General features: G+C 30.5%; 8 protein-coding genes, 1 long non-coding RNA gene and 2 pseudogenes across 17 annotated transcripts; 2 read left to right on the top strand and 9 right to left on the bottom strand.

The window, feature by feature from the left end:
• Window positions 1-8,994: 8,994 nt before the first annotated feature.
• On the top strand, window positions 8,995-10,491 carry LOC114184289 (transcription factor WER-like). Its single transcript, XM_028071580.2, has 3 exons — window positions 8,995-9,259; window positions 9,466-9,595; window positions 9,865-10,491. The coding sequence occupies exons 1-3, from the start codon at window positions 9,160-9,162 to the stop codon at window positions 10,304-10,306; spliced, it is 672 nt and encodes a 223-aa protein (XP_027927381.1). The 5' UTR covers window positions 8,995-9,159; the 3' UTR covers window positions 10,307-10,491.
• Window positions 10,492-14,175: 3,684 nt separating this feature from the next.
• LOC114186142 (copper transporter 6-like) lies at window positions 14,176-14,833 on the bottom strand. 2 transcript variants are annotated; one of them, XM_028074172.2, is made up of 2 exons: window positions 14,664-14,833; window positions 14,176-14,567 (listed from the first exon to the last, which is right to left on the bottom strand). In XM_028074172.2, exons 1-2 carry the CDS (start codon window positions 14,806-14,808, stop codon window positions 14,344-14,346), a joined length of 369 nt encoding a protein of 122 aa, XP_027929973.1. In that variant the 5' UTR covers window positions 14,809-14,833; the 3' UTR covers window positions 14,176-14,343. The 2 variants fall into 2 exon arrangements, with proteins under 2 accessions (XP_027929973.1, XP_027929972.1); XM_028074171.2 differs by having other exon boundaries at window positions 14,176-14,833.
• An 8,368-nt stretch (window positions 14,834-23,201) lies between these two features.
• Window positions 23,202-24,035, top strand: LOC114183890 (trypsin inhibitor B-like). The gene has a single exon (XM_028071060.2). It carries the CDS (start codon window positions 23,260-23,262, stop codon window positions 23,887-23,889), a length of 630 nt encoding a protein of 209 aa, XP_027926861.1. The 5' UTR covers window positions 23,202-23,259; the 3' UTR covers window positions 23,890-24,035.
• Window positions 24,036-33,380: 9,345 nt separating this feature from the next.
• Window positions 33,381-36,012, bottom strand: LOC114185893 (uncharacterized). Of its 7 annotated transcripts, XM_028073837.2 has the most exons (5): window positions 34,751-36,012; window positions 34,590-34,640; window positions 34,343-34,494; window positions 34,078-34,207; window positions 33,381-33,874 (listed from the first exon to the last, which is right to left on the bottom strand). In XM_028073837.2, exon 1 carries the CDS (start codon window positions 35,905-35,907, stop codon window positions 34,780-34,782), a length of 1,128 nt encoding a protein of 375 aa, XP_027929638.1. In that variant the 5' UTR covers window positions 35,908-36,012; the 3' UTR covers window positions 33,381-33,874; window positions 34,078-34,207; window positions 34,343-34,494; window positions 34,590-34,640; window positions 34,751-34,779. The 7 variants fall into 7 exon arrangements, with proteins under 7 accessions (XP_027929638.1, XP_027929637.1, XP_085529143.1 ...); XM_028073836.2 differs by having other exon boundaries at window positions 34,078-34,494; XM_085673017.1 differs by having other exon boundaries at window positions 33,381-34,207.
• A 3,642-nt stretch (window positions 36,013-39,654) lies between these two features.
• On the bottom strand, window positions 39,655-40,405 carry LOC114183634 (putative lipid-transfer protein DIR1 pseudogene; annotated as a pseudogene). Its single transcript, XR_003604401.2, has 2 exons — window positions 40,036-40,405; window positions 39,655-39,935 (listed from the first exon to the last, which is right to left on the bottom strand). The product of XR_003604401.2 is annotated as a putative lipid-transfer protein DIR1 pseudogene (transcript).
• A 2,150-nt stretch (window positions 40,406-42,555) lies between these two features.
• On the bottom strand, window positions 42,556-43,359 carry LOC114186055 (copper transporter 6-like). Its single transcript, XM_028074056.2, has one exon. The coding sequence runs from the start codon at window positions 43,248-43,250 to the stop codon at window positions 42,798-42,800; it is 453 nt and encodes a 150-aa protein (XP_027929857.1). The 5' UTR covers window positions 43,251-43,359; the 3' UTR covers window positions 42,556-42,797.
• Window positions 43,360-47,273: 3,914 nt separating this feature from the next.
• LOC114183560 (18.1 kDa class I heat shock protein pseudogene) lies at window positions 47,274-48,132 on the bottom strand (annotated as a pseudogene).
• A 4,740-nt stretch (window positions 48,133-52,872) lies between these two features.
• Window positions 52,873-54,588, bottom strand: LOC114183801 (uncharacterized). Its single transcript, XR_003604519.2, has 2 exons — window positions 54,309-54,588; window positions 52,873-54,012 (listed from the first exon to the last, which is right to left on the bottom strand). It is a non-coding gene; the product is annotated as an uncharacterized LOC114183801 (long non-coding RNA).
• Window positions 54,589-57,863: 3,275 nt separating this feature from the next.
• On the bottom strand, window positions 57,864-58,628 carry LOC146886076 (uncharacterized). Its single transcript, XM_085673118.1, has one exon. The coding sequence runs from the start codon at window positions 58,620-58,622 to the stop codon at window positions 57,876-57,878; it is 747 nt and encodes a 248-aa protein (XP_085529244.1). The 5' UTR covers window positions 58,623-58,628; the 3' UTR covers window positions 57,864-57,875.
• Window position 58,629: 1 nt separating this feature from the next.
• LOC114180850 (uncharacterized) lies at window positions 58,630-60,016 on the bottom strand. Its single transcript, XM_085673292.1, has 3 exons — window positions 58,958-60,016; window positions 58,706-58,873; window positions 58,630-58,650 (listed from the first exon to the last, which is right to left on the bottom strand). The coding sequence occupies exons 1-3, from the start codon at window positions 60,014-60,016 to the stop codon at window positions 58,630-58,632; spliced, it is 1,248 nt and encodes a 415-aa protein (XP_085529418.1).
• On the bottom strand, window positions 60,001-61,039 carry LOC146886075 (uncharacterized). The gene is made up of 2 exons (XM_085672999.1): window positions 60,815-61,039; window positions 60,001-60,720 (listed from the first exon to the last, which is right to left on the bottom strand). The coding sequence occupies exon 2, from the start codon at window positions 60,710-60,712 to the stop codon at window positions 60,074-60,076; it is 639 nt and encodes a 212-aa protein (XP_085529125.1). The 5' UTR covers window positions 60,713-60,720; window positions 60,815-61,039; the 3' UTR covers window positions 60,001-60,073.
• Window positions 61,040-72,089: the final 11,050 nt, after the last annotated feature.

Raw genomic sequence — 72,089 nt, 5'->3', positions numbered from 1 at the left:
TCCCAAAGTGGCCTTCCTTGCCACAGTTGTTGCACCGACAGTAACCCTCCCTACGTGGACACACATACCACGGGTGGGGCCCTCCACATGAGTAACACCGAACTTAACCCTGCTGCGGAGGAAAGCTCCTAGACTCCTGAGGCTGATGGTGTGGTCTATCATACGGTCTCCTCCTCTCCTCATGTCTGGGCCTGGACCCAGATGGTCCACCGATCCTCTGTGGCGACTGTGACTGCGGTGGGCGCTGGCCTTCCACCTCACGCTTCATCTTCTCCATCACTCTGGCCTTCTCTACCAGAGCGGCAAAATCCTTGATGGACAAGGGTGCCACCATCAAGCGAATGTCTCCCCTCAGGCCGTTCTCAAACTTACGGCATCTCCACTCCTCGTCAAGCGGCAGTGTGTAGAAACGGCTGAGGTGTTTGAACCTCTCAGCGTACTCTGTAACAGTCTTCCCTCCCTGGGTCAACTGGAGGAACTCCACCTCCTTGGCGTATCTGATGCTGTCAGGAAAGTACTCGGAGAGGAATTTCTCCCTGAAAGTCTCCCACGTCACTGGCTCATCCCTCTCCTCCAGGATGGATCTGGTACTGCTCCACCAATGCTCTGCCTCTCCAGTGAGCATATAGACCGAGAACGCCAACCTGTCCTCCGCAGGACACATCTTGGCGTCGTAGATGCGCTCCAAGTCCTTCAGCCATTGGTCTGCGGCGTCAGGACTAGTCTTCCCATCAAACTTTGCTGGGTGGTGCTTCAAAAAGTCCTCCAAGCTCCACTCCCTGACCGCAGGTCGTGGCTTAGGACCAAACACAGGTGTCGTCGTCCTGCTCTCCTCCATCTGGCGGAGGGCCTCCATATGCTGCCGATGAGCATCCTCAGCAGCTATCCTCGCAGCCTCCATCTGCTGCATCACTGCCTGCTGCTGCTCAAGCGACGCTGCCTGTCGCTGCATAGATGCCTCGTGCTGCTGCATCATCGCAGCGCTTTGCTGTGTCATGGCTGCTACCATCGCCTCTATAGCTCTGGCGATATCTGATGTGTCTCCCTGGGATGACTGAGGAGTCCGGCGAGGAGGTGCCATAATCCTCTAGCACACAGAAAATCACTCGGTTAGACTCGATAAAGGCAAGAATTTAACTAAGAATACTTAGAAGACACAGAGAAAGCTAAGCGGACATCCAAGTCCACAGACCTAAGGAATGACCGCTCTGATACCATAAATATAACGTCCCATTTAATTTAACACGTAAAATTAAAGGAAACGTCACGTGATAAAAGCATAACAACGCAGTCCTGGGGTCCTTAACATTACCCCTACGAAACTAGGCACACCACGATGCCGATAAAGGAAAGCTGAATACGAACACAACGTAGAATGTAGCGTAGAAATACAGAAATAAATACATGGGCCACGACCCTAAATAAAACACGAGGAAAACTCCAGCCCAGATGGCTAAGCAGCGTAATCACCATTCGCTTGTTGACCTTGAGAACCTCGTCCGACTGCTCCCATCAACCAAGTTGATGATCATCGCAAGGAAAACAGCCACATACAACACAACCATGCAACGAAACGAGTAAGCTAGAGCCAACAACATAAATCATGCAATCAAGCATATTTCCATCATCTCATATCCACATAGCAACCAAACATGTTATGACTCTTCATTCATTACACTACGACTCGACTCGACTCATCCGGATACGTATAACTTGGTCGGATTCAGCGGATGCTTGCACTTGTGTGGGTACCTCTGCTCGAACCTGAGCTGCTCGATCCTGAGCCATGTATTACCAGTGTTACAATGAAACAAATCTCTCCCACCACAAGGTTAGCCCTTAGTGAGTTTCAGGCCTCCTGCTACTCCCACCACAAGAGTCAGTCCGCTCTAAGTGAGACTAACTGACTCCTCGGAGCGTCAGGATGCAACCTTACCTTGAATCCTTACCTAGTTATACAGATGGGGCACCACCATGAACACCCACTAACAGGGGCCATGGAATTACGTCCCGACCACTGAAGCGCAACCCCGGAGGTCTCACCTAGAGACCCCAAGGAATTATACGCTGACACGGACCAACATTCATAATTCAACAATAAGCGAATATTAAATTATATTTTCCAATTTCATCCCAACCCTCGAAGTTCAATTCTCATATCAATCCTCTCACAATCCCTACCTCTGATCACCACCACCCCGATGAGTCTGGGGCCTGGTTTCATATCAATATCATGTTCCTTTAATTTCAAATCACACATTCATTTCTCATGATAAGCCTCATACCAACCCGTTCGTCCACAATTCATGAATCATGCCAAAAATATATTTTGTATTCCATTATATACGTGTCCATCATCACACAATCATACCCAATCAAAACAGATCCCTCGGGAATCATTAAACGTCTAAATCATAGCACAACCTCGCCCAGCATCTCGCTCAGGCTGAGGGGTCTCGCTCAGGCGAGCCTCCCCCTCGCCTAGGCGAGAGTACAAAGAAAACAAGGGCATGGCAACACGGGATCTCGCTTAAGCGAGATCCCTCTCGCTTGGGCGAGTTGCCTGCTCGCTCAAAAATTGAGCGAGCCGCCCGGGCGACGTTTCGCGCAAAAAACTTAGGCGAGCTCCCTGTTTCATCTCGCCTAGGCGAGATTGACTCGCTTGGGCGAGATTTACAGGTCTCGTCAGTGTTCTTCACTGTAACAGCCATGTTTTCTGATCAAACAACACATGCAAAGCATTCTTATACATCCAAACGACAGATCCCACCATACATTCAACACATAACGCACAAACCATTCAAAAAGAGACTCAAAACCATAACCCTAACTTCCCGTACCTGGGATTCAAGCTAGTAAAACGCTCCGACAAGCCCTCGCTACCGAACGTACGAGCACCATAGCTTCAAGGAACGAATGTAAAACTGAAAGGATAGGGGAAACAGGAGCACAATATGGGTTATTTGGAAGCCCTAACGGAAAGAAACGAGAAAGAACCATGGGGACGAGAATGGCTAGCATAGTACTTACATGGAGTAGAGAAAGCTTCGAACTGGCTCGACGACAGTGGGGGCGGAACCCTAGCAGAAGGTGTGGCGGCTGCAGCTCCAAGCAAGGACAAGGTGTCTCTGAAATGTAGGGTACCCTAGGGTTTTAGGGCAGACTTAAGGCTTATATAAGTTGGGCCAACCATCAGGCCCACTTAGGGGCAGCCCACTAAACCTTAGGGCTGGGAAAAGAAAATGGGGCCTTACACTATGCAAGTCCAATATTAGTAGAGTTAGGATCATCTCCTTTAGAATTCCAAATTTAATACACAACTTAAACATCTCAACATAATGTTCCCTCCCTACAAATAATTATGTTCTCAACACACCATATGTCATATAACAATCATAATATCATACACTATCATTCATATATAGTTCATCTATTCATCACTTATTTATTACACTACTAAAAAAACACATATTACCTCCCAATTTTCTTTTGAAATTTTTTTCTTAGGAAATAATTGTAAATTTTGTTATGAATAATAATTTGTAAGAAATTGCTACCAATTTTTTGCCAAATACTTTGCATAACATTTTTTGCAGGAAATAATTACAAATTTTATAATTTTATAGGAAATAATTATCTACAAAAAGTATTGTCTTCCACTTAAAAATCTTAAAAAAAAGAGCAAAAAAAAGTATTTTTCTTGCAAAATTTGATAACAAATTTGCAAGAAAAATCACATAAATATAAAAAATTCTAGTAGTTTGAATAACATTCACATTTAAATTAATTAAAATAAAAACAAACAAATAAACAAAACAAAAGAAGATTTTTTTTTTTAATTTTTAACCTTGAGCAAGAATATAACTAAGACAAGGTTCAATTGCAAGACTATTTTCGCTTGGGAAAAAATAGGACAAAGACAAAGATCAATTGCAGTATTACTTTTTCTTGAGAAAAAATAGGATGAAGATTAAGCTTGAATTTGTGTTATCTTTTTGCTTGAGAAAAAATATCATAAATCAATCCTAACAAGTTCAAAACAACTTTCAAAGTCTTTATCCGACATCAATATAAAAATTTGTAACTTTTAGACAACTCAAAAATTACTATAGTTTTCAATTGATCAAATACATCCTACATTCTCTTTAAACTCATAAATCAACATATATCACCTGTGTATTTCACCTCAAATTCAAACTCAAACAACCAACTTAATCAACAATTTTCACAACTATTTATACTTCAAATAATTTATGACACATCTAAACATCTTTCAACAACCTTTACGACATAAAAAAATAATATTGAAATATCAAACTATCACAATGTCATATCTTTACACATCCAAAAGATATATAACTTCAATAATTATCATCTATGCATAAAATATATACTATTTGACTAAGTCACGTCTAAGCATTTTAGATTTTCTACGTGCAATATAAAAAACATAAGAGCTAATGTAAAAACTAATTTAGACTCTAATTCACAAACTAATTATAATTTCTTATTCATAATAGAGACTATTTTGGATATCAATAATTTTTAGTTTATAAAATTATATCTAACTTAATCAATATAATGGCTAATTATTTTTTATTACAAAAATTGATTAAAATGTGATGATTTTCTTGTAGTGTTTATTGTACTTGTATAATAATCATTATACAAATTTAATCTATAAATAACTATATATTGTTTTCTATTTCTCTACAGGTAAAATGGATCTTTAAATCAAATTCTTTTATAAACTTACATATTTTTTATTTGATATATTATAATCCACTTTTATGGTTGACATTTTTATATCAATCTTGGTTTTTCTTATGAAATATTATATGCTCCAGTGTAACACAATATCATCAAAGTTTAAAAAAAAAATCACACAAATACACAAAAAAAGGATATACCATTGGTTTAAAATTTCACATACATGCATAATACAAATCCACATACACATATTTTCACAATTTATACAATGCATTCATATCTTTTCCATATATTTTCTTGGATACACATTCAATATACAAATTCTTTGGGAGTAACGAATTTATCACATGCATTTTATAACCTTCTTTTAAATAATGATTTAGAATATATATATATATATATATATATATATATATATATATATATATATATATATATATATATATCATTATAAGAAAAATGGTTATTATTCATGTCAATATTTCGTAGGTAATGAACATTTTTTGTAGGTAATTTGAATTTATCTACAAATTATCTACGAAGTAAATTTCGTAGATATTACGCTAGTAGGTAATTTTATCTACGAAAATGTGTTTCGTAAGTAATTTACCTACGACCATTATTTACGAAATTAAAATGTCTATAACTTATCTACGAAAATATTCGTCAAAAATTTCATCATCCAATATTTGAGTTATCTACGAAATATTTCGTAGGTAAATTATCTATGAAACATTTCGTAGGTAATTACCTATGATATATTTCATAGATAACTTACCTATGAAATATTTCGTAGATAATTTACCTAATTTTTCTTTTTTGTAATTTTGAATTTTAAATTATTTAATTATTAAAAATATTGTAACATATTTAATATATATATATATATATATATATATATATATATATATATATATATATATATATATATATATATATATATATATATATATATATATATATAACAATCACTTATCCAAACATAATTGAACTGGTACAACATTTTAAATGACAAGTCTAATTTTTAAAAATCAATAAAAATAATACTGTAAGCTTTTGGATAAAAAGAACTTTTATAATTTGAAAGACAAATTGTATCCCAACAACTTAATATAATAAAAGCGTAAATATATTTTTGCTTTTAAATAGTATTCACAAAATATATATATATATATATATATATATATATATATATATATATATATATATTTATTTATTTGGTGCAGAATGTCCTTTTGATAGCTCCCCTGGTTCGTGCATCTGATTTGTTAAAACTCCAGGTTTGATCCAGTTACATTTAGAGATATAAAATCTGCATAAATAAATTGTATTCAATCATATATTGAAAAATGTGATCATATACCATGCATAAAAGTGATTGTAACTAATACATCAAAAATTAAATTTAGAATACGCCAAATCATACCGTCAAGAACACTTGCCAAATTTTACATTTGTAACTACTATACATACAATATATCACTTAGAAATCCATCCACAAAACTATGCCATTTATCAAGTCCATTTTAATAATGCAACATCTCATTCATATAATACATTACTAACTAATAATGTCCATAAGGAAAATTAACTATAATACAAACATAAAAGTATTATTACCTTTATCTCAAAATTCATTATTACATGTACTATCCATATCAAAATTAGAAAAGCTTTGAATATTTTCAAACATAAAATAATCCCTACACAAAACTCAATATTGTAACCTGGCCATATCCACAATCCAAATAATCTACCCTAGGTTGCTATAAAAAATATAACTTCCCTTACCTTCACTTAACCAAGTGTAAGCTCCCAAATTCATTACTCCCACAAAAAGATTAAATTTGCATATAAAGTACTTTGATCACCATCATGCTCATGGATTGATAGACATTAATCTTTGTTCGAAAAATATCACATGGAAGGACTTATCCCTTTCCACGCATCTCTCTCCATAACACCAACTCAAGAAAAGAAAAAAGAAAAAGGTGAAGATAAGCTTACTCAAAGAACTTTTGATCTGATCGAAGTATTCCACTCTAAATGACTTTTAGATGAGTTCGAATTTATAAAAAAAAAAAAATCAACTATTTAAAGATTTAGAAAGAAAATAGAAAAAAATATTTTAAAGAGATAGTAACTCTTGTGAAATTAAGTTTAAATAGTTAACTTTATTATTTATAAACTTTTAAATTAAATAATAAAGTATTCTTATTTCATGTCATTTAAATTTTCTCTGCTCTCAAACAAGTCAACTAGTTCTCACTCGTGGTTTCTTTTCTTGATTAGGTCATCTTACTTGCTTTGAAGACAAGCTTTCCCACTTAAAATGTTTGTTTTAAACAGAATTACAAGTAATTGATCAATTTGGAAACACTCACTACTAGAAATTTTCATATTACAAGAAACTTTTCTTGTAAATTTATTAAAAAAATTTGTAGGAAAATTTTGTTCTATCATTTTTACTAAAAATCTTCATTGGTAGATAATTTTTTCGTGAGTAATTATTTCCTACAAAATTATAAAATTTGTAAATATTTCCTACAAAATTTATTGCGAAAAGTGTTTTATATAAAATATTTTGCAAAAAAATTGGTAATAATTTCTTGTAAATTCTTTTTCACAACAAAATTAACAAATATTTTCTACGATAAAATTTTCAAAACAAAATTAATAAAAAATATGAATTTTTTTGATAATTACTTATTCATCCAGAAAATTATATATGTGAAAAATATATCAACTCAGTTCATTTGTCATTCACAAGCCACTCCTGTTAATGGTCATTGTCAATTATTTTGCTGTTTCCTGAGAGGGCCAATGCAAAACAATAAATTTGCTTAATTCATATGGGATTCTACTCTCTAAATTAATGCATATTAGTTGCATAAGATCTGATATGTTTCTTGGGTTATCGTCGTAAAGTAATTGGACGGCACATATAAGATGTGACGTTTGACACATTTGAATGGTTTTAAAATTATACTTTAAGAAAGTAAATATACTGTTCTTTTACCTATCCTCCATGCACTGTACACTTGTACTTGCGTTGCTTTCTATCTTATTTCCTAAATTGACTTTAAACTTTTGTTAGTTGGCTAACGTAAGACTGTAGAAGTACGACTAGTCGTGTATTGTTATTTTTTGTTTCATGCAGTCACTTTCACACACCTTTTGGAAAATCTACTTAAATATTGGAAATGAACGTACAAAACTAAAATGATGTGATGAAGTTCATTATGTTCTAAGAAAACAAGTTTGGAAATCATAAAATTGTTCCTTCCTCATAAACCCCATTTTTATCTTTCACTTTCTAAGTATAGATAGTAATTTCCTGAGGGAAGAAAGAAGAGTACATGGCAGTAAACTAACGAAAATAGACTACACAGTACATTTTGATTCAATCACAAACTGCTATATATTTATCAGTTGTTTCTGATCAGTTGACAGTATAAAACTAATTATGAGATTACTGGTGAATAATGCTTCTGCATGTTGATGAGACTGAACAAAATATCTGGTCTTAGGGATTTGTATCACAATTTAAGCATGGGATCTTGAATTTTAGTGGAAGTGTATAATCTGCAAGAATCAGGACAACCATGTGCATTATCAGAAGGGAAAGGAAGATAGGTCCCAATAATAAAAGCCATATCAGCGTCAAGATCACCAAACAACAAAAACCAAGATTCAAGGACCAGTTTGATTTGAACTAGTCCTTTCTCTAATAAGCCTTTGTCTTTATCTAGGAATCTATGCATCCATGGACCGCAAGCATAGATATGCCCAAGCAACCTACTAGAGGTTGCCAAGCCATTAATAAAGGCTATCCAAAACTTGTTGATGGATAGTTAGTTCACTCTTGTCTGGTGCAATGCTATGTGGTACAACGTTACGGGCCTGGTCTTCAATCATAGTTTTCAACTTAAGTTCTCTTCCTAAAAGGTAGATGGAATCAGAAGGAAAAAACTTTTAGTAGAAACCATTAAGATGGAGCTTCCCCTATTAATTTAAAATTTGGTTTATTATAGAACCTAATTATCCATGTCGTTAATTATAAGAGTGTCCTAATCCAAATGAGATGACAAATGAACTAGGCACACATATGGGGTGGTTTGGCTTTTAATAGGAATTAGACAAGCTTCTGGTATGAGGAAAGGTCTTGATTTTTTAAATTTCAGGACCACCATCATATACTTATGATGTTTATTTAAAAACATAGAGCATAGCCTCAGAGTTTCAGAAAGAGCACTGGACCATTTACTATGATTTTGAGGCACGAAATGGCATATTGCTACTGCCTTGCTGGCTGTTTGGTACATCGTACAATAAGTAACAAAAGGTGCATATATGCCATACATATATATGTATATATAAAAGCAGTACTAGTGGCTTTAAGAAAGTGAGAGAAGTAAAAGGTCCCAGAGTGTGGAGCTGAGAAGAGATATGGGTGGTGTTGCGTGGACAGAAGAAGAAGATCACTTGCTCAAGAAATGCATACAACAATATGGAGAAGGAAAGTGGCATCGTGTTCCTTTGCTTGCCGGTAAACTCAATTCAATTCCAATAATTTGTTAACAGTGAAATGGTTTGGTCAATTTTAGCAATTCGTTATCATTTATGAAATTTATGTATCAAACCAATGCAGAAATTAAAGACTCGGTGATTATGGTTACTTCCTTTTCACATAGAAACATGTTTACTCCTATTTACAATTCTTTTTCATCTCCCAAAATCTGTTACTTGTTGAAGGTTTAAACCGGTGTCGAAAGAGTTGCAGGCTAAGATGGCTGAACTATCTCCGTCCGAACATCAAGAGGGGAAATTTTGCGGAGGAAGAAGTGGAGATGATAATCAAACTCCACAAATTATTAGGCAACAGGTTACCTTAGAAGTTGTGCTCTTTCTTTCAGTATTTTTCATCATGTAATAGATGCACTAATGCTTTTGCAAAGATACCTTAATATATGCTGGTGTTTCTGTTTTGTAAGCAAGCATAGAGGTATAACATGTACCATTTACAATAAAAAGAGATCAACATCTTCATATCTTTGAGCCCTTTTGAATCACTTTGAAAACATGGGAAAGGACAAAGAAAAGACAACCTTTGAATACATACAGTAAACAAATTGCATATATCCATTGTTTCAGGTGGTCACTGATTGCAGGAAGGCTACCAGGAAGAACTGCTAATGATGTGAAAAACTATTGGAACTGTCATCTGAGCAAAAGACTAAATGCTCAAGAAGCAGAAGAAAAAGGTGGAAGCAGAGATGTTGAAGTGATTAGGCCTCAGGCTAGGAATATTGGTTCAAGCTCAGTGAAAAGAAGGGGTGAGGGAGAATCTGAAAGAGAGAAAGTGGTTGAGCAAGAGAGCAGCATGTCCTCACTGACATATGATGCTGATGGACAGAACCAAGTGGTTGAATCACAGGAAGACAACATATATGCATGTTTGGACCAACAAGGAATTGTTAATGAATATTCAATGGATTTTCAATTAGAAGGGTTTGAAGATGTGATGAAAGGGGAGGGGAGTGGAAACCAATGGGATTGGGGTGATTTACTCCTTGACATGGATTTGTATAAGTGAGTTTTGTTCTTTCATCTTTTGACCTCTGTAGATGGTCCATCTCACTACTATCAACCATTCATATAATCATATTCACCCTAACAAGGTTGTGCCACTGTTAGCCATCCCAACTATGCATATGGCTTTAGACAAGCCATAACTATCAAACACCACTATTTATTTAATGGGCCTATGCCCTTTTTTCACACTTTTACCCTTCTATTTTTTTCACTCTATTTCTCTTGCAAACACCTTCTCTCAAATATCAACTAATGCAATAATTAATTTTTATTGAAAATTATTATTTTAGTTTGATGGAAACATTTTGGTTACGTAGAAGCTTTGTGAACTACAAAAGCCGCTACGTCTTTAACAAGACAAAACATTAATTGTGTACATATACTAATTTGTTTATAGGGACAGCAATTTTATAGTCAACCAAATGAAGATAGAGAATACCCTATTACAAATATCCACGTATAAAAGTAAAACAATACCATTATATTTAATAATTAGCATATTTGATTATATTAAAATATTCTAATAAATAAAAAATGCTAAATCAATATAATTAAAAAAATTCAACCATCGTATTTATATTTTTTTTTGTAACTGTTAAATAAATGTCTTTATAACTAGATAAAAAGTGTTTCTTGTCAAATTGGTATATGATTATTAATTGGCAACAAAAAAGGTCGGGCTAGATGGAACTCTATAACTAGTAGGTATGATTACCCATTGCATTGATTCATGCCCATAAAATCAAATCTAAACCAATTCTTTTTAATGGGATTAATTTGATTCTTAATTTTTTCAATTTTGTAGACAGAGAGAATTTGAAAATTTTCAGTTGATTTATAATTTATTGAGTACGAATAAATTTAAATTATTCAATTGAGCTTTTGCTATTAACTTCATCCATTAACTTAATGATGTGTCTGTGAAATTATTATTATTGTTTTATATCACCTGCATGTCATCTATCTTATTTTATTATTTTATTATTTTAAATTTAATACATTATAATTTTATAATTTAACTTTTTTTCGACCTATTTCTACCATGTTTTCTTGTCATTTGAACTAATTTATTATTTTTTCGATATTACAATTTTCTTTTTTAACAAGTAAATTAGCCTGTTTAAAAACTATTTCCAACTCCTCTAGTAGATGAGTCTCTTTGGATGTCCAAAGAAATCAATTTGTAATAATTAGTTTGTTAAAAATAAGTGGTATGAGTTTATACAATTAGGCGTGGCAAAATGCGCTAGCATGTGGCGTTTTGATTCGTCAAAATCAGGTCAGGTTGGACTGATCCATCAAACGGAAACGAGCTGGACCAGGCTGGACTGTTACTTTTTATTTAATTTTTTAACTTAATTTTTTTTTATGTATACACATAAATGAATATTAAAAGCATATTTCGTTATATAAAATATTTTATAAACTTTGAATTGATTAGTTCATGTGTTTACTTATATAAATTAAAATAATTATTATATTTACATGTTAAATTACTTTATTATAACTAATAATTATAACTTAAAGTGTTAATGATTTAAATTAAAATACTATTATGTAGTTACACCTTTTAAAATATAATACAAAAAAATTAATCTTTTCATTTATTTTTTATTTTTATTTTTTATTTAAAAAAATGGGCCAACGAATACGTTATCCCATATTTTTGTCTGTCAAATTGACGAACCGGACGATCAACCTGACCCGTCCCTTTTATCACGAGTTAATCAGCTGCCAACCTGTTTTATCACCCCTAGACATGATTAGGCAGACTAAAAGTTTTGGTCTTCAAAAAAGAGTCAATCTACTAGTTATTTTTTTAATTTTTAATTTTTAATTTTATTTGAATATATATAATATAAATATTTTTTAGGTTTTTAATTAATTAATTAATGTCTATAATTAATTAAAAGCATATTTCATCATATAAAATATTTTATAAACTTTAATCCTTATATTCGTTATTTCTATTCAATTTTGTTTAAAATTCAACAATTTTGTCTATCTTGAAATTGACACTAAATTTATTTTCTATATGAAAGTTACAATGATATTTTTATTAAAATTGACATTTTTATTAAATATTTTTTGTTTAAGGTTACAATTAGTTTAGAATTAGAACGGAAATTTTAAAGATAAGAACTAGAACCAATAATATAAAATTTTAAAATTGGACATCATTTGTCAAACTTTCGTTCTAATTTTAAACTAATTCTAACCCTAAACCAAAATATTTAATAAAATTGTGAATTTTAATAAAAAGATCATTATAACATTTATATAGAAATTGAATTTGATCTCACTTTGGAGAGTAACAAAATTGCTCAATTTTAAAAAAGATAAGACTAATTTGAATAGAAATAATGAATATAAGAACCAAATTAAATATAAATTATTGACTCTGACATGTGATACGCTGTTGGATTGATATATGGATATTTAAAATAAATAAATATATATTTTAAAAAACCACAAAGTCATTATTCATAACAGTTAATTATTGAAACATTGTTAGAAAAATATTTAAATTAAACAAAATTAACGAAAAATGGACATGATTGAACAGAAAAACAATATTAGAACAAAAATAACAAAATTAAACGAAAATACAGAACAAATATACATTTTAAGTTTTAAGCTTGCATGTTATTTCTTCATCTATGAGCATGCGACTCTATAACATGCATTTCTCCCTCGATGAAAGAGCTAATTGTTGAAGAGGTTGATGTAGAAATATGTTTTCCACTAGCAAAAGGTTTTATTAAAAATAATAATTTTTTAATTTACATATTTTATTAGTACTTTAGTATTATAATTTTTTATCGTGTCCATATAAAGGACAAAAAAATTGTATCTCTTACTTTACACATTGGATTGCAACCTAAGGGATTTTTTGCAAAATACAATGTAATAATCATTTTGTTAACTTTAATGTGTTGTGATCAACTTACCAAATCATTATATTGGACCTATAATGAGACAATAAATGTGGACATTTCTCTTATTAGTCGTGTTGTTGTACCTCTCATATAACGACCATAAGTTTTCATTAAGTTAATCGAGTTATGAAACTATTTGTTTTTTGACGGAGTATTCTTCAAGACTTGTTAAACTTATATTAACTACATAAACACGATATATGAGAGGAAGAATAATATATAGTGGTCAGAATATCACCAAAAGTGGATTAAAATATGAAATGATTGTCATACTCGATTAATTAATAAAAATTAGTTTCAATAATATACATTTAATACACAAAAATACATTATATATATATATATATATATATATATATATATATATATATATTATGTACTTTTGATTCAATATGTTGAACTCATCTAATACTTATGTTTTTAATGATACATCACATACAAGCATTCTGAAATAATTACCAACATGTGTCTTTTCAAAATACACACTAATACTAGCATGTCGATCATTTTTATCTTCAAGACTTTCATTTGTTCAAATTTATGGGTCATCGTCACAATCTATCGATCAATCCATATTTCAACAAGTTCTATGTACATATAATTATCCGTCCAAGTCAAATGTTTGTTCTCCACCATCAAATTTATTCATTATCGTCTATTTGATGAAACCACTATCAACATACCATCCAACATCGTTCATGGATTGTTATGACTCATTATGTTTACATTAGTGTCCATCCATGTAATTGATGAAAACGATGATAATAATAATAATGACAATGATAGTGGTCATAATTTGGAAAAGAATATTCAACTACTTGCAACATCGGCTCAGAACCCCTCCATCCAAATGCGTGCTTGCTTATATTAATAGATTCATACATGATCAAAGATTCAAATTCTTTCAAATCATAAAAGTGGAATACCGTCAGACTCAAAAGTGCTTTAATTAAGAGAATTATATATCCACATGCTAGAAAAAGATCAAAACACAAAACCATAAAGCAGAAGAAGTTTAACAAAAACAAGCATATAAGTAATAGGCAAAATAAGCTTTGACAAAACCATGCAACTTGATAAACACATATTACAGAAAAGATCAAACATTGTTCCTAACCGAGGAAGACCCTTTGTCTTCTTCCTTATTGACGAGAGCAAGAGCACGAGACTTGGCGATGAAGAACCCCAAGGTGTGGCCGACCACAGCAGCTATGAATATTCCTCCATTGAAGGACATGACTGCAAGCATCACCATGTAAACGAAGCTGATGCGAAAAAACTGAACAAAAGCTTGCATGAGTCCTCCCACAAGGGGACTTGTCCCTGGTTTAATGAGTGGTTGGTTTGATAAAACCTCAATAGCCATGGCTAACAAAAACACAAATACGATGGCTAAGATGTACATGCCAACACTCTTACCAGGCCAACCATGGAAAAGCACTGTGGCATCTTTGCCCCAGTAGAAACTCATCTGCATCATGCTCTGCATGCTACTCTGCGTGTTGCTTGTGCCATTAGGCATTAAGGGCATGTATCCCCCTGGAGACATATACATCTTACTCATATACTGATAAAGAAGAGAGAGAGAGAGATGCAAGGATTTGTTGGTGGATTGACCCTGCTATTAAAGAAAAGAGGGGCCAATGAAAGTTAACGTGGTGATGAAACCTGAGAGTTACGGAAATGTTTTTCTTGTATTTAGGTTCTTTCGCTGCCCACTATTTTGTTCTTTTCTCATCGTCTTCTGTGAGGGGTGTCACGTTGGTCTGTTTCTTCAACTTTGCATACAAACCAGTTTTAAGAAAAAAAGGAAAATGTCCTCATTTGTAACGATTAATTTAATGCTGTTTCTTTCTGTCTGTCACAAGAAAATGGTTTTATTTTAAAATTTTAAAACAGAACAACTAGAATTTTACTAATCATGTCTTACGGAAAGAAGGGGAAGAGATAAAAATATGTCAATGTTAATACATGCACGAGGGACATATTAGAAAAATAAATATAATAATTTTTCTTTTCTTCGTCGTAGTGTATTACTGTAACTTCAAACAATAAATTAAGTATAAAGAAGTAAATAAGTTGGCTATAGATGGTGAAATCTTGGTTACATCGGAGATGAGGAAACCGTCGAAAGTCTCCTAGAAGATTGAGTACAAAATATGAGATTCTTTCTGCTAAGAGTAACATGTAATATAATAATAACTTTAGTTCTAAATAAACATGGGTTCTAACGTCATTGTGTACTTATTTAAGGTGTGATGGGGGCATTTGCTACTTTTTTTTAAAAAATTTTATTTATACATATAACTATTGCAACTCAGGATTATTTTTCAAGAATATTTTCTCTCTAAATTATTGTACTTTCAAATTACTGTCACAGACACCCGATAAATATATATATATATATATATATATATATATATATATATATATATATATATATATATATTTATTTGTAATTAATTATATAAATCTATATTTTTTCTTTTGTATCAAAGTAAATGTAATAATTTTAAAGTGAGAAAATTCCTCCTATATAAGAATAAGATGAATTTTGTAGATGACAATATCAAGATCCCTTCTAGATGACCCTCTTTGTAAAACTTGAGAAAGAACTGATATTATGATTCTATTTTGGATTATCAAAACTCTCACACCTCAAACTACAAGAGAGTTTCATTTACATAGATTCTACCAAAGAACTTTGGAACGATGTAAAGGAAAGATTCACAAAAGGTGATTATTTCTGCATTTAAGATCTTCTTCAAGAAATGCATTATGCCATGCAAGGGGAAAGGAATATCACTCAATTCTTTACTAATTTGAACATAGTTTGGGAAGAGTTAGAGTTTCTTAGACTTGTTCCAAATTGTGTTTATGGAAAGTCTTGTGATTTTGATCTTTCTAAAATTTTCATGAAACAAAGGAAAATTGAATATGTCATATGTTTTATAAAGGATATGAGTGATAACTATAATAATGTGAAAACTCAAATCCTTTTATTAGAACCTCTACCAAATATAAATAAAGTTTTTTCCCTCATCATGCAACAAGAAAGGTAGAACAATGGTAGGAATCCTAACTATGGCAAACAATGTTCTTACTGTCATAAGATGAACCATATAGTAGAAGAATGTTACTCAAAGCACAGGTACCCACCATGGTACAAATAGAAGAATAAATACAACAATATTTCTCAGGAAAAAGGGAAGACAAAATAAAAGAGAACAACAAGTTTGTAATCTAAATGTGAAAGAGGATTCGATTGACAAACAGAGTGTCAAAGAAGATGCTTTGAAAGGCCTCACAACTAAACAAATGCAAAAGTTACTAAGACTTCTCAAGGATTATGATGATACTGAATATAATATCAATCACATGCAGAAACACACTAATATTATTGACAAAAACCCACCAGGTAATAATCTCTAGATTCTTGACAGTTGGTACAACTAATCATGCTACACAAAATAGATATTTCTTTACCACCTTCTTCAAGATAAAGCATGTGAAAATAAAACTTCCTAATCATAGTGATGTTACTGTCTATTTATTGGAACAATTCAATTTTCTGAGAATCTTATTCTTTTTAATGTTCTGTATGTTATAGAATTTTCTTTCAATTTAATTTCAGTTCAAACCTTGATCAAACACTTGAATTGTAATATGATTCTTTCCTTCGAGTGTTGTCAAATACAGGACATTACTACATATTAGATGATTGGGCAAGCTAATTTCACCAAGGGTCTTTATTACCCAGATGGCATCCTTGTTACCAAAAACACTGATTTCCATCCTAGTATTGTGCTTAATTGATCCAATTAGGATGTAGACACTTGGCATTATAGGCTTGGGGCACCCAGCCCGTTCGGTGACTGAACAAATTTGTAAAACTTTTCTCTAAACAACATAAACTTCCCTTTCCTAAAAGTGACAATATTTCTAATTCTTATTTTGATCTTGTACACCTTGATATTTGGGTTCCCATAGCCATCCCTTATGTTCATGGCCATAAATATTTTTTGATAATTGTGGATGATCACTCCAAACATACATGTCTTTTTCTTATGCACACTAAATTTGAAACAAGAAAACTTGTGTAGAACTTTATTATTCATATTAAGAACCAATTTGGAAAAACCATCAAATGTTTTAAAACTGATAACGAGCCTAAGTTTAATTATGTTGATATCTATGATGCCTATGGGATAAACCATGAGAAAAGTTGTGTAGAAACTCCACAACAAAATTCTGTTATAGAGAAAAACACCAACACATTCTTAATATGACACGATGTTTATTATTCCAATCTAGTTTGCTTAAGGAAAATTGGTGATATGTTGTTACACATATTGTCCATATCATAAACAAATTGCCTACTCTTGTCAAATGTAATAAATATCCATAGGAAATATTGTATGAGAAACCTCCTACTTACCTTAATCTAAAATTTTTTGGAACTCTCTGTTTTGCTAGTACCCTTGAAAATAGTAGAACCAAGTTGGATCCTAGAGCTAGAAAGTGTGTTTTCTTGGATTTTAAAATTGGTGTTAAAGGGTATGTTCTTCTTATAACTACTAGTAGAGAAATTTTCATATCTAGAAATGTGATATTTTATGAGAATAGTTTCCTTTACAAAACCTTGAATCAGTGCATTGAACCTATTAATGATAACAACAAAGATATGGATTTCTTGTTGGAAAACACTACTCATTATGTTAAGGATAACAAGTTTACTTATCAGATTCCTAGCAAAGGAACCACTGATGATGTAGAGATAGAATCTGTTCATGACACTATCAATGATGATTCTACCAGTAATGCTAAAATTGGACATTTAAACATCAATGATTAAGGCTCAAAAGACACCAATCAGAGAGACAAAGGATGCCTCCCTCTTACTTAAAGGATAACCTTCATTCGGTGAACAATTCCATAAATCATAAACAGTTCATTCGTAACAAAGTTGTTAAGAAAACCAACTACCCATTAGTTTTGTTTTTTCTTATAATTCTCTTTCTAAAAAACATCTTAATTATACTCCAGTTATAATTGCCTATCATGAACCTCAAACTTATGCATAAGCTACTAAAGATACAAAATGGATTGATGTTATTAATAAGGAAATAAAATCTCTAGAAGACAATAAAACCTGGTATTTTACTAATCTTCCAAAAGGAAAGAAACCAATAGGGTGTAAATGAATTTTCAATATTAAATACAATTTTGATGGCACAATAAAAAGACACAAGGCTAGACATGTAGCTAAGGGTTATACTCAGCTAGAGGGGATTGTTTTTATGGACACTTTTTCACCTAGTTGCTAAGCTCACGACAATGAGACTTTTATTAGCCATTGCAGCCACTAAAAATTGGTAGACATGTCAAAGTGAGCTAACCCGGCTCACACGGGTTGGCTCACCACGAGCCGGGTTCAAAATGAGTGAACCCAACCCGGCTCACTTTCTGGTGAGCCAGAAATTTTGTAACCCGGCTCAACCCACCACGGGTTGGTGGGTTAAGTGGGTTGGCTCACCAACCCACCTAAATTTTTTTTTTTATTATTCAAATATTTAAATAAATTTTTAAGTAACTCATGAGATGAGAATCATAGTAAAATCAAGAACCAATGTTTTGATCATGCTCACCACCAATATATGAAGAATTATTTCCAAGAAAGTATCCATTAGTCTAAGAAAGCATGACTAATATTACAAATTTTCTGTCATGCTATTCAACAAAATATAAATAAAAAAAACTATACATTTTTTTCATGCTAATTTAGAAAAAATTGTTTATAAGACGGTTACTTGAGTAATTTACTATAAAGATTATAGTTAAAGATTAAAGTATCAACATATATATAACTTGACAATCAAATTAATTAAACATTCAAATAATTCAAATATAATTAAGCAACATTCTAGCATTTAAAAATACGAAATTGTGAACAAATATAATTGGAGTAGTAAATAATTTAAAAAAATTAAAAGAAAATTTTAAAAAAAAAATTAAAAAAATAAAAAAAAAATTGTAAAAAAATGTTGGTGGGTTAAGTGGGCCAACCCACCTTCAACCCGGCTCGAACCCGTTTAACCCGTGGGTTAAGTGAGCCGGGTTGAGTTCAACCCACTTTTGAAAAAGTTGAATTTTTCTCAACCCAACCCGGCTCGAACCCGTGGTGAGCCGGGTTGGCTCACGGGTTGAAACCCATTTTGACATCTCTAAAAATTGGTATTTGCACCAACTGGATGTTGACAATGCATTTTTACATGGGAACCTTGATGAAGAAGTGTACATGGCTCCCCACTAAGACTTTAGATTCCCAAACCAGGACAAGTATGCAGGTTAACCAAGTCTCTTTATGAATAAGCTAGTCGCCAGTGGTTTGCTAAATTGACTTCCTTTCTTATTTCTATTTGTTTTATTAAATCTAAATGTGACCAAAGAAAGTTCAAATACTTTCACAACTCTCTTTGTCTATGTAGATGATTTGATTCTGGTAGGTGACTTCATGACTTCATTACACAATGCTTTTAGGATTAAGGACTTGGCACCATTAAAATACTTATTGGATTTTGAGGTTGCTAGATCTAGTAAATAGATTCACTTGTTTCAACGCAAATATGCCCTGGATATTTTATCCGAAATAGGAATGCTAGACTGCAGGCCTAGTCAGACTGCTCTCATGAACAACACTAAAGTTCTTTTTAATAAAGTTGACCTTATCAAGAATCTTGATTCCTACAAATGTCTAATAGGGAAGTTGCTATATTTGACTAATTCTAGACCTGATATTAGCTATTTTGTACACCTACAATCTTTCATCAACAACAACCCTACACATCCTAAGATACATCAAGACAAGTCTAGCTAATGGACTTTTCTTTGCTGCCACCAATGATATTCAAATCAAGGATTTTAGCAACTCTGATTGGGCTACATGTGTAGAGACAAGAAGAAGTGTGACATGGTATTGTATTTTCTTAGGCACGTCTTTGATTTTTCTTAGAAATCAAAGAAACAAAGCATTATTTTGAGATCTTCTTCAATAGCCGAATAAAGAGCCTTAGCGACTACCACCTGTGAGCTACAATGACTCAGTTATCTCCTCCACGATCTGTGAGTTCAACCTACAGATAAAGTCATTCTCTACTATGACAAACAATCTAGTAGACAGATCGTCCACAATGTCATGTTGTTCGAGAAAAACTTCAGCCACTAGACTTGATCAAGTCCTAGGCGCAAAGGGGACTTACCTTGTAAGTGGTTGGGTATAATGTCTTGTGGCTAAACTTTGCAGAGTTTGGAAACCACCACAGGTGCACACCGAAATAGAGTTTTCTATCAACTGTCTTTGTGTGTATAAATGTACTTGTGTGTTACTCTATGACATGAGGTATGTAATTTGATTTTGATTGTATATTTGTTCATATTAGCTTACCCTATTATGTGTTGGTGTGCTTGTGCTTTGTAATTTCTTTTGCAATGATCACTTAATTATGTGAGCAAAGGAGGATGTAGGTGATAATACCCCTCTAATGGACAACAATGAAATTGCATATTAGGGCTTTAAGCTATGGGGTCTCTTATGTTTGTATAGTTTTGAGAACTTTTAATCATCATGTGCTTGGTTCTATATATATTTATATTTCTATAATTATTGTTTAGATAATTGTATTAATATTTTATATATCTTCATCTTCCACTACCTATTTTGTTTTATCAATGCTTAATATTTTGTTTAATAGTTTTAAATTATTAAATGAAATATTACACCTTTTTTTTCTAAATAAATTATTATATATTGTTTTTATTAACAAATTTAATTTATTTTAAATATAATTATTGGATGCATGATATTTTTAATTTTTAAAATATAATAATAATTTTATAAATATAAGTTAGTCCATATGTATCGGTTAGTGTAACCTAGGTCTATTTAAGACATATGTTAAATAAGTTCGACAAAAATGACTTAATTTAATTTAAATCATAAATTATTTATTTGAAACTTTTTTTTTTTTGCAGACTTTTCTGACTAGGACCGATTAACAGGATTAAACCAATTTTCATAATTTAATCTAAGGTTATACTTTAGGAAAGTAAAGAAAGAAACATTTATTATCGTAATTATTATTATTTTTACTTTACGTTTAAGAGTAATTATGTTATAGTCTATTTAAATGCAGTTTTATCATTACGACTTAACAAGTTGTAATATTAAATTAAAACTCTATTTCTTATTAATTAAGTTTTAAAAGCAAACTTTACTTAAACGTAATTATGTTAAAACATAAGTAAAACATTAAAAATTCATACGAAATATAAAAATTAAATAAAACAATAATGTTCAAAGTTGCATTTTTCTTATCTGTAAATTTTTTATTTAATTAGAAACAATTCTAAATCTTTCTCCGATGTTTTTTAATAGTTTAGATTCAGTTTCAAATATGTTCGGTAATATATCAATAATATAAAATTTGGTTTCTAAGTGTAATTATATAAATTTAACTCGATACCTGATTTTGTATTAAAATAAGAAAATTGATTTAACAACATTAATATGTGTTAATGTAATTTTTTTTAAATGTCAAATATCCATAAATTAATCATAAATATCTATCTATCGATCTATATTTATCCTCAAGTTTTAAGTATTCCTAACCTCATGCATGAAAAAAAAAAGTATTATGGACAAATAAACATCTCACATAGTTCCTTTTAAAAATCTTACATGGTTAGAAATTAAAAGTAAAACCCACACCTAAATATTAAGTTTTCATGTTTTCAAAAAAAAAAATTAAAATTTTACATGTGTATGCCAACTTTATCAATAATTCAAATATATTAAACTATCTGATTACTTTTTATTGGGATCTCACTCTAACATTTTAACAAATAAAAGTTACAAGATAATTTATAAGGATTACGTGACCTCAACCAATTTTCAATTTACATCTAGTCAAGTGCTTTTCAATTTACTAATTACACAATACCATGTGTCATAAAAATGAATGGAGATCATGATGGTATTGAACCACTCAACAAGTTTTCTTACTAATAATATTCTTTTATCCACGATAAATTAAAATTTTGCTTAACTAATCCGAATTCAAATCCACTATAATCAATGGGATTTTGGTTTATTTTAATATTAATATCATTTTTAATTTGGTAGCATTTTTTTCAAAATCATCCTCCTTTTAAGAGACAATCTTGTATGAGACATTACCACACTCTTACATAAATACCCTTTACAGTAACAACTCAAACCTTTGTCAAATTATAAAACAAAACTATTTCAACTTAATCTCCACCTTATTTTATCACACTTTATATCAACGTCTCACCATATCTATAAATGCTATTTTTATCATATTAATTTATAGTGATAGACTCTTCAATTAATAGATAATTTATTTGGTAATTCAATACCTCTAAGAAACCACATTCTCTACTAATACTACATATTCGAGTTTCAATTACAAAGAAAATTTAACAATACTATATATTACATGGTAGGATGTTCTTAGCTAACTAAAATTTTTAACGACTTAATAATTTCTCAACTGACCATATATTGTGTTTTGCGCAAGACTTATAAGTTAGATTAATTGTCTTGGAGAATCTAATTCAATTTGAATAAAAGAAAATTTTAAATCATTTTAATAATTAAAATATTAGTAATACTATTTAGTATCATTTCGTTATATTTTATTATTTTCACACCAAACAAATTTTTACACACACTTTATATTTACTATTTTACTTTTTAATATATTCTTTTTATAATTATAAAAATATCTTCTTCTAAAGATCAAAATTTATATAATTTTTTTTCCAACAATACAAATTATTTTGTCAAATTTCAAAGAACACTATTCCTTCCACTAGACCTTGTTCACATTTTACACTAACTTTTCCATTGGTCATCACATCTATAAATAAACTCTCTCACCCTTGTTTAATCACGCCATTGTCATCAACAATTCAACTCCAACTATCCCAAGAAATGAAGAGTTTAATTGCTCCCACTGCTTCCACCTTCTTTTTCTTTTCTCTCTTCCTTCTTTCCATCTTCACCTCAAACCTCCCTTCCGCCGCAGCCGACGTCGTCACCGACAGAGACGGCAAAGCACTTATGAACGGCGGCACCTACCACATCCTCCCCCTGTTCGGAGTAAGGGACGGCGGCTTAGAACTGGCGGCCACCGGAAACGAAACGTGTCCTCTCACGGTGGTTCAATCTCGCACATCTCAAATCTTCAGGGGACTTCCAGTGAGAATCTCATCCCCATTTCGAATTGGTTACATCAACGAAGGTCTCATTCTGAACCTGGCTTTCGCTTCTTCGCCCTCCTGTGCCCCCACTCCTCCGGAATGGACCGTTGTGAAGGACCTACCCGAAGGACAAGCGGTGAAACTACCTGGGTACCGCAGCACCGTGCGTGGGTGGTTTAAGATTGAAAAATCTTCCCTTGAGTACTTGTACAAGGTTGTCTTCTGCGCACGTACCGGCGGCACGTGTGGGGAAGTTGGGATTAGTGTTGATGATGAGGGTATGAGTCGTTTGGTTGTTACTGAGGAGGAGGATGAGGGCATCATTGTTGAGTTTATGAAGGCTACTTCGGTTAGTGTTTGAAACACATGCAGTGGAAAATCGTGTACGTGTGTTTTCTCAGTGAAAGAGAATATATATGTGATAAATAAATTATGGAAGAGATAGATTCTTCTGAATCAGAAACTGGTTTTATATATTTTAATATTACATATGGATCCATGCATGAATATCATGAGCACGCAAAATTTATATTTTCTTTACACTCAAATATGAATGCAAATAAACATTATCATTAGTTAAAAAAGTTAACTAATGTTATTTATTTTCACTGATCTCATAAATAAATAACATATTGATTTCTACCATTTTCTAAAAAAAAGAAGTTTATAATTGTTGTTGTTTACATTTGTGTGTAAAGAGTTAATAATAGCAAATGACGTGTCTTTGTTGACATTAAAAATTGGAAAATGATTCATTAGCTATTATTTTTTACAACTTTTGTTATTCACTGACCTGGCATCCAAAGTGGGCATGATGACTCAAATTTTAAATTAACTTTTTTTTTCTATGCTGGCAGAAAGGCACTTTGGAGGTTTTTTCATAGAAAAATTATCTTTTGAAAATTTTTTTTAATAAATTTGACAAAATATTTATAAATAGAATTAAAATAGATTAATTTTTTTATTTTTTAACTAAAATAAAATTATAAAGTAGTATTTTTTACCTAAAGTAAGTTGTGAAATAAGTTAGAAGAAGGGATGGAATCAAAGGGAAAATAAAGGAAGGTAAAATGTCTCTTGTTTGGCTGTTACTAATTTGACAGAGTGTAACCCATTCTTTTCAAACATACACATAAATATTATTATTTCACCAACTCATTGTTATTTTCACAATGACACTTTAGGTAAATGATATTTTAACAAAAATTTTCTTAACAAAAGTTTGACAAACTAATTATTTAAATAAAAAATATTACTTTATTTTAATTCTATTTATAAAATATTTATGAAATATTTCAATTCAATCATTTGTTTGCCTTGCATAAGAGCAATTGGCGGAACTTAATTATGACTAAGAGAGTTATGTCTTCTCCAAAAGTCTTTAATTTTATTTTTTTATATGTAATTTATATATTTTAAAATTATATTATATATATATATATATATATATATTTATATTTGTATATATTATTATATTATATATATAAAGTTTTGAAAAGTTTTTATCATTTTATTTATATACTTTTATTGTTTAAAAAATAAAATAAAAATTAATTTGATGAATGTTCAATAATAAAAAAGAATAGAATTTTGTTTCCGTACATAAGATTCTTTTTCAGTAAGTTATTAAGAAAGTAAAAAGAAAGATAAAAAGATAATTTAGGGAAGAGATTGTAGAACAGATAGATTGAGGAATGTATTATCACAATATATCTCATAAATCAAGATTTCAAGATTAATATTTTATTATGATTTATGTATGTTAAATTTATGATTCTCTTATTCTTATTACGATGTTTTCTTCAACTTAAGTTTTCTTCCAAATTAGTATAAATCCTAATCAAAAGTTTAGGAATTCTTTTATGAAATTGGCATGAACCCTATTATAGTTTTTTTCATATTAATGTAATTATAAATTATGAAATTTAGAGATTTTATATTTTAAATTTAAATTTATAAAATTTTATGAATATATCTAATTTGCATTACAAATTTTGTTACTCATAATAAATTAGTTGAATAGTCTTAAATGTTAAAACAGATCTGTCCAATACTCTTAACCACAAAGGGATCTGTGTTGATAAATGAGTTTCTCACTTGTTTAATGTGAATCTTGAAGGAGTCTTTAAGGTTTAAAGCTTAGTTAATCAATCACACAATTCTGGATTAATGGACTGTTTTAAGACAATCAAGAAGAATTAAAAGAGATAAGAGGAATCAAAACACACAATTTATACTGGTTCGATTCAAGGCGAATCTACATCCAGTCTTCTCCTAAGTAATACACTTAGGAGGATTCCACTAAACACAAAGGTTCCAAGAATTACAAGCACACCTATGTAATTCTAACCCCAAAACCCAAGAACTTGATTCAACAATCAAGAACTTCCCCTAGGAGCAATGCATCCACACAATTGCACCTAGGTCCACACTTCAACCACTGAAGCTACTGTAATCAAAGATACAGAAAACAAAACAAGAAACGAAAACACCTAAATGTGCAGATTTGACTTGATGCTCCTTGAATCAAGCAAGATCCATCATGGTAGAGTCAACCATCAATCATTCTTGGATCTGTGCTTGGGTTACCGCAGAATCTTCTGAAGCTCTTGTGTCTCTCAGATTGCTCTTTCCCAGATGCAGACTGTGTGATCTATCTCAAAATTCCAGCCAAAACAGATTCCAAAACAGCTTTTATACAAAGGTTTTTGTTGTCACTAATTTGATTAGCAAATTACCTAATCGATTATCGTGAGTACATTTTTACTCACTTTGTGTCAGACTTCACAGCTAATCCATTAGTTCAGAAACTAATCATGTGCAGGATTACACAGCAGGCCTGAAATACATTTGATAAAGAGAAACTATTTGCCTAATGCATATCCTAACTGGACCAAGCTATGTTTTATCCCAGATCAGTAGACATCATCAAAATTGTTCTTCATTTATGGATGAAAGGCTCCCCCTTCCAACAATCTCCCCCTTTTTGATGATGTCCAAAACATGGACTGTGATAAGCCTACCTGCAGCACATTAAGCAAACAACAACAGCAGTACCAACATAGGCATAAACCAGACAACAGAAAACAGCATAGGCATTTAACAAATATCATTTTAATTCCATACTCCCCCTACCAATATAAACTATCAATATACCAAATCTCCCCCTTTTTGGACATTAGCAAAAAAAATCAAACAGATTTAGGATGCAATACAGAACAGCAGGAAAATTGTATCTAAACAGCGCAGCAATGTAAGAGATGCAGCAGGAGATAATGCATAACAACCAGGATAACAACCAGAATGCATAACAATTTCGCATAATGGATTAGCGGGCTCCTTTTGAGAAATTAAGTAGCAACTATGTGATGCAGAACTTAACACAGACTAGGCTTCAGATAGAACACGATAATGGATTAAGGCCAAGGTTAGGCAAGCAGCTACACAGTTTGAACACAATAGGCATACAATGTATGACAATACTAACAACGCAGCAGGTGAAATCAGTAGCGCATGTTAACATCAGAGTGCAGACAGTCATAAATCAAATCAGCAATTAAGTATTGCAATATCAGTTTAAATCAGTTGCAATATCACAATAGAAGAGGAACTTTTCACCTTGGCAATGCCTAAAATTTGACCTTTGTTATTAACACCTCTTGTAACATGACCAATAATTGGCTTTGTAAGATATCTTGCAGAACTTCTTCACATCTCCTTTCATGTGTCTTGAGCATCCATTATATAAAAGCTACATTGTTTTCCTTGCATCAAGACACACCTGAAACAAAGATTAAAGAGAAGATGCAGGTACCCAATTGAACTTGGGTCCTTTCATGTAAGTGGTTTGAGGTGTTCCTTTAGGTACCCATTTGTACTCTCCTTTAGGAACCCCACAATTTTTAAAGTAGCAGGAATTAGAAAAATGGCCAGGTTCAGAACAGTAAGTGCAGATAATAGAGGATGGTTTACTGATGTTGAGGAAATTTCTACACGATAATCGATTAGAGTTGTCACTGTAACCAATTCCCTCTTTATTCAGCACACTCCTTTGAGATCCTAGTACAGCATCTAGGTTGGATCTTCCCAGGGTAAATTTTGATAGTGTTTTCATTAAGTACTCTATCTTCTCTAGCTGTCCTGGACAGTTCCTACATCTAGACCTGGAGTGGTTTTCAGATTGTTCTAATTTTTCTAAGCAAGTTGTTAGATTCTCATTTTCCTCTTCTAACTGCTTTATTCTACCCTCCAGCCATTTAATCTCTCCTTTACGTCTGCTATTTGACTTTTGTAGTTTTGTGGCTTCCTTATGCAGTTCATTAAAGGCATCAAGCAGTTCATCATAGTCATTTTCCTCATGGTCAGATGTGAAATTACTTACACTGTTTTTGGATGATTCTGCTTTAATGGATGTTTCAGCTTTAGCCATCAGACACAGATTATTCTCCTCTTCAGTGCTATCATCTGAATCACTGGATGTGCTGGAGTCATTTTCCTCCCATGCAATGTAGGCTCTCTTCTTCTTCATGTGCTTCTCTGCCTCATTTTTCTCATCCAGTTTCTGCTTCATTTTCAGCACTGGACAATCAGCTTTGATGTGTCCTGTCTTACCACATTCATAGCAGGTTTGAGTTCCAGATCTGGTCTGCCTCTTGTTCCCTGCATAACTGTTGTTGGTCTTGTTCTTGTACTTCAAAAATTTTGAAAACTTTTTCACCATTAAGCTCAAAGCTTCACTGTCAGAGTTTCCATCATTGGAGTCATCTGCAGAATCTGCCCTTTTCTGTTTTACTGCAGATTTCACTGCACTCTTCAAGGCTATAGTGTGCCTCTTTTCTCCATCCTCTTCTTCCTTGAGTCTTCCAAGCTCTAATTCATGTTCCCTTAATTTTCCAAAGAGAGTGGCTATGTTCATGCTAGTGAGGTCTCTAGATTCAGAAATTGCTGTCACTTTGGGCTGCCATGTCCTATTTAAACTCTTCAAGATTTTGATATTTAGTTCCTCTTTATCAAAAGTCTTGCCAAGAGCTAGAAGATGATTTACTATATGTGTAAATCTTTTCTGCACATCACAGATGTTTTCTCCAGTCTTCATTCTGAACATCTCATACTCTTGAATGAGAGTATTCTTCCTTGCCCTTTTGACTTCATTTGTGCCCTCATGGGTTACTTCCAAGACATCCCACATTTCTTTGGCTGATTCACACACGGATACCCTATAAAATTCATCCAAAGTTAGTGCAGAAGATATAATATTTTTGGCTCTAACATCATAATGTGCCCTCTTATTCTCATCAGGGGTCCATTGTGAGAATTCTTTAGGAAAAGTCTCTCCATCCACTATTTTAATTGGTTTAAAAGGTCCATTCACCACTGCATCCCATACCCCTTTGTCTACTGATTCAAGAAAGATTTTCATTCGAATTTTCCAGAAGGGATAATTTTTCCCAGCAAACAGAGGGGGCATGTTAATGGATGCCCCTTCAGCAAAGGTTTGAGATGTATTAGACATAACAGGATCTTTCTAATCGATTAGCGTGCGATTAACCAGCTCTGGTGCCAATTGTTAAAACAGATCTGTCCAATACTCTTAACCACAAAGGGATCTGTGTTGATAAATGAGTTTCTCACTTGTTTAATGTGAATCTTGAAGGAGTCTTTAAGGTTTAAAGCTTAGTTAATCAATCACACAGTTCTGGATTAATGGACTGTTTTAAGACAATCAAGAAGAATTAAAAGAGATAAGAGGAATCAAAACACACAATTTATACTGGTTCGATTCAAGGCGAATCTACATCCAGTCTTCTCCTAAGTAATACACTTAGGAGGATTCCACTAAACACAAAGGTTCCAAGAATTACAAGCACACCTATGTAATTCTAACCCCAAAACCCAAGAACTTGATTCAACAATCAAGAACTTCCCCTAGGAGCAATGCATCCACACAATTGCACCTAGGTCCACACTTCAACCACTGAAGCTACTGTAATCAAAGATACAGAAAACAAAACAAGAAACGAAAACACCTAAATGTGCAGATTTGACTTGATGCTCCTTGAATCAAGCAAGATCCATCATGGTAGAGTCAACCATCAATCATTCTTGGATCTGTGCTTGGGTTACTGCAGAATCTTCTGAAGCTCTTGTGTCTCTCAGATTGCTCTTTCCCAGATGTAGACTGTGTGATCTATCTCAAAATTCCAGCCAAAACAGATTCCAAAACAGCTTTTATACAAAGGTTTTTGTTGTCACTAATTTGATTAGCAAATTACCTAATCGATTATCGTGAGTACATTTTTACTCACTTTGTGCCAGACTTCACAGCTAATCCATTAGTTCAGAAACTAATCATGTGCAGGATTACACAGCAGGCCTGAAATACATTTGATAAAGAGAAACTATTTGCCTAATGCATATCCTAACTGGACCAAGCTATGTTTTATCCCAGATCAGTAGACATCATCAAAATTGTTCTTCATTTATGGATGAAAGGCTCCCCCTTCCAACATTAAATTAAAATAGAAAATAAAAATATTAAAAATTGAAAAGTATATCCAATATGAAAAAATAATTTAAGAAAAAATAATTTAAGTAGAAGAAATGAAAATTTTATTTATTTAATTAAAAAAATAATTTATATATAAAAAATTTTAATCTAGCACTCCTAAAATTTTTCTTCTCTTCACCCTAATCAAACCTAGGTACTCTTTATTTTTTTCTTCTTTTTAACCCCTCACCAAAAGTTGCGTACCATTCATTGATTCCATCTTCTTATCTGAACCTTCCATCCACATCTAACAAAAATGTGATGAACACATTAATCATCCTTTCTTACATCGACAATTAGAACCCCTTTCAAAGCGGTATAATCTTAAAATAAGTGATATATTAAGACAATTCCATGCTTCAATCAAATATAAATTTGTACCCACTTATATGGATAACGGAATTATTTAGTAAATACTCGAGTTTAATACGAACTTGGTTGTGCGTACATATTATACATATTCTAATTATTTTTAATTTCAGTTTGCTTAAAATATCATAAAGTACAAGTATGAGGAGAATGGTGGTGATTTTTTTTCCCATACAGCACACTATTCATTTTATTTACCAATGTACCACGGTTTTCATTTTACTTTAGAATTCGGTTTTCGGGGAATCAAATTTTAAAAGTAAATAGTTTTTTCTTTTTTTGCCTTGAAACTACTTGAAATTAGGTTTTCGGAAATCAAATTCTGAACTGGATTTTTGAATATTTTTTTTGAGTTTTTGTTTTATTAAAATTAGAAGGAAAAAATAAAACTTCTTTTCTGTTTAGTTTTAATTAAAGGGGAAGGAAGAAAATATTTTGAAATGTAGTAATTGATGTAGTTTTTTCAAATAATTAAATTTTTTAAAATGTGTAATTATATTTTAAAATAAAATAAATTTCTCATTATTTGATATGCAATGTATAGATTATTAAAAAGTGTATTTTGAAAATAAAAGAATTGAAAAAATATTTAATTGTATAATAAATCAAACTAAAAATAATTATTTTAAAAGAATTTAATTATTTAAAACTTCGCACATCAAATTTGAAACATATAATTAGGGGTATAGCTTTAATTTTTATTTATGGATAAAAATATTTAAGAGAGTTTGTTTAGAGTAAATACCATTTTCTATAAACACTTAGTAAACAAAAATAAAAAAGAGAAATGAAATTAGTGTCTTATTTAATTTATTGAATATATTTTTAATATATGTATTAATTAATTTTAATTTATATTAAAAAACTATTATTTTTAATTTCTTCATCTATAGAAAGAACATAAGTCAGATTTAACTGTCCATAGTAATTGACGAGTCTGATACCATAAAAGAAAAGAGAAAAAAAATTATTACATAATTTATAAACTTTCAACAACAAAACTATAATAAAATAATTTATTTTACAATATAATTTTACAATGAATTTTTTTTTCCTTCAACAACAAATTTTCAATCAATTATTTATTCCTTTATTTTGAAAATATAAATTTTAAAGTTCTATATTGAATAATAATTTATTTTACAAGATAATTTTACAATGAAATCAGTTTTTTTTTTTTTGGGATAAATAGTAGAATTTTAATATTTGTAACAACAACTGTAAAGCCCACATGTCATGATTGTAACCACGTAACACAACGGTAAACTGACACGTGACAGTTTATAAATTTTAACAAAAAAAAAAGTAAAAAAATAAAAAATAAAAATAAAAAATTTCAACACGTATCCTGTAGGTGTTAAGTCTAACTTAACGGAGGGGGGCAAATTAAATCCTTTTAGATAATTGGAATATTAAATTGAACAAACCAAAAGTATGAGGACCAAATTGAACTTAACCAAAAGATTACGCTACCAAATCAGTAATTATATCTTCTATAAACTATATATGTATTTGGAAAAGAACATATTCTTTCTATATAATTAAAAATATCAATTGATTAAACCAAAAGGCTAAGCCCTAACATGTTGGAAATCCACAAAAAGAATAAACTCTGATCTAGTTAATAGTTATGCAATTCAATTGAAGAAAAAATTTCAATTCTCCATCAAAATATATGGAAAAAAAAACTCTTAAAACCAATAAATTAAAATGTACAAAAAAAATTAGGTAAAAGAATCGTAATTATAATCCTAATACAAATTCAAAAGAATAAAAACAACAATACAAATAAAAATAAAAACACACTAATAAAAAATAAAGATAAAAAAATTAATACAAATAAGTAGCACCACACGCAAGAAATAAAAATTTGCCAAAAATCATCGAGAACAATTCTAAAATAGAAGAAAAGAAAGAAAAACAAGACCGAAATAAGTAGATGAGAATATAAAAAAATTTTAAAAAAAAATCAAAATAAAAATTAGTTATAAAAGAATAAAAATAATAACTAATCATTGTTTTTTTACCTAAACCAAATTATAATTCACTAAAAAATGTTTTAACTTATTAAATATCACTTTTAATACCAATAAAAATTAAATAATAATTTAATTAAATTTTATTCTCAAACATAAAATTATAATTATTTTAATAAAAACATATTAATACTAAAAAAGTTTTTTGAGATTGTTTTCTTTTCTTAAACACAATCTTATAATATATTTACGTAATTTTTCTAAACTTATATATCCACAACATTTTTTTAAAAGATTATTTTTTAGAATTTCACTTTCAAAGGTTATATTGTTTGGAAAAGATTATTATTTATGTTATATCAATCAAGTTGTAAATCGCATTCATTTAAAAAAGTGTCATAAAATCTGAGATAATTATTATTTTTTATCATTAACTTCTTAATCTTTTGAATATGTGAGGGATTATTGGTGAATTTTTTAAATATGGCAAAAGATCCAATACAATAACCAACCGCAAAGCTCCTCTTGTTTTGTTCTTTTCCTAGACTAAGCCATATGGACAAATCTACCTCCATTTGTGGACGCATGCGGCCGAGAAGGAGAAAAAGAGCTAAAGGCACTGAAACTGGCCAGAATTATTATGTCACAATAGAGGCGCAAATGCCTTTCAAGATATGCATATAGATATATTTAACAATAGGCAAAACAAGATTAATTTAGCTACTTGGTTGTTGAATCTTCACACGAATAATAATTCTGGTTAGGATAACAAAATTATTACATTAATTATCTCTACATTCTCAAAGCCTTAAACTAGTCTTGTGTCAGACATAATAGTCAGTTGATAAACTGTTCTGAGCTTTTGGTTAGTTTAATTAATTCCTTCATAGTTGCTCTAGTCAGGGGAAACTACTGTTAGCAGAGAGATATGGAGAGAACAGTATAATGCATACAGTGATAGAGAGCAGAGAAATTAGAATGTATTTCTCATTGCACTGAAAGTGGAGGATACAAAGTATTTTATACAGAACAGAAACGTAATAGAAACTAATAACTGCCAAAACTCAATGCAGTTATTACAGTTATGTAATATTTTGAATTACAACAACAACTACTTGATCACAATCCATAAACCTTCTCTTTTGGGCGGCTTCTATCTCTTGGTTATCTCATCTATCTACTTCTAGTTCTCTATATATGTGCAAATACCTTCTCAATGGCTCTGCATAGTCATCAAAACCAAGCGATTCCAGCGTTTACCATCTTTCTTTGTCACAAAGCTTATGAAGTCAGACACACTCTTGCATTAATTCCTTTGAGAGATAGTGAAGGGTGCTGAGTTTAACTGCTTTCAGTTTTGTGGGTCACATTCTTTATATAAATTCTTCACCATGTATTTGTGTTGGATGCTTCTCCTTCTGTTTTCTCATCTTGTCTACTAAGTTCCTGGCACCCTGCTCATTTTCCATTTGGCAATCAGACAGATAACTAATATATTAGTGCTCTCATTGTCATACATATTTAATAATTGACGTGGTCATGATCATTTCCTGTAATCAATTCTGATAAACTCTAGTCTAAAGTAACGAAACTCTCCCAAGTGATAGATCTATTCGCTTTACTAAAACTAGTCAATTTCGTAACTAACCATACCTACCTATATATGTCTTGGAGGAAAAGAACTCTCGACCCTTACAAGTGATAAAACTTTTGGTTAGAAAAAGCAGTAATTCAATGAAACAACATGATTCGCTTTATCTTCTTGTTCCACGAAAACAGCATCTGCCCTGTAAAAAGGATAAACTTTCTTAAAATTCACGACAAAATCAGAGCTCATTTGGCAAGAGAAAATCTAGAAGGAATACTTATAGAAGTCAAAAAGCTTTGCACAACAAAATTTGCAAACAATTTCTCAGACAAACCATTCATTCAATCACCCAGATTTCCCTGGAACACGCAAGCATTTCTGATATTTCATCAGTTCTACTCTGTGGCTGAAATTGAATTGCCACCACAGTGGAAAGAAATTTGATTTGTACAGCCTCTTGCTCTCGTGTATAAAAATGCTACAACACTAAAGCAACAATCCTATCTCACAATTCATGAAGAATACATACAGAATGAAACAAACTAACAAGAAGGATTAATGAGAATCGATATCACCATTACCTGCAAAGGCTTTCCACAACGAAAAAAATTTCGCGCTCCTGTATCAATCACCTACAAAATACCAAACTACTGCTATAAATAACAATTTAATTTGAAAATGTTTATACTGAAAAACCAAAACATTAATATAGTCGAAGAGATACTGGTTAGAGATGAATTACACCAAAATCTGTATGTACACGAATTAAATCTAAACACGCAGATGCTGGCATGTTCCGTCTCCCTCCCGATATAGCTCTAGTAACCTGAGCGTTTCCTGCTCGAAACGTTTCACATACTTCTGCAGAAACACCTCATCAGTCATTCTAAACGGTGTGTACAAGTTAATATCCTTCCTCACTAATCCTTTGGAGAGAAGATGCTCCAAAACCAAAGCCCTCGGAACAATCCTTTTCTCCAAACTGCAGAAAAACAACGATGGGTACGCAATAAGCACGGAGCGATCCCATCCAAGCCGACCAACCCAAATCCCCGTCACTGCATTAAGTTTCTCCGAGGAGTGCAGCATCATTGAAGGTTGGATCCTAAACGCAACCAGAACCTCATCCTCAGACCAACCCCATTTCTTCAAGGCGTCGACTTTGGCATCCCAAAGGGATTTTGGAAGAGCCCATTTGGCCTCGAGGGCCACAACGAAATTCAGCTTCAAAGGGTCACAACCCAACAGCTTCACTTCCTCCAAGGTTGTTCTCAGGTTGGAGCAGAGAACCAAAGGCCGAGAGTGGAGCAAGTGCCGAATGCCGGAGTGCGTGACTCCAGCTTCGAGCAACATGTCAACGTTGGACGCGATGCGATAGTCGGTGATGATATTGGGACAGGCAATGAGAACAGCGAGGGCTTCGTGGTCGGAGGGAAAGAACGTTCGGAGCAGTTGGAAGGTAGAAGAGATGCGGTTGTTGAAGTTGTGATGGAGGAAACGGGGATTCTTAGAGACTATGAGAACGGTGTCGGAGGGAGAAGCGCCTTTGGAGGCTAAGAAGTGAAATTTGGGGAGAATCCTTCGGGTGGGGTGGTATAGCATGACATCGGGGACTTTATTGAAAACGTGGTAGATCTGCGCGGCGGAGAAACCGTGGGTTCGGAAGAAGGAGATGACGGAAAAACCGAGGGCGGTGTTGAAACGAAGCCGTTTGGATAGTTTTAGTGCGTCCTCGGGTGAGAAGCCACAGGTGTTGGTGAGGTAGGATAGAGTGAAGGAGACGGGATCAGAAGTGGTTGTTGAGAAGGAGAAAGAGGATTGCAGAAAAGGGGATTTGGGGAAAGAATAGAGAAGAGGTGTTGGAATTAGCCTTAGGCGGTGGCGAATAATAGTGTTCATGGCATCAGAATGGACCTACTGCCACCGCTTCCGCCCCCACGAATTTGGAATTCTGGTCCTTCACCGCTCACGGTCTATGATGCTCCGACCTCATAAATGGCGTGGACACACAATTTTCAATTTGAAAATTATTTTGACGATAAATTATATATATATTTTTTCATATTGAATATTAAATAGAAAGATTATATTTATTTTTATATTAGTTGATAATGTATTAATCGATAGTTTTAAACTTAATATATATATATATATATATATATATATATATATATATATATATATATATATATATATATTTTGTATTTGTCCTATATTTTTCTAAATAATTATATTTTTGTGTTTATGTCTGTATCGTATTCGTATTTATTTTTGTATATGGGCATCGTAGCTCACGATTCTATTTTAAATTTTTAGTTTCTTTTTTGTTTATTTAATGGTGTGTGATGATCCAAGGATAAATGAAATTATAGATTAAAAATGGAGTCAAAAGAGTGTCAAAATATAGTTATAAAAAAATTCATTAATTATCCCATTGCATCACTAAGGAATTGATTTAATACTAATTTCATCCTCTAATTTTATTTTAATTTTCAAAAATATATTTAGTTTTTTATTTTGTTTTAAATTTAGTCTTATAACTTTTAAAAAATGTTCTTTGATTCTTTCCGTGTTAGATCGATGTTAATTTCGTGTTCATATACATCATAAAATTTTCAATTTTTTTAATTTTTTTTAATTTTAAAAAAATTGTCATGTTTAATCATGGTCATGTAGAACTGTTATTACCACGTGTCATGTCATTATTACATGACATAGATTGTTTTCAATTTAGTCTCATATTTATAATTTTCATTCAATTTAATTGTCTTTTCTTTTTTTTCCAATTTGAGACCGAAATAAATGGTGAAACTTAGTTACAAATCATATATATATATATATATATATATATATATGTGGGATAAAATATTTTTTTTCTAATCTATACATAAAACTACTCCACCTAAATATTAATTTTTTTTTATATTTCAACGTAAAAAAAAAATCCTATTTAAACTTATAATTTTTTAAAAATATTAAAAATGTAAATGTAAAGTGACATTTGTCATATTAAAAATCTTAGTCACATTAAATATTTAAAAACTATAAGTGTTACTTTACATTTATATTTTTAATATTTTTAAAATATTATAAGTTTAAATATGAACTTTTTTTATATAAAAATGTAAAACAAATAATTAATTTGAATATTTAGGTAGAGTGATTTGATATATATTTTTTTAAAATATTTTAACATGTATATATAAGTTGCTATTAAGTTTAATTACTAATTTGGTTCCAAATTGGAGAGAGACTAAATTACTTATTTATTAAAGAAAAAAAAAAGACTTAATTGAATCAAAATTATAAATAGATGACTAAATTGAAAACAAGCTTTGTCATGTGACAATGACATGACATGTGACACTATCAGTCATGTGACACGACCATGATCAGACATGTGATAGTTTTTTCTTTAAAAAAATTAAAAATTCCATCAATTGACATGTGTCAAGTATAGACACAATATTAATGTCTATCAAAAAAATAACTAAATTGAACATTTTTAAAGAATTGAATGATTAAATTAGAGAAATAAAAAATTGAGTCTTTTTAAAATTTTAAATTAAATTAGAGGATCAAATTAAATATTAAACATAAGGAATTTAATGAGATGGTATTCAAATTTTGAGTTAAAATAATAAAATTGAATCGTTAAAATCAGATTATTATACCTATTTATTACAAGTCATAATAAATTAAAAGAGTTACGGTCTAGGTTCTGCATCTATTTCAAACCATGTACCATATTTTCTTATCTAATTTTATAGATATTACTTTTTTACAGAAATAGTAAACCTTTGACGGTAATGATAAGAAGTGAAATCTAACATTTAAAGTTATGATAGTAATAATACACATGGTAAATGTTGGGAAAGATACTATTTTGCATTTAACAAATTGATAGGCGTTGAATCATTGTTTATAGCGCGACTTCTAAGAGTCTAACAGTCGGATGGAATAATAATATGCACATTTAAGTACAAGTCTAAATTTTATATGAAATAAAGATGAGTTGAGTATTATATAATAAATTTATTATCTTAAAGTTTTGGATTAAAATTACGGTTAATTATTTATGTATGATATTTCATTGAGATTGTACATAAAGAATTAATTTAGTTTTTTTTATTTGTAGTTCATTTTTATCTTTAATTTATCTATTAATTATTTTTTTAAATTATATTCATTAAACGTCAGAATAAAGCTTTTCATTGAGAAAAAAAGCAAATCCAAAAGAAAATAAATACATTTTCGCAAAATATTTTCTTTAGTTTGTTTTTTTCAAAGGAGGGATTCTTACCCAGACAAAAATAAATAGAGATGTAAATGGATGACAACTTTTTCTGAAGCTAAAACTTCATTGATTAAGTGATTAAGCAAGAGAGACATCTCTTATTCTCTGTATAACTTTTGTCAAGTGAAAATTATGTGAAGAAATTTATGATGATTGACATTTGAACTTGTGTGTGGTAAAGAGTCTACGGTATAAATATCTTTTACCTCACAAATATTCTAAAGTCACGTAGATTAATATATTAGGCAGTAAGAGATTGAGAGAAAATTCCTTACTCGTTACATAATATTCTAACGTACGATATCACTTGCAGTAAACTCAACCTGTTTTCTTGATTCTTAAATTAATGTTATGTAAATCTTAAATTGTGTCAAATGTTAGTCTCTCTATGATTATCTCTCTATAGTGTCCATTATATAATTTTTAGTGCATGGAATGATTGAGATATGACTTTATGATATGAGATGGAATGTATTAAAGCACACTATAATTTATATAATTTATATTCAATTGTAGTTTGGTTTACTTTTTTGTCTATATAATTGTGTGATTGTTTTAGTTTCGTGTATTTAGTACATGATCGAAAGATGATTTAGTACATGACCGATATATCATTACTACTCAATTTCTTAAATTTTTAAAATAAAAAATTCTGAAATCTAAATTCAAATTATAAATATTTAAGCATACATACTTTTAATAGTAGTTTTCATATATTGATTTTAGGTTTGAAATCTGATTTTTTTTTAATGATTGTTTATAATTTGTCTTTCTTGAGTGGAATTAGGGTGTAGGGATCTATCTAAACATCTAAATTGAGCTTCTCCCAGTTTATTTATCCATTTAATTGTTTTTTTTTCTTTTAAAAACAACGTTTAAGCTTTAATAGGTGGTTATTCATCTACATTTTCATCCTCCTAGATGTCAAACTCTTCAAAACATGTGTCTTTTTAGTTTTAGATATTTTAATTTCATCTTTGTCATATTTAGTAAATAAAGAATGGTATTTTAACAACTAAATTTTAATAATTTTTTTTTATGACTTGAGGTAACATATTTTAATTTCATCAAATATAATTTCATATGAAATTTTCACCTTCATTAATAAGATAACATAAAAATAAATTAATACTGTGAAGGAAAACGTTATTAAATTACAAAATTTATGCAAACAAACTATAGTAACACAAAAATAACGAACACTAATGATGTTAAATTGTGAAGGAGAAGGTTACTTGAAAAATTGTGAAGTCCGAACCTGAGTTCTCTCCACTATAATCTATTCACGACTCATTACTATATGTCTGGTTTGAAAGGGTTTCTTTCAGGATTATGCATTGAGTCTCATGTATATAGACACTGGCTCTGTCATTTATTGATTTTCCACTGAGTTGAGAACCTCAGAACCAGATATTTCATCAAAAACATTACAAGAGTAATAGTATATCAAACACCTTTGTTACAGCAAACACTTATACTCCATACATCTGCTTACAGACTTTTGGACAAAACACACACAATTAAAATAAACTGCACCGTTATTCAAGGGCTGTCTTCAAATTTATCTTCAGTTGTAATGAAACACCTGAGTGAAAGAAATTGAAGACTAGGTGGTCGTAGTGATTATGACCTTGAAGATGAAAAATTATCTTGTCAAGTATAACCAAAAGAAATTACAGAGAAGAAATTTTGACAAGTTGAAGGCATATTCTGGCTAAAGAATGTTTTACCTCAGCAATTAGAAGGTTTCTGCAAACCACATTTACCCGGCAAGGCCAAAGCATTTTTGGAGTTTATTCCAAGTGCTGGTAGGATAGACTTGTAACTGCAAAGACAAGGTAAATTGGCTTGGCGAATCACTCCACAACATTTTTCATCTGGTGGTGGAGGGTTTCGACCAGAAACTGCAGCACGACACAGGTTTAGTTTATCTGAGTCTATGTTACACAGCTCAACAGCTTGTGCAACTCCCAATAAGGCTATCAACAATCCTGCAACCAACCACTGCACCAGAGTTTTTCCACTAGCCTGTGCCATCATACTCTCTTCTCTCCTAGAGTCCTAGGTTCTGTGTTTTGTTTGGTGTGGTGTACCATGTTGCCCCAAAGATAATTTATAGCTGTGGTGAATGTTGTTTGAACAATTATTTGCATTTTTTTAGCCACTGTAGTGTCACGTTGACCCAGTGGTGTCATGTGAGTGCAGTTGGTGGAAGTTCACGAGATGAATGTACTCATTACAATGTTGAAACTAATCACAAGAAAACAAACTTAGATTGGCCCATCGCTTTGTAAATAATTCAATGAAATGGTAGTGGTATTGACACCAATGGCATACCTTGAATTTAATTATCGTGACTGCATTCTGACAAGGAAATTCCCTGTTTTGCATTATGTTTCTTGTGCAGTTTTTGTTTTTGTTTCATAGTAATGCCAAAAAGGGAATAACAAAGATATATCTCCGTGACTTTGTTTCGACATAGAAAGTTCGGAGTTCTGCATTAGGTTCATCAGGCGTTGGGACGGAAACATGTATATACCTAACCACTTGGCTAAAAGACAAATAACACAAGTGTGTATAAAAATCAGATTGTTATGAGATTAGTTGTCATTTTAACCTTCACCTGTGCAGGAAAGTTTTTGGCAGTGCTTATTTTTCATATTCTACACAGGTTTCCGGACCGAAGCATATTGGGGACAAGGCCAAAGGATGATTGCTTTTGGTCTCGGTTGTTAACCGAAGTCATAGAGTCCTCCTCTACCTTAGTTCCAGCGTACCCGAGATCATAGAGTCCAGCTTTCTGCTTCGGTTCAGGTCTAACCGAAGCCATATGTGCAACTTATTTTTACTTTTTTAAAAAATTTACTCACCTTTTAACCTCGGTTTTGGTTTGACCCGAAGCCATATTTCATCTTTTGACCTCGGTTTTTGATTTGACCCGAAACCATATGTCACTTTTTGGCCTCGGTAAGAACTAAGGCCTAATATGGTGTTTTGTTTTTTAATATAAGACGAGTTAAAAACTCTAATCTACATCGGTGCTTTAAGAATAGTTTTCTTCATAATTATTCATCATATATAACTATATCGTAGTTTTCGTTAGGCTAAAATAATAGTTATATCGTTAACATGCTGACCAAAACGAAATTTGGGTTATAAGATCACGGTCCCTCATTTTTGGATGAAATACTTTATTACAAATTAACCATCAATAATAAAAAATAATAATAGGTATCAATTTTATAACTTCTCATTAATTCTTTTTAATTTTCTCAATCCCAATAAATTTATATTCTGCTCAATTAGTTTGAATTTGAAATTTTCATGCTGATGTTTAGATTTCCATAAATTATAATTTAAATGAATATCAAATGAAAAATATTTCTATATATAAAACTAAAATTAAATTGTACACCAGATAAGGGAATGTCCATCATATATTGTTACATATAATTATCAATTTTTATAATTTTTAATTCTATTCATAATTTTTGGAATCTTTATAAAATTTTATTATATTTATATAAATCTAACATAAATATGAAAAGATTTAGAATAATCCATCCTCTTATATTAACATATAACAAATTTGAAGACATTAGTATATGCAAACTTATTCAGCTTCTTATATTAAATAAGTTTTGTGCAAATTGTCAATTTGTTAAAACTTAATCGCTCATAATTTGGGTATATTTAGGTTTTTTGGTCTGACGACTTGAGACTAGACTTATAAATAACAAGTTTTGATTTTATGACGAGAAATCCAATATTTTGAGTTGTGAAACGGGACTCGATGTCCATTTAAAAAAATTAAAGGATAATAATATTTTAATATATATTTTTTATTTATTTTAACTCATCATTTTAATAATCCTTATATTATTACATCATATCATTCAAAAAAATCAAAAATCAAAAATTAAAAAATAATTAAAATGGTGAGTTAAAAATAAAAAAGAATAGATCAAAATATCTTTATCGATAAAAAATCCTACTCCTTCGACTCCTAATGATAGGTGGATAATAAGCGTTTCTAAGTGTGTAAAAGTAACTTCTCATCACCAGTACACTATAAGGGACACACATTGAATATTTCCAACTTAGATCTCTCTTCAGATCTGGCTAGAACAACATTCAATTACGGGGTTATCTTTTGTCACATAGCTCTTTAAACAAACAATATTGAATGACTTGCACTTCTAAAATCTCTGGTGCTACTATTATTTATCAATGCATGAATTACTAAAAAATCCAGTAGAATTATAAAATCACTTTCATGAAACGGAATTACAAAATAGTAATGCAAACAGACTAAGAATCCATGTCGTTATTCACACTTCGTAAAACACCACTAAAATTTGTTTTGATCTGACACTTTCGCCATGGGAGGAAAGACAAAACGCATCGTTTTAAAGTCGTTTTTTATTCTTTTTTTTTTTCATTATTCATCATATCCAACGGCAGCGGTTCAAACTTCCAAAGCGGGCAAAGCCTACGGTTTCGAAGAGTCCAACCCATTGGATTTCCTCCTTAAAGCCCTTGTCCCGAAAATCAAGAACCCGATGACGTGGCCGCTTATAGCGACGACAAACACGCCACCGTTAAAAGACATAACGGCCAACATCACCAAGTAAGAGAGCCCCGAACGCACGCCGTATAGCCCCGTCTTCAGGAGCCCTCCAACGACGTCGTTTGAGCCCCCGGGCTTGAGTTTCACAATGTTGGTGAACGAGAGCCACTCCACAAGCACCGCCATAAAGAACACGAGGAGCAGCGCCACCGCGTACATGGCGGCGCTGTCGCCCGGCCAACACCGGAAAAGTATGTCCACCTTATGCCCCCAGTAGAATGTCGTGTGTATCGGAATCCGCCGCCTCCCCAGACTTGTCGCCACAGTCGAGTTGTACGGCGCCGGAACGCCGTCTGCGGTGGCCGTGGATAACATATGGAAGCAATCGAGTAACTTGTATATGTAATAATAACGTAGGAATGAACATGGTACATGGATTGAGATTTATATAGTATGCGTAGCAACGTTTGTGTCGGTAGGGATATGACAGAATTGAACATGAAGATTTGATTCTGGTTTGTGAAAATTGTTCCATAATTCGTATGCAAGCAAGCGAATACGTTCTATGATTAAAATTTAACCATTTTTGGTGAACAAGAAAACCCAAAGGGAAATTAAAGAAAAAGCAGGCTATGAAGACGCACTTTAGCTCTGGGATTTTCAGCGTGATGGGGCCCTCCATCAATTCACTTTCTTTTCCTTGTTACAAAAGTTTAGATTTGGACTAATCTTCAGATCTATATGTGTTTTAATTTGTATTTATTTCAAAAAAAATTTATTTATATTAATGAAATCAAATGAGCACATGAAAAATAAAATACTAATTTTTATTATAATTATTAAAATAAAAATATTATTAAATTTTAAACAGATTTATTTATAAAAATTAGTTATAAAATAAATCATTGTTATTATAATTTTATTACTTGTAATTTTTTATTACAGATAATTAATTGAGTTTAAAAATATTTGTAAAATTAAAACAATAAAATAATAAAATTAAATACATAAATAAAGAATAAATTATATTAAGACAGGAGTTATAAACGATTATAAACATGAATATTTTTACTAATAATTATAGATTAATCGTAATTAGGGAATTACTCTTATTGGATTTTATTGAAAATATCTAATAAATGAAAAATTGTAAATGTATTTCGACTATACTTATTAGCTGGTTAGAATAAGATTAATCCTATTAGATATAGATCTGCATGCCTTTTTCCAAGCAATTTAAAATAAAATTTGTATTGCTACTTTTTGCAAAATATTTAAATATCACGTACTCAATTCCTTTATTTAGTTTACTCCTGTATCTTCTTTTTATTTTATGTTTTCCATCTAACAAATATTGCTTTTTTCTTTATCCCTTTTCCAAGTTTTGTTTTCTTGTTTATTCCGACGTATACACGTGTATATATATGTATACCAATATATTTGTCCACACATAAAGATACTTTGAGACCTTGTGTATGCATATTTCACACGTTAGTTAGAAGCACTTTAGTTTAAATAATACGTGCATATCACCTTAAGAGACATCAATTAATAAAAAATGTGCTGTAAATTAATAAATTATATTAATAATTTTAAAATACTACAAAAATAATTGTTTTTAAAAGAAAGGTGAAGTAACCTCCCTCCTAATCATGCTTATTTTCCTTAAACATTTTCCTCCATTTTTAGTAGGGTTCATCACCATTTGTCTTCCATTGCAGGTCTCATTGTTATGGAAAACCCTTAGCCAAGGGGCCAATCACAAGGGTCATGGCCAAGCACATTCAAGAAGAGTGGGTTTCATCAGTGATAGGTGGATACATGCTCCTATTTTCTTGGGTCACCATTGATTGTAATTACTAGAGTATATTTCTTTTGGACCTTGTATAATTGGTCAAGTAGTCTATGGTTTCTGTTGGGCCTTGTATGATGGGCCAAATAATCTAAGATTTTCTTTGGGCCTAGGGTAGTAATGAGGTAACATTAAAAGGAGGCACTTGTTTAGGGTGAGGGCATGATGGTCTTTGCGCCTTTGGTGCATGAGACATATGCTCTTGCCGTTTGACAAGACACCTTTGACATACGTGTTTTCCTTGGTCCCCAAGTTAGTGAAAATTAGAGTTTTGCTTTTCTTTTAGTGAGACACCTCTAGGTTTCTTTGGTTATAAATAGAGGTCATCTCACACTATGGGAAAACTACTTTTGAGATTAGTAAAGAAATGCTTCCAAATTTGTGTCATTACTTGTCTCTAAAGTCACTTAGGTTAGAGCACCCCTTCTAGGTTTTCTCTAGCCATCCTTTCTCGTGAATTGACCCAACCTCTCTTGAGAGCACTCAAACACCACCACACTTACGCCATTTGCGCCTCACTTCACCCATTTCCTTATAGCTTTTGCATCCAACATAGCTTCTCCATCTTGCTTGGCACCTATAGCTTGGAGGAGGAGTCATCACATTGGAAATTAATATTTTTCGTTGCTAAAGTTTGCCTAATTATTTGGTTTTATTCTCTTCAAAGGAAACCCAACAACTAATCAAAGAACTTACTACAAGAGTAATGTTACATCTTTCATATCATACAATTAGTATATACGAATTATAACTAACATGTTAACCAGAGTTGTGCCGAAGAAAAACATTTTATGTCAAAGAAACAAAGGCAAATTTTAAATTATGTATCCTAAGGTTATATAACATGTAATCCTTAAATTAATTATTTTTTGTGTAGAAGTTGTATTATAGTTACTTTTCCTTCATTTATTTTAGTCTAATAAGAAAATTAATTCCTTCGAAACTAAGTACTATACAATACATATTAGATGAAAGTTATCATTATGGCAGGAATTCATGAAAATTGGACAAGGATAAACACTTATAACTTGTGCATGAATTATATAGTTTGAGAAACTCTACTATATAATAACATTGTATCATTGTTTTAGGTCTTCAAGGATCCTTCACCTATATCAAAGGGACATGATCCAAATACGACAAGAGTAGGCAAACTACCTTCAACATATAGATTAGGTTTGATTAGCTATTTGTTTTAAGTTAAATTACCTTTATTTAATAAATATTTATTTTGACTTTGGAAATGTTTACTATGTACTGAAAATGTTATATTAGAAATGAATATTTTGTTCTGGATAATTTTTATTTTTCAGGTTTTGATTTCTTGGCAAAACCAATTCAATTTAAACACATAAAAAAAAATTCAAGAATTTATACATGTTAGTACATTAATATACATAAATTTACGTTTGTTATCACATTAGTTAATACACGTAAATTTGTGTATGTAGTGGAGTGATAAATAGACATAAATTTAGTATAGTTTTTGAGAAAAAAAAAACTGAAAAATAGTATGTTTATTGTCTCACGTTTATTATTCAGCCATGACACATAAATTTCATAAATTTAAGTCGGAGATTGTAATAGACGTAATTAATATACCGATGTAAAAGGCCTAACCTAACAGACATAACAAATCTTCTTTGTGTTAGTGACACAGTGTGTATGTATCTGTGTCTGCTTTACTAAAATGAAATAGATTTTTATATAAATGGATAAATTTTTAAAATTTATAAGTTTGATTAAGTCGTGTACATGATATGAGAGTCAATAAAATCCACCATTTTAGTTCTTAATTCGTGCATGTGGGCATGGAGTAGATATGTGAAATTATTATTTATATACGTTTTTATTAATCAAAATTGTTTATATGATTGTTACACTTTTCGTTAAAAAAATGAAGCATCAGATGCCATTTCTTTTTCAATTGATTTTACAATTTCTCTTTTCCCTATATGTTTCTATCATGTTTTCCAACAAGTGGGACTATATATTCTGTCTTACCCTATGATGATTTTGTTATATGAGAGGAAGAAAAAGAAAAGGGAGAAAAGGAGATAATAACTCATATGTGATAAATAACGCAATAATATAAAAATAATTAATAGCAAAAATAGTGAAAATGAAATCCAATAGAAACTATATGTATGAACATAATCATAAGTGTATTCCATAGACACCGATCTTCTTAACTTCTTTTATTTGAAAGACAAGTTGATAAAAAACATTGATGATAAGTGTTCATCACCAATTCAAATTATTTGATTTTGAGAAACCTTAAACAAATACGGATCAGAGGTCATGGAGAAGTTGGTTTCCTTCTCATGTTTCTACATAGACGATTTAGGTTAGGAATACAAGAACGGTTTAAGAAAGTTCTACGTGAAATAGAAATAAAAAAAATTAAATAGCATATAAACAAAATAATTCAAATATGAATTTTAAAATTGTATACCAAAGATGATGTAACCATTTTTTATATATGATTTTCTTGGGATTCATTTGTATTAAATCTATTATCTCTTAAAAATAAATCTCCGAACAAATACACCAAAGCAGCGTGAGTAATTACTTTGTCTCTGCAAGTTCCATATGGGAAGTGTTTGTTTGGAAGGTAATGAATCCCCCAAACTAATTATTGATCCAATACTCGAACATAATTGAAAGCATAGACTCACGCACACAACTTATAGTTATTATTTAGATAACCATCATGTTTCTCGTACAAAGATAACGGTTGAGTTTCAATTCTTAAACTTAGGTGTTACAAACATTCAGGGACGAGAAGAAATGTTGATGTTTCTGACGCGACCGTGAGAGGCTTTGTTGTATTTAGGAACAGTAATGGTGAGGATCCCGTTTTCCATGAAGGCTTTGACGTGGTCGACGAGTGAGTTTTCGGGGAGAGTGAGGCGCTGAATGAAGTGGCCGCTGGAGAGTTCTACGCAGTGCCACCCTTCTCGCTGCTCCTCCTTCTCCACGCTCTTCCCGCAAACGATGCAGAGAACCCTGTCGTCGCCCACCTCCACGCGCACGTCGTTGCGCTTGAATCCAGGAAGGTGAGCCTTGTACACGTGCGCCTCCGGAGTCTCCTTGAACTCTATGTGCGAGTTGAGGATCGGTGCGGGCTCGGCGGGGAAAGCCATGAACGGCGGTGATGGGTTGGAGTGTGTGAGGCCCATGGTGTGGTGTTGCTGGGCTTGGTATGGCTCCCAGGTTGGTTGATGGGCTGCGTCAGTTCTTCTTCTGTTGAAGAAGTTACGAGGGGAAAGGTGGGACATTTGATTCTGTTTTTTTTTTTTTTCTTTTTTTTCTGTGTTATGAAGATGGTGGTAGTGTGTGTTGTTATGGTGGTGAGGAATGGGAGATGCTGCTTGTAATCTAACGGAGAAGCACTTATTTATAAGCGAGGTAATGTGGTTAGAAGATATATACATACACTCGCGAGCCGAACTTATAGGTACTCTCAACTTTTATATTAGATTCATTTTTTGTCAAGCTTTTTCTTTGGCATGGATCAATGTGTTGGTAATTAAAAAATGTCTAATTATTTCATATCATTTTAGTCATATGTCAGATAAATATGATATGATATGATAAAAGAAGTTTACTTTGAAATTATATTTAATTTAAATTTGTTATTTTATATCGTTCAAAATTATTGTCCAACTTCTATCACTACACACATTACTTTTTAGGGTTTCTGATTATTTTTTGGTAGAGAAAAAGATGAGTTTCTATACTTTACCTAAGTTATAACCTAGAAGAAATCAGGGAAGGAAAACATAAATAAAAATAAGTAAAAATTAAAATTAATTTAGAAATGTTCAGTTTGAGAAAAATAAAAGTAGAGTTCAGAGCCTTGAATGTCAAGGTAGGTAATGAGGTCAATCCCATGAGTGTGTTTTCAGTAATGATAGGAATTTCGTGGAAACAAGAGACAAATGTTGTGTTCTTTCAATGATTTAAGATGTGTGTGTATATGTTAATAACATGATGTAATGCAAAAATGATTTTACATTAAATTGATTGTCATCGGGCAACGTTGATCATGAATTTAATGCACATTTGTTCTTCATTGTTTCCTTATTTTGTATGGACTTAATAGTTGGTGTTAGATCCACCACTATTTTCAATTTCTTTCTACCCTATTTTGTTATTAGAGGGTTCAATTAGTTTTTTTCTTCTTATTTTTGTTTAAAAATCTTAGGTTCATTTCTTTTTTATGAATCTCAAATTGGTTTCGATTTTAAAAAAATTAATGCAATTTCTTCTCTATTAACAACATTAAAAGCATCGTCACGTGTTATTTTTTTTTTATAAAAATAAAATAAAAATTTGTCACGTGTCAAACTTATATTATGTCACGTGATACTGTAATACCATGTATCATTACCTTAATCTCAATTTGGTTCCTGCATTTCTATTTTCTTTCAATTTAGTCCCAATTCTTTATAAAATGAAGCAACTTAGTCTTTCATCAAATTAAAACCAAATTTAATTTTATATGAATGTTATACAAACATTTTTATTAAATACTTTTATAGCAAGATTAAATTTATTTAATTTACATTTTACATTAAATTTTATTTAAAATTGATTTCAATTTTTTTAAATTATTACAAAATTGATTAAAATTATTTTTAAATCAACTCAAACATTTGTATAGAAATTATTCAATTTTACACATTTTTAAGTATGTTGTAATAAAATACAAATAGAGTTCAATGTAAATTTTAAATTTTAAAAATTTGAAAAAACATGATAAATTTATTTTATTTTATGAAATGAAATTAATAAGAAAATTTAAGTATATTTGTTAGTTGAATTAATTTTGAACTTTTTTCTATTAATATTACTTTATATTAATAACTTTAAAATAATTTTAAATAAAGTTCAGTGTAAAATATAAATTTAAGAAAACTTAATATTGTTAAAAATATTTAATAAAAGTATCAAATTATAAAAAATTATATATTTATATAAAAATTAAATTTAGTTTCAATTTTGAGAGAACAAAATTGTTTTATTTAAAAATAAAATTGGGAACAAGACAAAATAAAAATATAAAATCAAATTGAGACTAAAACAATGATAAATGGTGTACAGTAACACTGTCATTGTTATTACATTACATTGTCGTTCTCATGCGACATTAAGTAAGCTTGACACGTGAAAATTTTTTATTATTATTTTTTAAATTAAAAATATTAAAAAAATTAAAAATTAAAAAAAATCATGAAACTAGCATGTAACACCTCTTTAATATTGTTACTACCGAACTAACGACATCAAATATTTCAAAATAGGAACTAAATTAAGATCCATAGAAAAAGAAAGAGATCTAAGTGAGATTTACCAACAAAAAAGTGGAGACCAATGACATAATTTAACCTTATTATACCAATCAAATATGTGTTTAGCTCTTGTCTTTATATCTTCCTCTATTTATTTATCATCTCTCACTTAAAAATATTAAATTTCTATTAGGTATTAATCTTTATTTTTAAATTAGAAAGTAATTTAGAATTAATAATAATAAGTAGTTAATTGATAATTAAGGTTAGAGATCAATTTATTATACTTTAGTTTATAAATTAATTATATTTTTTTATTAATAATGAAGACTAATTTAGATACAAATAATTTTATTTTATAAAATTGTGTATAATTTAGTTAATATAACTACTAATTATTTTTTTTCTCTAAGCTATTTAATAATTTTTTATAATGAAATAATGATATAAGAGAGAAATATAATATTTATCGGAAATAATAAAAATATTAAAAAAAGAGAGAATAAAATACTTTATATAAAGGGAGAAAGATAAAAGAAAAGCATAACAATTAAATGTCAACCTCAAAATAGAAATAATTACCTTATATATATATATATGTATATATATATATATATATATATATATATAAATATATATATATATTAAACATTTGAATTAAAATAAATTATTCTAGAAATGTATATGAATTCCTGAACTTAACTTCATGCTCAAGCAAAGAGAAAAACATGACTATTTCTCAACTCAGAGTTAATAGAAGCCGGTTGAGTAAATTACTTCTAAGAAAAAATAAATAATAAAAGGATTAAATATACATTTCCATCCACTAAAATTAGTTTATATACTTAAATTAAAAATGATTTCTTAAAACAATTGATATAACTAATTGTTGTTTACTGATTAACTTATAAAAAATCAGTTTTAGGCTATAGAAAACTTAAGAATATTTACTGAAAAGTTTATTGGAACATGTTAACAGGGGGTTTTGTTAAATGGTATGAATTTGGTGAGATTTGTATGAATTCTACTTTAAATATGCGATGCCGGAATGCATAGCGGTAGGATAAGAACGTTGTTTTTATAGGATTTATTCTGAAGACATTTTGTATGGTTATTATGGTGTAGGTCCTGAATTTCTACAATTTCATTGAGAATCTACTTTGCACTGTGATGGGACTATGGAACAATTGCAAAATATAAAATATGAAATGGTGCAGAATATATGAACAATGGCTTAGCTGGAGGTTCCTTTTCAACATCCACCATCAACTTGTTTCTGTTTAATATTCCAAGATTCAAGTATTTAGTAACTATGTTTTAAAGTTATTCAAATGAAAATGGATTATTTTACTTAAATTAAGGGCTGGTGTGAAGTTTTATGAATGGGGAAAACCACATAAATATTGCAGATGTGAATGCGTTAATTTATATCAGAATATCAAACTGCTTCTGCTTTTATCACCAAGCTAATCCAGAATATATTCCACTCCCACACTGTTTGATTAAAAAAATATCTGTACGTTATGATGAATAAATAGTACAACAAAAATAATACTCTTATGGCTCTTTTCTATTTCCATAATCAAGAGAAGTAAAAGTACTGTGAAAAAAAAAAAAAACTTACCTGACAAACATACATATTAAAAAGAGATGCTATAAAATAATGTTAAAAATATTATAATTTAGGGTTAATTGTGTTTTAAATATATGCACTTTGACACAAAATTATAATTCGTCTCTGTTTGAAATTTTGTTACATTTCGGTCCCTATACTCTAAGAATGAATATAATCATTTTAACCTAGAGCTGTCAAAACGGGTTACTCGACCCAACCCGGCTCGGCCCGCAACGGATTGGCCACTTAGTGCGTCAACCCAACCCAGCTCACTTATTAGCGAGCCAACAAAATTAGAACGAACCCTACGTGACCCACCACGGGTTGGCGGGTTAAACAGGTTGGCTCACTGGCTCACTTAATTAAAAAAAAAAAAAACACAATTTTTTTCTTCAATCTCAAGAAAACTAAATTATAATTCCGATTAAAATCTAAATAAACTTCAATACAATCCAAATAAAATCCCAAATTATGTTAAACTCCAAATGCAAACCAAAATCACAAAAATAAAAATTACTATCTAACATCAAATCATTCTTGTCACTTATCAAACTATAGTATTAGAGTCTTGAATGGATAAATCTACAACGTATTCATCTCTTGAAGCATCTTCTTTATCCCCGTCTACAATAAAACAAAACAAAAATAATGTTGACTAATAATATTAAAAGATTAAGTATTAAATCATTAAATTAATTTTATAGTACTGACAATAATGTTACCTGTTAGTTCAAAACTATGCCACCAATTTTGTGTTAAAATGAGTGCTTCAACATTTTCTAGAAGAATGAAAGAACAATATTTGGTTAGCACATGAGAACCAAGACTAAAAGCAAACTCACTAGCAATATATATATATATATATATATATATATATATATATATATATATATATATATATATATATATATAATATTTAAAATTTATTGGTGGGTTGGTGAGTCAACCCGACTCATCACAGGTTCAACCCGAATGAGTCGGGTTCTTAGTGGGTTGGGTTCATTTTTAACCCGTATTAAAATTTGTAATTTTTTTTCAACCCAACCCGACCTGAACCTGTGATGAGTCAGGTTGGCTGGCGGGTTATAACCCATTTTGACAAATCCATTTTAACCTAGTTAAGTTAACCTTTTTTGACATGTCGAATGCATTTCATATTAGAAAATGTGTTGGACACCTCAAAAAAAGTTAAGGGTAATTGGATTTAAATAACTATATTCATTCATTTTAAAGTTTAAAAAAAGTGTATCAAAGTTTTGGATAAGACAAATTTCAAGTTTGAATAAAAAAAATTCAGAGACTAAAAATATACTTGATCCTTGTTTACGTGGGGTGACGTCTGTTGACTAAAACATCTAATTAAATGCATTAGAATTAATTAATAATTATCTTGTACAAGGTAACTAAGAAGCTTTATTTGTGAAACTATACAATTGTGTACTGCACTTTTGAAATTCCTTTAAGAGAGTCTAAAGCTTTACATCTCTGAACACCAAGTTGTGTTTAATTTGAAAATTAGGTCAGAAGAATTTAAACTTTTCAAGTTGAAAATTTTTGTGAATGATCAGAATCCAAGTACCCTTCTGGGTGACTCATTTATTTTTGGAGGATGATGGAGAGGAAAAACCAGTGAACTTCTTCTCCAAAGTTATGCTTTCAAGGGATTCAGAGCAACTCCAGTGTCTTCTCTTTTAATGTATACAGAGGCCATGCTTGTATTCTTCTTTATCTCTCTCTTCATTTCTTGTCAAATTCCATTATGTAGAATAGCAATATTGAACTATTTGCTTCAATCAGTCTTTGTTTCGTAGGTTGTAACAACTGTTGGTTGGTTGGTTCTGCTCGTGAGATGCCTATCAATCAATATTGTGTCAAAGTAATTGGCTTTTAAATCATTGAACTTGTTCTGTACCCTCTTTCAATTACTTGATCTGATTAACCTGTATTTTTGTGTTTTCTTTTCTTTGATCATTCTTATTTTATGCAATTCTTACTAATTCAATGTTAAAATCATATTTTGTGCCTATTTCATGACAGAGACATACTGCTGATAATGCAGTGTTTTTTCTCAAACGTAGTCTTTTTGTTGGCTTAAGATTTCGACATTGATACGACACCTTCAGTGATCTGACCGTATATTGTTAAAAATTTAAGTGTGAGTATAAGTTTTATATTGGTTAGAAATGAAAAAATAGAACATTATATAAGAGAATAAAGATTCATAAAACTATTATCTTGAGATTTTGGGTTGAGAGTGGTGTCAATGTCTTATGTGATTGGGCTCAGATCTCGTTGATGTTGTATATTCCTGATGAAACACTTTCTATAAATCTAACATGTGTGTGTGTGACATAGAGGATACCTAGCATGAACCTGACAAGAAAGCATGATTTGATTGAGTCAAAACAAGCATATAAGTTGTAAATATTGTTGTAAAAAGCTAATTAGGAGCAGCAGCAAAATGAATTTTGTACCAGATGAATAATCACTGTCATTAAATTGTTTGAGTAGAATCAAAAGATTCAGAATTACCAAGAAAATTCTAAAGAGCAAATAGCCCACGATACAAGAAAAGTAAGAGAAGAGAAAATATTAAGTAAAGGTATATTATAAAAGAGAGAACAATGCAGACAATTAAAATTATGAAGTAACAGTGGAAAAAAGCCTACCTCATCTGTCAGAAACCAAAATTATGGAGTGGTTGATTCCTTTAAAACTATGGATTGGACAAGTAGCAACCAAATTCTTCAATGTCATCACCCAAAAATTACTTGCAATTGCAGTGAGTCGTCCAAACCATAGTCCTAAAGAAACATGCCACTCCAAGTATAGAATAGATCTATCTTTTGCATTCACATCCAAAAGCCATTCATTTATGTGTGAGCTAGTTTGTACTGCACATTAGTACTCAACAAAATTAGTTATCTTGTTTGTACTCCGCGCTTCACAAACGCCTCTGTACTGGTCAACTAAGGTGATCTGTACTAACATATACTATTAATGGGACCCATCATTATAACTTAGGTTAAAATAGATATGTGGTCTCTATTTTCTTTTAGTTTTCTCATCTTAATTCTAATATTTTTTTAAGATTAAATATGTTTTTAGTTTTTTAAGTTTAAGTGAATTTTGGAATTAATCTATTTTCAAAATTTTTGACTAATTTAGTCCTTTATCTTTAAAAACGCATGGATTTAGTTATTTTAATCAAATTTTGTTAAGTTTATATGATGTTTCAAGCATATTTCATAATAGTATTTGACACATTTTCGCTTTGATGTTAACTCAAATTTTATCATAAAACGCGTTTAAAATGTCAAATAAATTTAACAAATTTTGATATTTGGTTAAAAGGACTAAATCCATGCATTTCTAAAGTTTGAAGACTAAAGTAGGCTAAAGTTTCACAGAGGGACTAATTCAAATTTTCACCGAAAGTTAAAGGACCAAAAACATATTTAACCATTTTTATTCAATCAGGTCATATTTTTCGTCAATTTTGTTCAGTTTGGTCTTTTTTTTTCTACCACTATTTAAATAATTAACGGTCATGAACAATGACTACCACATGTCACTCCGTGATTTTACTGGTTTTTTTATATTTTTTTAGTTGTTTTTATTGTTATAAAAATGTTCACGTGTCAACTCAACCGCGTGTCACGTGTCAGAGTTTATATTCAATTTGGTTCCTATATTCGTTATTTTTGTTTAATTTAGTCCTAATATTTTTAAAATGAAACAATTTTGTCCCTCTCCAAATAGAGACCAAATTTAATTTGTATATAAATATGTTATAATAATGTTTTTATTAAAATTTACATTTTTATTAAAAAATTAAAAAAGAATTAAAAAAACAAAAAATTACGACGTGACACATGACCATCACTGTTCATCACCGTTAATTATTTAAGTGGCATTATAAATTCACAAAAATAAAATTAGGACCTGATAGAATAAAAAGACAATATTATAACTAAAATGACAAAACTAAATGAAAATAGGGACCAAATATATATTTTAATCTATAATTTATTAACACCATCACTGCATCCAATCATCATAATTGGTCAAGTGTTGCAAACATGTTTATTTTTAAATTTTAAAATCATTTGTTAGGTTATACATAGTGTGTAAAAACATTTTTCAAGAGGGGTTTTGAACATGGTAGAAAGTTGTGTGTTTCTACCTTCATTCCTTGGTTTTGTTTTTTGGTATAATAAACAAAATCTAATCCTTTTCTGAAAAGGAAGATATCTTTTTCTTCAAGTGGTAGATATAATTTCAAGAATCTGTTTCAGAATTCATTTTCTCACTACATCTTCTTGAAGTAACCTAAAATCCTTTTTCATTTTACTTAATGTTGTCATTTATGTCATTCATTTGTTTGTTTTGTGTTGTTGTTCTTTGTTTAATTTTGATTTCACTTACTTTTATGGTACTTTTATACCTCACAAATATTTATGTTTAGATAAGAAATTGGGTTAACTATGTTTTATGTCCTCAAACTATTGAGCGTTTTTGGTTTTGGTCCCTCCTTCAAACTTTAATCTATTTTGGTCCCTCATCTTCTGAAACTCGTGGAATTGGTCCCTATTTTAGCACGCCATTAGATTTTTTTTTGAGCTGGCAAACGGAGTTCCATGTCACCCGTTATTTTAAGGGTCAATTAAGCTACAGTGAAACGTGGCAAAATAAAAGTTAATTACTTTATTTTACTCATAAGCTTGTTATACAGGATTTGAACCCTAATATTGCAATTGGAGGATTGGAACGGGATTGGAACAGTGGTAATGTGCTAAAGAGTGTGACTGAAGAGGAAGATTGGTTCGTGTTGGGGAAACTAAGGCAACAACAATCATCTGGAGTCAGTTATGAAGAGTGGAAGCAAAGGTTTCAATTTTACGCAGAGGAAGATTGGTTCGAAAATGTCGCAGAGTTGTGGCTCGTCTTCGGAAATAGCATAAAAAGTATGTGGGTGTGAGGAAAGATTATTGCTCCTAAAGGCAACTACTGTGAAGAATAAGGGCAGATTGTTTTGGAGATGTAGAAATTGGGCTGTAAGTATATCAATTTCCATCACTTTTGCTTGTTATTTATGTACGAAAATGCTATAATATTTTCGTTTTGCAGTCCAATTCACACTGCAACTTTTTTGAGTGGGTTAAAGAAGATGAATCTGAATTCGAAGGTAAAGAATCTGAAATTGAAGCGAACAACGGAAAAATAGTAGAGGAAGATGAAGTTTGCTTAGATAGGGACAAAGTTATCCTAGAATTGACAAAGAGAAATGAGAAGTTGAAGAAGAAATTGCAAACAGAGAGAAGATTAGGGAAATTCCTGCAATTTTTATTTCTTATGTCGTGGGCGTTTACAGTTTTATTTGTGGTTATGTTCTTGTTGAAGGTGAATTGTAATTAGGTTAGGTATGGAGTTGTGAGCTGTGGCAGTGAAGGTTTTTATGTTTTAGGGGTTGTTTTAGATAGGTATTGTATTCGTGGGAATTTGCTATTAATGAAAGAATTGGTGTTCCATTTTACTTCGTTTAATTGGTGTTCTATTACCCTTGTGGTATTAACAATCTGTTGGCCATTTTTTTATCCGTTTTGGTAGCTTTATTTACATACTGGTTAGTTTTAAATATGCCTTAAACAAACATATAATTATTTACATATTGGTTACTTCTTTACTAATTTGAAATTTTTGACAGTTTGAACCAAACATATATTTTGAATTGATGAAAATGTGGTCCCTGCATCATATGAATTAAACAACTACTAAGTCATTACAAAAAGCCATATAAAGTGGACATTGATCAAAATGTGGTCCATGCATCAAAAGTGGTGCCTATAACAAAAGATGGTCCACCACATGCCTACCCACCGCTATGGTGTTCCATTAGTGGGGGACAATAATCCATTCATGTACACAAAAAAAAAACAAAGTTTTCACTTAATCCAACAAACCAACTACAAAGTTACAATTAATCAAATCACGTGGGTTGTCCAGTGGGTGCAGTGCTACTTGCTTGGGACCCTATAACTTGTGGAGTTGAGTTTGTTGTTATTGTAGTTGCTCGTTGCCTGCTCGTGCCAGCCAAAGATGAGGATCTCTCCCTCCTACGAGGCATCTGCCTTCTTGCTTGTGCAGAATTGCTACATCCAGCTTCAGTTGCTGCTGCTGCAGGGATGTTCCTAGTGTGTTCCTTTGTGTGTTACTCTGTGAAATGGGTATTGTAATTATTTTGAATATTGTATAACATAATAAAGATAGAAAACTGGATTAAATGTTACCTGTCTGGTTGTTCTGGTTGTGTTTCTCTTTCTGCAGGTCCTGATATTATGGCCAAACTGATTACATCTTGTACACTTCATGGCAATATTTTTCTTACTTATCTTTGAGTGACTAACATGTTCATCTGCTTCCCTCCTACGTAGTTTCTTGGGTCGTCTTGGTGGTGTTTTGTAGATAGGTGGTAGCAGCTCTTGGAAATCACTTTTAGGCCACATTTGTTGTCCATTTATGGGGGTTATTTCAAGTCCATAACAAGCCAGATATGCATTTTTCTTGTAATAGGGATGAACATAATCCTTAGGATTTTCTATCTTGTACTGAATTGCAGCCACTGCATGCCTACATGGAATCCCAACCAAATCCCAGAAATAACAACTACAGCTATGTTCAGTTAGGTCGACAATAAATTTTTCCATGGTGAACCCCTGAGTCACTTCAAACTTTGCCCCCCCTGCCCAGACTGGAATCCAATTTGCACTTTTTTCAATTTCCTTATCTAGTCTTTTTTGAGGTTTAGGCATCACATTTGCAGTATATAAGCTACATTTGTGTCTTAGGGATGCAAACCTTCCCATGATGTATGATCTAATCCACTCCATCATAGTTATGATAGGTTTATCTCTAGCAATCAGAATTGAACTATTGAAGGATTCAGATAAATTATTCATCAACACATCACACCTAGGATACATACTAAATTCATGTTTGCACCAACATTTCCTAGGTATTTGAAGTAACCAGTTATAAGCATCAGGATTAATTTTCTGCAACTCACCCATTTTTTTTCCCAAGCTTGATAGAAGGTAGCCTTTGCAGCCCCCATTATAAGGTCTCGGATGACAACTCCTCCACCAAATCTCTTTTTAAAATTACTGTAAAGGTGTCTCAAACAGAACCTATGCTCCACTCCTTCCAATATCTCATCAAAAAATGTCATTAGTCCCTGCAAAGAATACAATAATATTGCTATCATGTCAATTAAGATGTATGAAACAACAAAATTAAAACTATTTCAGATTATGTTTACCTTCTGTTGATCCGAAATGAAAACCCAACGATTGGATTGGATGTCCCCAATATCTTCCAATAATAATGATAGAAACCATCTCCAGGTTTCTTTGCATTCATTTTCCACCACTGCAAAGGCTAATGGAAAGTACTGATTATTCGGGTCTCTACCAACTGCAACCAATAATTGTCCACCATAGGTTGTCTTTAAATGACAACCATCTACACCAATGAAAGGCCTACATCCAGCCAAGAACCCCTGCTTACAGCCATCTAAACACATGTAAAAAGATCCAAATCTTGGTTGCAAAGTGGGAGTGGGTTGGTTAATTTTGATTTTAAAGGTTCCAGCCTTTACTCTTAATAACTCAGCCACATAACCATAAAGCAGAGCATATTGTCGTTGACCATCTCCCACCATGCAGTCCATTGCAATCTCCTTTGCTCTGGCAGCTCTCCAAGGTGTTACCCCAACACTATAATTCTTTCTAACTTCATCAATTATTTGGTTTACAGTCATGTTCCCCACATCTAAAAATTTGTCCAACAATACCTGTGCAATCCAATCTTTATTTGCATTCTTGTTGAACATAACCCTCCCACATCTATGACTGCCAACAAGTGTCTTCACTCTAAAGGTTTGGCTACCACCAACCTTGCTCACCATTATTAGAAAGCCACATTTCTTTTTACAAACAGCCCTTACTCTTCTAACATCATTCTTCACAAATTTTATTTCCTTCCCATTCAATACACTATGCTCCATAAGGGCATGCTTGAAATCCTTCATGGAACAAAATTCCATCCCTAATCTGAATTTGAAGTTCTTGTTCATATCTTCAGCATTATACTTCACAAATTTTGGCACTCTATCACTAGCACCTTGGTCACTATCAACATCAGAGCATAGTTGCTCACTATCGTATTCTTCATTGATCTCATGTTGTCCAACGCAGTCATTAGTCACAAATGACCCTTCATCAACATTTCTCTTTTTCCTACCTGAATTGGACTTTGCTTTCAATCTATTCCACCTCTCCAAAACCTGCTGAAAATTTCTTCGTGGCACATTATCCATGCCAAACCCATCATCATCATCAGCAACCCTTTCTTCTTCACTCTCATCAAGTCTATCTCAAACCTCTTCTTCCCTACCATCTTCTCCCCTCACCTCTTCTCCCCTCAGTTCCTGTCCTCTAACCTCTTCTTCCCTCACCTCTTCTCCCCTGAGTTCCTGTCCCCTAACCTCTTCTCCCCTAACCTCTTCTTCCCTAACTTCTTCCATAACCTCTTTTCCCTCAACCTCTTCTTCCCTAACTTCTTCCATAACCTCTTCTTCCCTAACCTCTTCTTCGTCCCCCATTACCACTTTATCAGCAATCACTTCCTCGACAACCTCTGGCTGTACAACCTGTTCTTGTCCCGCCTCTTCGCCCACTCCTTCAATACACTTAATAATTTCTGGCATACTAGGAAGATGCTCCACGTACAGTTCAACTTCTTCTTCATTATCATCTGCATACTTAGCTAGGTTCAATGCTTCCTTATCATCATTCAGTAGCCTCAGATTGTTGTATAGGCTTTCGGATGAACCCTTCCACCATAGTCTAACTTCACCACCGTACTTGAATTCTTTGACTATACCCAATGCTTCGAAATACGACCAACGATCAGGATCAATGCACTTAACAACATGTATTTCTCCACCAACATACTTCACACCCCTCTTCTTTTCAAACCTTCCCATATGATACAAAACGAGATCAAAACCCATCTCGAACCCTACATTGCAAACCAACAGTAAAATCACTTCGATTAAAACCAAATGGAACTACACAGAGAAAAGAAAAAATGAAACCAAAAAATAACCACTTACCTCGTCGAAGAAATACGCGACACGAACCCACCAATCTGTCTTCGAGTTGCAAACCAAAACCCCCAATTTTGTTTTCGAAATCAAAACCCTATTCCAATTCGCAGTCACACTTTAAAGCTTCTTTTCCAAAAGATCAGTTCCACTACCACTATCATGCAAGGCAACCTGGGTATCGAAAGGGTCGTTTCCAATCTTTTGTACACTTTCTGATTAACAAAACCAAAGCTTCACACTCACTCCAGTTTACTTTTCATCGTCCACGTTTGCAATGTAGCTCAAATCTGTCTTAAGGATAATGTATGACCTGGAACTCCGTCTGCCAGCTCAATAAAAAACTAACAGCGTGTTAAAATAGGGACCAATTCCACAAGTTTCAGAAGATGGAGGACCAAAAACGCTCAATAGTTTGAGGACGTAAAACATAGTTAACCCTAAGAATTTTTTTCCTATTTAAGAGAACCTCTAATGTAAGAAATTTACTCAAATTTTAGGAGACCCTTCTTTTTGCCTATTTAAGATAACCTCTATTGTAATTACAAAGATTTTTTTCTACAATTATTTGATCTAAAACTTTCTCACCACAATTTTTCGTAGCATTGATGTGAGTAATGAATTAGGAAGGTTGTTTTACAATCCTTTCTTTTATTTTCTTTGTTAAGTGTCTTTTGTGCAGTTGTGAAATATTTTGGGTAACATTCTTCGACAATCTCTGCAACATTTTGATAACCAAAAATCGCCTTCATTGGTACATGTCACCGATCCCAATTCTTTCCAGAACAAGAAGATTACTAGTTGAAAAACTTGCACTAGTTGGCTCCATCAAAACCTTGGTTTTTGATACTAATTTGTTAAAACTCAAACAGAGCAAACACGTTAAAGTGGGAAGCAAACAACTGAAACTTCATATTGGAAATGAGAATAACATCTAGAACAATAGAAAAATAACAAACACATATTTATATGCTATTCGAATCACATTCTAAAGAGACAAAGACTATCGGTTTAATGGTTAATTAAATATTTAAAAGATTATAACATTCATGGTAAAAAAAATGAATTTCGTGATTTAGGAACAATGAATTGTTTTACTTTTCTTCAAAAATATGCTTGTATCACGCACTAAAAAAGATCATTTATTTTTCGTTTACATTTACCTTAATTGATTTAGTCATCTATTTACATGATTTGGAAGTTCTAATATTTACTTGTTTACACTTTCCTTTAATTTTACTATTTTATTTTATAACTTTTCCAATTCACTTATTTTATTTTGGTGTATTTTTAATCAAATATAAGTATTAGTTCAATAAGTAATGAATGAAATTTATATAATACTAGCATAAACACATATGTTGTCGCGCCTGTATGTACAAATTTTTTAAACATGCGTGATATTATATTAGTAGGTAATAATATTGTAATGTTATTAAGTTAATATATAAAATAAACCTATATTTATTAAAAATAAAGTGAAATATATAAAAAATATGAGAGAATAACTATTGATAAATAGGAAAAAAAGAAAAAAAAAATAGAGATAGACAATTTTATAAAAAGCTTGTTAAAATAATGGTCAATTCTCAAAAATTTAATAAATAATTATATTTTAAAGGATAAAATTGAAATTTTAAAATATAGACACAAAAAAGGAATCCCCTTATTTTATTGTTATAGATAATCCTGAAAACTCAAGCATATTTTCGTGACTTGTCTTTACAAATTGAACTTGTGGAGATTAAATGTTTTATTAATGTAAATTTAACATATTCAAATTGAAAATAATAAATATTTTAGCTTAAACAAAAAAAATGGCAAAATTTATTTCGTTTTGATTTAGAAATCTTGTATCGATACAAATTATAGAAAACAATAATAATGTATTATATTATATACTTACATAATAGATTACACATAATTTATAATTAATTGTATATGTCAAAATTTATCAACTTACCATTCTTCTGAATGGATTACGTCCTCAAAACTATTTTCATTAAAATAACAACGTAAAAGTACCATACATTTTACATTACAGTAAATCTTATTTAATTATAAAATAAATACACTTTAATGATCACTTAAATTTGAAATTGGAATCTATATTTTATTCTATGAAGTTAGTTACAATCACAAACTTGTTACTTCTTTCCTATTTTTTTTTTACCTTTTTTTAATACAAATAACTTTACTTTCACCTTTTTTTTTTCCTTACTTTCTCGTCTCTCAATCCAAATAAAAACTTACGACATAAGCCACAAATGGAATATACTAATGTAATAATTCATGAGAAATAGTTGTCGTTCTTCTTTTGTTTGGGAAAAATAATTAATAACCATGTAGAAACGTGTATCTGTGAAGTGACGTACTATCTACTTCTTTTTATTCGATAACGTACTATTTAATAACCCTATTGATTCGAGTTTTTTTTATGCTTTAAAAAAAAGTTTACTACTATTTCAGTATTACAATAAATAATACTTATAACTATTACTTATTAACGAAAGGTCAAACTCCAATTTAAATATTATTTATTTAATGTCTATAATATAATTTTATATGTGATATTTTAAGAAGATTTGTTGATCGGCTTTAAGAAGATTTGTAAAATAAATTGTATGTATTTTAAAATTAATATTTGAGACTAAAATAGTTGTTTCAAATTGTATAAGAGATGTAAGTTAAAGAAAAATAGGTTACAAAAATTATAATCAATATTCAATTATTTTATAAAAATTATAAATATTGGTTTCAAAATTCACAATAAAAAAACATTGCTTATAATTTACTAATAACATCTATTATTATAAAAGGATGATGAGAGAGATAGGGAAAAAGTGAAAGTGATTCAAAAGTATCAATAGTAAAAGAAAACAATGAGTGAAAATGGTTAAAGAGATAGATAAGATCCATCATATTTTTTCCTACACATTCTTCAAAAAGCATTGATTATGTTAAAAGTATTTTTATTTCTAACGTATGAGTTTCCATGACCTATTCTTCTTTTGTTTTAAGGGATTTTTAAAGTTTTTATAATGATAATAATAGATATTAATAAAAATTCTAGATATTCTTAATGAATAATAATAATTATGTTTATTATCACCAAAAAATATTTTTTATGATTTCCTTTTGTTTATCTTCGAAGAATAATTTTTCATCTCTGTTTTCCTCTTTTCTCACATATTCATGTCGTTTTTTCATATACTTCATATCCTTCTGTTTTTGTTTTCGTGGCAACCTTTATTCGAGTCACAAACTTTTGTTTCTTTCCTTGAAAAAAAAAATCAACATAGGCCAGGCTATATATATATATATATAAACAAAATCAACATAGGCCAGGCTATATATATATATATATCAAAAAGAATGAGAAAAAAAGAGTAAGACAGAAAGAAAAGAAACATGGCCTCATCAAAACTTTCTATTTAAAAAAAACAAATAAAATTAAAGGAGATAATTGAGTTATCTAATTCATGATAAAAAAAAGATTAAAATAAGAGCAAATTGTCATGAAAATATATTTCTATAAAATCTTATTAATAGGAGAACCAAAGTAATTGACAGCATTTATTTACTCAAATTAAAGCTAGGTTTACATGAACTAAGCTCTTCTATTTATAGGAGAAAAAGAGAGTTAGGTGTCTTCAAAAAGTAGAGGGAATTTCTAGTTTAGAAAGTTGAAATTTGGAGTAAAATGAAACATGTGAAAAGTGTGACTTGCCACTTGAGCAAGTCACATTTTCCTTGCACATAGGCATACAAGACAAGCTTGGTGAGCAAGCTAAACGCATGAAAGATCTAGAATCTTCAGCTTTGTGCATGTTCCACATGGCCCAAAGTAAAGCCTAACTCCCTTTGGTCCAAAATGCTTCTAAGACCCAAAACTTTCTCCTATGCCTAATACATGATTTAAAGAAGATCCTATTCTACTGGGTCCATAATACAAAGTCCAAAAAAAATCTCTTAATCTAATATATATAAAGGTAGACACTTAGGCTAGGTCTTCACATCTTCCTTGATTCAACTAAACTTCAACTTGGACCTAACATGCATAGATGAGACCCAATCTTCTTGTATTCTCCTAGTTGTAGCTCTAATTGTAGGTCTTTTAGCTAGAAGTATCTTATCACATTCCCTCTTTTAGCAATGTTTGGGGACGTGATGCATTAATTTTCATATCGTAACATTAGCTTACCATATTATTAACAGTAGGTCATGATGATATTGATTATAGAATGTGGGATTATCTTGACCCTATGTGTTGTAAACCAACCCCCAAACTCGAGATAATGCTTACACAATTCTATTTCAACAAGATACTTCATGCACGTCCATATTATAGTCTGTATTCATGAAAGAAAATTTTCATTTCTGTTTGTCATGTTGATATGTCAAGTAACATAACCTTCATAGTATAAAATTTGTAAACTTCTAAAAAAGAAAAAATCACAGCAACAAACCACATAAATATAATACAACATAAAATAAAATTTATTTTAGATCTAAATTATATAAAATAAAGAGGGCAAAAACATTGTATAGAAATATATGTTATTATAAAATTTTTGAAGTTTATAAGTAAATGTATATTGACATATCATTCACTGCTACAAAATAATCTTTTAACAATGATTAAATAAGACATATCACGATGGTTATGTAATCGTTGTTAAGCCGGTCACTGTAAAAAATAATGTCTTTGTAATGATAATGTTGATTGTTGTCATATAATTGAACAACGACGATGGTGGTTTGGTATAACTGTTGTGGTAAAGGACAAAAACTATGTTGTTAATGGCAAACATCATTTGGGGTCCACATAAAATATATTAGTATCGAGAGAATGAATTTCAATTCCACATAAAAATTTAGAACTAAAAACTTATTTTATTCATAATTTTGTAATAAAAATAATTAAATTATAAAATTATAAAAAAGCTTTTTTATTATCATAATCTTTATTAAAATAACAATTATTAAATTATAATTAAGGATTTTATTAAAGCAATCATAATATCAAATAATATAGATATAATTAAAATATTTTAGGATTAAATATATATTTGGTCCCTATTTTCGTTGTTTTTATTCAATTGGGTCCTCATTTTCATTTTGTGTTTAATTAGGTCCTTATTTTCGCCAAATTTTGGTTAATTTGACAATTTTTACTAATGGTGTTTAACTAGTTAACATTTTTTAGTGTATATGCCATGTGTCAACTCCTGTTTTTTTTTTTAATTTTTTTAATTTTAAAAAAATTATCCACGTGTCAACGTTAGTGTCACGTGTCAGTTTGTGGTTGGGTTTTTGTTTTTCAATTTAGTCCTTACATTTATTACTTTTGTTCATTTTCGTCCCAATTTTGGTAAGAGTGAATCAATTTTGTCCCTTTAAAATTAATACTAAATTTAATATTTGTTATAAAAGTTATACTAATAATTTTTCTAAAATTGAAATTTTTATTAATTATTTTTAAAATTGAATTATAAATTATTAAATTTAATTATAAATTGAATAAAATTATTATATTTAATTATTAAATAAAACACAATTATTTAAAATATTATAAGAATATAAATATTAAATGTTTTTTTCTAATATTTATATTCTAAAATACTGATATTTTTAAAATTGATATTTAAAAATATTTCAAATATTAAAAATATTTTAGAAAAGTAAAGGTTAAATTATATCTTTAGTCCTCATTTTCGTAACAAAATTTGAATTTGGTCCCTCAATTCTTTTTTATCTCAATCTGATCCCTCTTTTGGTAAATTTGATGCAATCAAGTCTTTTCCATTAGTGGTGTAGTAACGGTGTTAAATGAGGTTTCACGTGTCAACTTCTGGAATTTTTGATTTTTTTTTTTTATTTTCTATTTATTTTTTTAAAATTTTTGAAAAAATTAAAAATTTGCCAGTGTCAAACTAACATCGTGCCACATGACAGTTAGAGTGCCACGTGTCACTATTATGGTAGGTGTCATTTTCTCAATCTCAATTTGGTCCCTATATTTTAATTTTTTTCTCAATTTAGTCTCAATTTTTGTAAAAATGATATAATTTCGTCCCCTTCAAATTAAAACAAAAATTATAAAATGTTATACAAATATTTTTACTTAAATATGTTTCACATTCAATTTCGTCCCCTAAATTTATTTAAATTTGTTTCATATTCAATTTTACTTAAAATTATTTTCAAATTTTAAATTTATTTGTTTTTGATTGTTACATAAACTAGTTAATTTTTCTTAAATTATATAATTGTTATTTTTATACTAACAAAAAGATTTGTATAGAAATTATTGAATTTTACTTATTTTAAAACAACTTTAAAACAATTTTAAATAAAGTTTAATGTAAAATATAAATCAAAATAAACTTAATCTTGTTAAAAATATTTATTTGAAATATCAATTTTGATAGAAATATTTATGCACATTTATATAGAAATTAAATTTGGTTTCAATTTAGAGGGGGACAAAATTGCACAATTTATACGAAAATTAGAACTAAATTAAGAGAAAAATTAAAATACTGGAACCAAATTGAGAATAGAGAAATGACACATGGCATAATAGTGACACGTGGCACTATCACTGCCACATGGCACGATATCAGCTTGACACATGACAAATTTTATTTTTAAAAAAATTCAAAAAAAATTCAAAAAAAATTCAAAAAAAAATTCAAAAAAAAATTTAAAAAAAATTCAAAAAGAAATCAAAAAATTCAGAAACTGACACGTGACACCTCATTTAACACCGTTACTACACCACTAATGGAAAGGACTTGATTGTATCAAATTTTCCAAAATAGGGATAAAATTGAGATAAAAAAGAATTGAGAGACCAAATTCAAATTTTGCTACGAAAATTGAAACCAAAAGTATAATTTAACCAAAAGTAAACTAATATTTATAAAATTAACATTTAAATATAAAACATTTTAGATTTAATTTAATATCTAAAATACAATAAAAATATTAAATATTTTATATTTAAATATCAATTTTACAAATGTTAATTTATATTTTTAAAATATTTAATAATTATATTTTAATAATATTTTAAATAATTATATTCTATTTAACTTTTTGAATCTAAGAATTATATTCGATTTATAATTAAATATAATAATTTATAATTGAACTTTAAAAATAACTAATAATACTGTGAATTTTAAAAATATATATAATATTTATAAAATATTATATTTGGTCTCAACTTGAAAGTGAAAAAGTAGTTATATTTTAACAAAAATTTGGACTAAATTAAACAAAATTAACGTATATAAGAACTGAATTTAACAAAAATAATGAATATTGCAACTAAATTGAACAAGAAGAAATAATACAACCATAAACTAACATGTGACACTGACATTGACACGTGACCTTTTTTTTGAAAATTAATTTTTTTTTTAAAAAATAAAAAAAAAGTAAAACAAATCAAAAAAATTAGGAGCCGACATATGGTATGTACTGTTTGAAGACTTTATCATTAATAAACAGGATCAAATTAACCAAAATTTAATGAAAATAAGAATCCAATTAAACACAAAAAAAGACCAAATTAAATAAAAACAACAACAATAGAAGTCCAATGTATATTTAATTCAATATTTATTATAAAATTACACTAAGTAATTAAAACTTTAGATAAACACATTTATCTTCAACATGCTCATAAAAAAAATGGTTAACATGCAATGTAACTTAAATTCGATGCTTTATTGTCTCATCAATGTGATGTCATATTGAATTTTGTACGTTGGATTGGGTTTAGTTGCACGTGTCCGCATCTTCTCTCCTCACTTCTCTTTTCTTTCTGTTTTACTGATACATATAGGTTTACATATCAGTTTTCTAATTTTGTTATAAGTCTAGAATTCTCAGGAATATTACGCATAGTCAAAAAAGCGCAATACACTCACAATAATAAGGATTGTATTGGGTAATGTGACTGAATAAGTGATTTTGGTTCATATATTTTAATACAAATTGTGTTATTAATCTTTAGAATTTTGATTATAATATTAGGATTCAAAATAGATGAGAAATCTTTTAATTAAGATAAATTTGTTACTATCAATCTTTTGTTGACAACATAACAAATCCTAGGAGGCTATGAAACAAATGGAATAATGTATGATATTATAAAAAAAATTGTTAAATATGTTTCTAATTTTTAAATTTACGTGAAATTAATTTTTTTTAATATTTTAACTTTTATATAATTTGATCTTTAAATTTTAAAAATAAAAATATTTATATTTCTTCTAATTTATTTAGTGTTAAATTTATTTGACGTCAAATAACACTGTCATATTTTAATTTTTTATTCTGTTTACATATTTCAACTCAAATACAAATTTAAAATATTATTTAACATATACGTGAAAAAAATTTGACAATATTAGATTAAAGACTATATTTATTTAATTTTTAAAGTTTAAAAATTAAAATATATTAAAATTTAACATAAGTATTAATTCTAATTTCATTTTCAAATTAAAAATTATAAATATGTTTAACCCTATGAGATAATACCTTTTAGATTTTGACAAAGATAAATAAACGTGTTAATGAGCTAGTTTGTTTTAGATTGAAAACTTTATTTTTTTTTTCTGTTCAATAATACAATGTATTCTTTTTCTTTTAATTGATAAAGAGAAGAAAAAGAAAAATAGCTGCCTTTAATTTTTCGTTGATGATGAAGAAATATCTTGCGACGGCGATGGTGGCAAAATCTGATTCAGGCACAGTGACGTGGGGAACCCAATGAATGGTGAAACCGACAATAACCACAATTGCAAAAGGCATTATCATATTTTTCTGTGATGACACGTATGTGCTAACACACTTACACGTGGTTTCTTATATACCTCTTTTTTTAAAATTAATTTTATGTGAAAATTACATAATATATGTAGTCTACAAGATATATCTATCTAATATCTTTTAATTCGAATGTAAGGATATATTTTTACAAAGATTTTTTTTGCCTAAAACAAAAACAGTATATCACATCACTACGTTTAGGTTTGACGTAAAGGAATAAAAAAAATACACGGTAGTATTTATAAAATTAAATTTTTAAAATTTATGTACGACCTACTAGACGTGAATTTTGAATTTTACACTTCATCCTGTAACTCTTGCGTAAATTTCTGTATGTTAACTACATATCAAACATATAACTGCTCGTTCTGTAGTAGCACTAGATAAATTCAAAACAAAGGAGCCAAACAATCGCAATATTATATTAACTATGAGTACAGCAATATTATATTAATGGAAAACAGAATAAGAGAAAGTTAATGTGATGTTGTGTCTTTCCATAGAGATGAGACGAGAGAAACAAAACCAATAAAATTTAAATTTACTTACGCACAACTAAATTTTTAAAATAATAAGTTTATGAATTTTCATTTTTATATCTATAATAATATATAAAAATATTTTTTGGTTTCTTTTATTTCTGGATTATTTTGACCATGAATTTGTAAAATAGGGTCAGTTGAATTTTCTTTTAAATGGATTTTAATGGGTTAAGGACGACATTAAAGATGAATTCGTCCTACGCTAAATCGGTTTCAGTTTTTTTTTTTTTTTTTGAAAAAGTGATATCATCATGGTGGAGACCGGTTTTAAATTAAAGTCGTCGAGTGCATGACGGTTTCACTTTTACCTTTTTTTTAACGTTATGTTTTGAGCTGTGACCAGTTATTTCAAATGGTAATTAATAGTATAAATCATAATGAAATTGCTTTTCTTGTTTGGAAATATTAGAGTGGAAGAAAGAGTGATAACAGAAGAAATAAAATAAAATTCGAGAGAGGTGCTAATTCAGTTGGAAGTCTGCGAAAAAGAAAAAGGTTGCACTAGGGCAGGAAAAGCATGAGTGTAAAAACCGAACATCCATTGATTGATCGATTCTGAAACCCGAAAAGATGAACTGAATTTGGCGTTGGAGAAGGAAAAGGTGGCTGAAGTTCCAATTTATTATTATTTTTTACTACTAATTGCTTAAGTTCCAATCATGAAGACGACTTTACTGTGGAGATGACAGAAACCGGATTGGTCTATGACGACATTGTTCTCTAAAAAAAACAGTAAAACCGGTTGGAGGGAGTACGACTTCACCTTCAATCTCGTTCTCTCGTATGACGACTTGATCTTGTTTTGCAAAAAATAAATCAAAGAACCCTTTTTTACAAATTCGAGTTAGAATGGACCTCAATTACAAAAAAGCCTATATTCTCTTTTGTCTCTACATTTCAAAATACCAATTTTATTTTTTAAAATACAATTATCTATTAAATTTTTAAAAATTGACATTTATTTTTATAAACTTTTTTATAAAATCGTCTATTTCTGTTTTTTTTTCTCTATTTATCAATAGTTATTCTCTCATCATTTTTTATATATTTCACTTTATTTTTAATAAATAATTTTATTTTATATATTAACTTAATAACATTATATTATCATCGCCTATTAATATAATATCATGTATATTTATAAAATGCGTACACAAAAACACGACAACGTCTATATGTACACTAGTAGTATTATTTTTTTTAATATGAAACTTAAACTCATACTTAAATTTCTAAAACTTTAATTAAAATTAAATAAACTTAAAAATAAAAAAAATGTGATAAGTGAAAGAGAATGCAAAAAGAAAAAAAAAAAGTGAGTGTAGGCTGAACCTGGCTAAACAACAGAGAGAAATTGTCTAAGTGATGGAAAAGAAAGAGATATGAAAGGCAAAGAAAACTGTCACTAAAAAATAGACCTAAATGGAGAGAAAATTTCACTCAGAAAAAAGTCCCTACAGGAAGGTAGAAAGCCTTTCTCATGGATGGAGGAAAAACCCGCATGGGGTCGCTGCTTTAATGCATTTTAGGGTTTAAAAGTCTCTCAATGCATTTATCATTTTCAAAATAGCGTCGAAGAGAAGGAAAATTGGACTAAAAGTAAATGACCTGGTTTTTAATATAACAACTATATATGTAACGTCCCATTTAATTTAATACGTAAAATTAAAGGACACGTCACACATAGATAAATCGACAATGCAGTCCTGGGGTTCATAACGTCACCCCTACAAAACCAGGCACACCACGATGCCAACAAAAGCAGGATAAACAGTTTGACTAAGAGTTTACAAATCCGGTAACAACAAATACAGGGGCCATAGCCCTAAAGAAACATGAAAGAAAGACGTTCGAATTCTAGCCCGGATGGCTAAGCTGCTGGATCACCACTC

The sequence above is a fragment of the Vigna unguiculata genome, chromosome 5 (genome assembly GCF_037176805.1).
Source record: "Vigna unguiculata cultivar grain cowpea cultivar isolate G323 ecotype 2 chromosome 5, ASM3717680v1, whole genome shotgun sequence".
NCBI lineage: Eukaryota > Viridiplantae > Streptophyta > Magnoliopsida > Fabales > Fabaceae > Vigna > Vigna unguiculata.
The sequence above is the reverse complement of the archived record's forward strand: the minus strand, read 5'-3'. Positions and strand labels throughout refer to the sequence as shown.

What these genes read in the sequence shown, in the direction of transcription:
- LOC114184289 (XM_028071580.2), top strand. Translation starts at nt 9,160, where the DNA reads ATGGGTGGTGTTGCGTGGACAGAAGAAGAAGATCACTTGCTCAAGAAA. An exon ending in TCGTGTTCCTTTGCTTGCCG is followed by an intron (nt 9,260 to 9,465) that starts GTAAACTCAATT and finishes TACTTGTTGAAG; the next exon opens with GTTTAAACCGGTGTCGAAAG. An exon ending in CACAAATTATTAGGCAACAG is followed by an intron (nt 9,596 to 9,864) that starts GTTACCTTAGAA and finishes CCATTGTTTCAG; the next exon opens with GTGGTCACTGATTGCAGGAA.
- LOC114186142 (XM_028074171.2), bottom strand. Translation starts at nt 14,808, where the DNA reads ATGAGTAAGATGTATATGTCTCCAGGGGGATACATGCCCTTAATGCCT.
- LOC114183890 (XM_028071060.2), top strand. Translation starts at nt 23,260, where the DNA reads ATGAAGAGTTTAATTGCTCCCACTGCTTCCACCTTCTTTTTCTTTTCT.
- LOC114185893 (XM_028073836.2), bottom strand. Translation starts at nt 35,907, where the DNA reads ATGAACACTATTATTCGCCACCGCCTAAGGCTAATTCCAACACCTCTT.
- LOC114186055 (XM_028074056.2), bottom strand. Translation starts at nt 43,250, where the DNA reads ATGTTATCCACGGCCACCGCAGACGGCGTTCCGGCGCCGTACAACTCG.
- LOC146886076 (XM_085673118.1), bottom strand. Translation starts at nt 58,622, where the DNA reads ATGTATCCTAGGTGTGATGTGTTGATGAATAATTTATCTGAATCCTTC.
- LOC114180850 (XM_085673292.1), bottom strand. Translation starts at nt 60,016, where the DNA reads ATGGATAATGTGCCACGAAGAAATTTTCAGCAGGTTTTGGAGAGGTGG. An exon ending in TCATTTCGGATCAACAGAAG is followed by an intron (nt 58,874 to 58,957) that starts GTAAACATAATC and finishes TATTCTTTGCAG; the next exon opens with GGACTAATGACATTTTTTGA. An exon ending in AAGCTTGGGAAAAAAAATGG is followed by an intron (nt 58,651 to 58,705) that starts GTGAGTTGCAGA and finishes TCAAATACCTAG; the next exon opens with GAAATGTTGGTGCAAACATG.
- LOC146886075 (XM_085672999.1), bottom strand. Translation starts at nt 60,712, where the DNA reads ATGGGTTTTGATCTCGTTTTGTATCATATGGGAAGGTTTGAAAAGAAG.